Here is a 62,061-nt window from a genome sequence, read left to right as displayed (position 1 = left end):
CCTATATTAATTTAAAAGGTTTAACATCCAAACATAGAGTTGGATGTAGTATTATACTCCGTATATGTGACGACAGGTGGGCTATTGCATGAAACTTCACAATGACTGTCAAATTGTTATTTGTTTGTAGCTTACGCTTGTTTAGTTACTTGGTTTGATAGATTTGGAAAAAAGACATTGCTTTCCTGTGCATGAAAGTTCACTTACTGCCCACCAGATGTGTTGTCTGTATTTGTGTATACTACTTTGAGAGGCAATTTAATTATGTCATATGATGGGTAATTCGCTAATCTAATTTCATTATTGTTCACTTGTCATCCAATGACACTACTGACGAATGGTCCCCTCCCCCTCTCCTAGGTCTTTGTGCCAAAATAAAAGGTAAATTAATGTCCGGGGTGGAGGGAGTAGAACTTTATCCGTAATTATATGGTGATTCTAGGGTACCAGGAAGGAAGTTGTTTCTTTTGAGACCTTCGCATATTTATACAAGACATACAATTAACGATGTTTGGCTTAAGTAAATCATTGAAAAACTCTGTTCCTAAGCTGATAAATTTTGTGTTATTTAGATTTGTCAGAGTTTTGATTCTGTGTACTATGATTATCAGAAGTTGCTAAGTTGGTACTTTGGTATCTCGTGTATGTAACTACGATTATCATGAGGTAATCATGAGTACCTCATGTATGGTAAAGCAGATATTTCTCACTACAAGCCTTCATACTTCTCAAGTGACAGTTTGTGTGACAATTTGTGCTTGCAGGTGACTAGGACATCCTTACTACTGAGAAGTGAGAATGCTTAGAGGATTCTGGACAACTACACAATACGGTGAATGATATAGTCTTCAGTGAGTCTAAAGATAGTCAGCTTGAAAATGGTACCAATGAAAGTGATGCATGGCGTGAGAACTGAGAATAGGTCTGAAAATAGTGGGCTTCAAAATCCAAATCGTTTATAGTATTTTTAGGTTGAATTGCGTGTAAATTAGTATTACTGTACTTTATTCTACTGATATGGCGGGTGTCGATTGCGGGGATTCAGATACACAAGATTCATACAATCTTATATGAATATTAATATGGTCAGCAGTTTTTGCTAATCGTTCCAATCTCGGTTTTTGCTCTGTAATTTCCAACTTCACACTCGGATTGTTATGTGAATATGCGTTATACTTAATCACGGGCTTATAAGTTTATTCCTAAGCTAAGATTTAAGCTAAAAATATTTTCAGAAAAGACAGAGATGGTCCTTGGAACTCCGCGCGCAACGCGCGCGGAGAACCAACTAGTCAAAAAAAAAAGACGTACCCTTAATTACTGCATACTCCTACTTCATATTGTTAACAAATTACAACTCACCACCTAATCATATCATACCACACAAATATCTCTCTCTCTAAAAACCTCTAAAAATCCTAACCCTAATCTTCAAGTTCATCAATTAGGGGCTACCGTCTACCAATTTTGGTGGAGGTAAGCCCCAATTTTTCCGTTTTTCTTACTAAATATCTATTAATTATTAATTATATGCAAATAACTCTTGCCTCTCCTTTATTGGAGATTTGTCCTCACCTCTGTGTGAGTTTGGTCCTCATCTTGTGTGAGATTCATCCCTCTATTTGAGAGGTTCAAGAATTATGTGGAAGATCAATGGTCTTATCTGTAGTCATATGGTGCTGCAATGGATATTGGATTATTGCTTACGGTTTGTGAGATCAGACAAGATTCGTCTCTTTCAAAACTTTATTATCAGATCTATGGATCCCCTCGCAGTTGGTTGTATGAAGAAACAACGGTATGTTAGAGGGTGGTGTGCAGAAGCGCTTTTATCTAATAACGATCTTAGTTTTAGGAAGAGTTTGTCTTGCTTGTGTTTTACAAATTTGTATTCAATTAATTTTAATTTTTGTTGCAATTCTTGTATGACATATTATTATTATTATTAATGAAATTGATCTTTTACTCAAAAAAAAAAAACAACTTACCACCTACCTAAATAAAAGGCAGTAATCAAGAAATTTAATGAACAACTCATCATCTTCCTCCCATGCTTGAGTTCCTTCTTAAATTCAGTGTAACAAACGTCTTTCTATGTACTCAATCATATATTCATATGAATTACTAATACAAATTACTTTATATATTTACATACCTAGCAATTAAGCGTTACTCCGTAGTCTGTAAAATTTGTATAATAAATTATTTAGTTTTATATTTGAACTGTGTTTGGTGATCAAATAAGCATGAGTGTCCTTTAATATTACAGAAACAACTTAAATATGCATGTCGTTATTCATTGTGTTTGCATTTTTAGATTCCACTCATCCAATAAGATTTTCAAATTTACGAAAGTAATTAAAATGTGTTCATTTTAATGTTTTCTACATGTATTTTTGAAGAAATTATACGTTTAACAAGAGTTGACGGTCTGCATTGCATGCATATTTTCATGAGTAAGGTATGTCTTTCTTTTATGGGTAATGATAAATACAACCCACTGGGTTGTATTTAAGAAATCAAAAGAGGAAATAAATTCTTGATATATGCATTAAATGTATTGGTTAATGTGTAATTTAGTTCTTAATTGCTAAGTTAACACCCAAATTAAAAGATATTTAATGCTTAAATACAACCCAAACCCACTGGGTTGTATTTAACATTACCCTTCTTTTATTTGTTGCAGTTAATCAGTAATACTACGGTTTTATGAGTCTTAGGGTACTCTATCGAGTAGGGCTTACTCTATCGAGTAAGTTGGATTTTACGCAAAACAGTAGTCTGCCTGTAGGCTAATCGATCGAGTAAGCCTGGCACTCGATCGAGTAAGGGTCACTCGATCGAGTAAGTTAAGTGACTTACTCGATCGAGTAAGTCGGTTATCGGGTGATTTGTGACGGCTGTTGGTTTATATTGTTGATTGTTGTTGTATAACTGTCTGTGATATTCGGGGCGCGTCCCTGGCTGAGTGGAGTAGTCACTTGCGGGAGTGGCTTCACGCCCTTGGTTCGCCTCCTGTGGAACCCGCCACAGGAGGATGTGCACATTAAGGAAACTTAGGTTATTCGCTCAGTGGTTGATGAGCGGGGATTTGGTGGGTACGGCTGCGGTCCCCCACTGGCGGTGTGGAGTACTTGTTGCGATGAGTACTCTAGCAGGACTACACACTTTAGTGTGTAGTCAGTTGTATGGAGATTGATGTGGAGACTGGGGATTGATGTGTGATTGAGCTGTTTGGCGTTTGCTTCATATTGGTTTGTATCGTGTAATTAATACTGACCCCGTTGTTGTTTTGTAAAACTGTGGTGATCCATTCGGGGATGGTGAATAGTTATTGAACATGTTTGATATGATGCATATGGGCTAGCTGGGATGAGTCATCACGTGACAGTTAGAAGAGTCTTCCGTTGTGTCAGACGATGTCTTTTAGTTGTGACAGTTTTATTAGTAGACAGTTTTGGAATTGATGTATTTCAGTTAACAGTTTTGGGATTCGAACTTGTAATCACTTAAACCGTTTTTACTTTTAAAGTATGTTTTTTTATTGTCTTATGATTATCATAGCCTCGGGTAACCGAGATGGTGACGTTCTTATACCTAAGTGGTCCTGGTAAGACACTTGGAGTATGGGGGTATCACATAATCTCTATTAAAATACAAGTTTAGCTAATTAGTGCATGCTGCTATTCTTCTTATCATTTAAAGGCCATGGCAAACTGGCAATAGTTGTCGTCACTTCCCAATTTCTAGAATTCCGTACTCATTTTCCTTTCGCTATTTTGATACTCCCTCCTATTCACTATATTCTTCCCCTTTTCTTTTTGCACAAGAAATAAGAAAGTGAATTTGGACCACACAAAACACACTACCCCACATGCAATTTAATTTGGACCACACAAATCAACCCAAAAAGGGAAATAGGGAAAAAAACCCGAATAATTCGAATAAGGAAATAGGGAAGAATATAGTGAATAGGAGGGAGTATTTCATTGTACTCAATGTTTACCGTATTTAAGATGAGTTATTCATAAAATTACTCCGTATAATTATTGTATATTCATAGTGAAAGTAACAAGTTGAATTTCATTAGTAATTCTAATAGTGATTGTATATATTGTTGAATATACCTTCATAATTCATATGTTATAATCTTTATTTGAAGAGTATGGACCGGTTTTGAGTTGCAACAGCAAAGGCTTAAAGCATTTTGTCTCTCATTTTCCTATAATTATGGTTTGCGTTTTAGATGATTTGCATTTATTCAAGATTTTGATCCATTAATATGTTGCTCCATCCGAATCTACATGAGTTTTCGTTTATTCATTTTTTCCCAGTTTTTGGATAAAATTTAAATAATGATAAATATGTAGTAGTCTTAAGCATTTTTATTTATTTCCAATGTGTTAATTAACTTGGAATGGATTACTTAGACCATGCCCAAGCAAGGTCACCAACCGGGTCGTGACCTTGTTGGGTCATGCTAATTACATAATTAAGTGGTATTAGGATGCTAATTTGGTGACCCTGAATAACTCAGGGTCACCTGGTGACCTTGAGTTGGGATATTGGTAACATTGGTGACCCAACACATGTCATCCTCTCATTTGTTCTTCAAAAATGAAAAGGACGGACGGAAATGAACTTGTCAGCCCTCTGCAAAGCATCCTGCCATTTTTGTGGAAAAGTAAGAGATTCAGTAACTGAATTATTACTAGATCAAATGAGAAATATATAGTAAATATTTTGGCCAATTTAATAATGAAAAAGGTATTAAAAAAAAAGTAATTAAATTAAACAAAATTAATTACCTCAAGTAAGGTTGGATGGTGATGATCGACATATTCATAGAAATAATCGATGATGGTAAATAAAAGAGAAAGAAAGAAATAAAAGAAACCTGAGCAAGAATAGATCTGGGATGTCCGATGATGGTGATGCACTCAAGATCGATGACGATGGTGATGACCTTCTCGTCTGACGGTTTCTATCTTTGTCAAAATAAAAGATCGAACGATGATGATGATGGTGATCTTCGATAGATCATGGTGGTGATGATGAAGATCAGTAATGTTGTGAATGTCGATTAATTTAGGAGAAAATAAAGATGGGAAAAATGAAGAGGAAAAAAGGTAAATTAAGTTGTGGAAAAGGATTTTGGGAAAGTTGGAAATGATTTTGTTGGGAAAGGGGATAAGAACCAACGATCCAATTTTGTGGATTGTGTGAATTTTTTTGGTTTAAAGTTTTGGTTAAATTATTGTATGAGACGGTTTTATAATGTCAGATGATATATTTGTATAGATCATAATAAAATAAATTGTTTGAAATAATTAACGATTGCAAGACTATATGTCGATGTATTTAAACTTTGACGGTTCAATTGGATATAACCATCTATCAAAATAATTATTTTTTTTACCTTTTTTATATTTAATACTGATTTAAAATTAATTTTTTATTTATTATCCGGATCATTTTTTTTATATTAAGATATTAACAAAATTAAATATAAAAAATTAATTTATTTATAATTTGTTAGTAATAATTGTAAAAGTAAGAGAGAGGTTTTGGTGGATAGTGATATGGTAAATGATTGGAAATGTTGGAAAGTGGAAAAATGATTGGGTTGGTGACCTAGGTCGTGACCTTCTGCTTGGGAGAGTGAAAGTGGGTCAAGATTAATAAGGTGCGATTAAGAGGAAAATTTTTGGTGACCCGATTAAGGCGACCTTCTGCTTGGGGATGGTCTTAGAAGGGTGACCAAAAATAAGATGTTAGGAGTAAAAGTTATCTAATCAAAGTCGTATATGACTTGTATTCCCTTAATCGTGAGCACGTAATTTCGAGAGTAATGTGGAAAAGACTTACAACATGAAGTGTTATTTCTTCAAAAATATTGTCCAAGAATCAAAGCTATCAACCATACATAATACTTAGAAATTTTGTAAGATTTACATATTGAACTATTTGAGAAATTTTGTTCGATTTACTTAGAAGTTTTGTTCAATCGTGCTAGCCTCCTAGCTCCACCACTAGTAAAGCCCCTCTTACTTGAGAAAATAATTGATCTCTACGTTAAATGTATATCGGTCATAGTAAATTTTAATTAACACAAGATATAAGCAGACCCGTATTTAAGCATGTTTAGACTGTTCCTAGAACCGGGGCCCAATATGAAAAGGGCCTCAGATACCTCAGTTGGCTCATTGAAATATAAAAAATGAAAGAAAGAGGTGCAACAATTCATTCTATCAGAAGTAGTGGTTAGTTCATAAAGCAAATATTGCAAAAGGTTGGGGGATCAAATCCTTGATTCGCTATCTTTTCAATAATATTTTTTTTGTCTTTGCTTGCCTTCTCATACACAAGAATTTATTGCTAAATAGCTAAATAAATTTGCGAATATTTTAAATCCCACTCAAATAATTCAAAAAAATTCAATTACTTTTTTTTTTCGGATCATGTTTTGCTAAATACGGAGTAGCTAAAAAAATATTGACCATTTAAGCGTTTTTTTAATTTAATCACTATAAGTGATTGGTTGTCTCCATTGTAACAAAAAAAAAGATTCAAGATAACCTTAACAAGGGCCTCTAAATAATATTTGGAACCGGGCCTTCAAATTTCATTGGACGGCCCTGGATATAAGTTTGGAATAAGCTAAACGCATTCCTTGTATGGGTTTGATTCAAACATTTTAACTATAAGGTATAATTATATAAATTTTAATGTACAATCTCATATCAATTGACAAATTATAATTTTTAGAACTATCTTAAATGGATCTTGAGACCCATCAAGTGAGGTGTCACACCAATGATCTTTCCTATAACTAGATGACCACAATTTTTTACTTGACATAGATTTGGATATAATAGTAAGACTAACGAAGAAAATGTAATCCTAATTTCCAACGGGTTATTATTTCAATCAAGTTTGAATTTAAAGGCATAATTGTTTTTCTTGGAATAGATTTGGACATAATAGTAAGACTAACGGAGAAAATGTAATCCTAATTCCCAATGGTTTATCACATTAATCAAGTTTGAATTTAAAGGCATGATAGAAAACACAAATTCTTGTTTCAGACCGACACTTTTGGTTTTATTTGTCAGACGGATAAAATGTTACCATTTTTTAAGAAAATGTAACCAATTAATTCACAAAATGTTATGACTAGAGGTGTCATTTTTTTCCCTGAAAATGATGTGAACAATAATGGTAACATGTTATCAAAAAACAACAACATTTTATTGTAAAATGATGACATGTTATCCGTCTTATTTCAGACCAAAAACAATGGTCTTAAGAAAAACGGACTGGATAGAAAAATATTTTCAAGTAAACAAACACGGAGTAATTTCTAAAACAATATACTCCCTCCATTTAACTCCACTTTGCATGTTTCTCTTTTCTACACTATTTACAAGCGGGCATTCAACTTTAATTTTCTCTCGATACATAAGTTAAAATATATTCATGTGAGATCTTATTTGATTCGTCTTTAAGTGTACATTAAAAATATCCAACTTTTATAATTTTTGCAAATACGTAACTAAAGATATTTACCGCGCAAAAATTGTGTTGGCAAACGTGATAAAATAAACATGTAAAGTGGAGTTAAATTGAGGGAGTATAAAATAATCACGGGAAATAAAACTAGTTGTTTAAATGAAAACACTTTATGAGGCATCCGTTTCAACTACACTTTATCATGCATCCGTTTCAAGTGAATTGTGTTGCTGCATTTTGTGGAAATATATTTCAGGTTGTTTACGTGGATCCATGAAATTCATACTACTGAGGAAGAGTAATTAATAATAGTTAATGCAAAATTTGCACGTTTCTAAATCTCCTGACCTAACTAATTTTTGTTTTGTTTTGAGGGATCTCCTGACCTAACTATTAAGATGTGACTTATTGCTGAAATTGCTTTCTATGGAGTAATTTTGAAGCATCCTATTCCTACGGACTTATTTCCACATTTAGTTGTTTTTTGTCATTAATTTTTCTCAAGTTCATAATTCCCCATGCACAATTGCACACTACTGTTGCATGTATAAGACGGCTTTATGCAAGTATTTGTAAAACGAATTCTTTAATAACTACGTTTTACACTAATATGAAAATAATCTTGTGATTTGTATCATTTTTACACGATTATTACGTGAAAAAAGCCTTACACAAAACTAATTATCCCCCATGACCATGGGCGGTGAGCCGTTGCCCATGAGTACGAAGGTGGATACAGACAATCTTACCCTTATATTAAGACCACAAGAAACTGTTTCAAACCTACCTCTCCGTCCCATCTACCAAGAAACAAGGAAAAATTCTTCCAACTGTATTTGTTTCTGTGAATAGAATACTTGTCATCTCCAAACAAGTACTCCGTAATCACCTAAGGTTACGTCACCTCATAATTTGTGCAGGATTTTAGACCATAATTTAATCGGTAAGCGAGCATATAACTATACGGCAAAACACTGCAACCACCAAAAAAAATCGCCACCTGATGGCTAAGGTAGGCGTCTTGGATACAGAGAAGTTCCAAGTTTAAAACCTAGCTTCACCGCGTCAATAATATTCAACAAACAAAATGGTCGAAACATATAAATATAATGTAGTTAGGAAAATAATTTGTATTTTATTAAAGTCTTATTTCATTGGCTTTGTTTAGTTAAGAAAAATATGTCCATTTCTTGCATCCAACTTTTGACAAAGTCCTGTAACACCCTGATATCTCTGAAAACTACCACTTTGCACATATAAATACGGTGATTGTAATTAGTACTAAGTTCACCGTTACAATGGTCAATAAAAATACCGTTGTGATTTGAGACAACAACAAAAAGAACATGGCTTGCTATTCTATGAATATCCCCACGTCAGACATTGTCATAGCAAGGGAAGGCATTCTTACCGACAATTGTAGCCTTGGTCGATCATCTTCTCGAGAAACGCTTGGTAAGCAAGCCACGTTAAGAAGATCATACTCAGACAACTACCTAGTTAACTCGTCAAGCCAACTACGAGCGTCTTCTTGTACTAGGTCCCATGTTTTAAAGCCAAGCCGCCCGTTTGGGGTCTTCTCCAGTCAATGGTCAAGTCCTATACTTTTAAGCCCTGTAAAATCACAGATGGTTGGTACCAAACCTGAAAATGCCGTAGAGTTGATTGTTACAGGCGACTTTGAAGACAATGATACTAAAAGGGAAGAAGAAAAGAATGCAAATTGGATACAGAGACTTCTGGAGTTAAGAACAGTGTGGAAGGGTAGACAAGAAAAGGAAGTTACCTATGCAGATAAGGGAGAACATAGCGACTGTGAGGATGGCTGCTCTGTGGACTACTGTGACGGAGTAATAGCGGACAGGGCTGGATTTGACCAGGAATCGTTCTCGAGGTTGTTGGTTCAAGTGGCTTGGTCTGAAGCCAAAAGGTTCTCCAAGCTGGCTGACCTCTGTAACATGGCTTATAGGATTTCAGAAATCAAGGTATGCAACATTACATATGTATGGAGTATGTCATTAAGAACTCCAGTAAGATGATCTTATGATAAAATAAACCGAGAATTTGAGGTTTGTGGGTTATGCTTTTAAGGTTGCAAGTTCAAAACTCACCACCACCAAAAATAACATCACTCCAATGCCTCTAGGGCTCACGCAAAAGGCGGAGTAAAGGGTCAGACGACGCATCATTACCCTTGTGGTAGCAATACAAAGATGATGCTGATGGCCCATAACGAATTGAATCGAATGAGTGCTAGTTTACAGTAAAGAGGCACGACTAGTTTAGAGAACCATTTTCCTTTATTCGATTATAAGCTGCAACTAAAAAGTAGGGAGTCTTTAACTCCATTAGAATTGAAAAGCTCACCAAGAACCTTAAACCCTAAACCCGATTCTCGTTTCATCACAGGATTGTCTTACAAAAAACTGTATCGAAACTTAGTATATGACATGGCTTCTTCCAACTTTCAGAGACTCACAAATCACAATAATTGCTTCTAAACTGTTAGGGTCATGACTTGCTGCTAAACAATAGTCTACACATCGTCACGTCCTCCTTGGAGAAAAAGGCAGAGGCCATAGCAGTGAAAGCCAAATTAGACAAGGACTCAACCCATATCCAAGGAAAGAACTTGGCAACTCTAGAATCTGACTCAAAAGATTCGGTTTCTAAGCAAGAGCATACAATTCGCTCCTCAGTTGCCTATGAGATTGCCGCATCAGCAGCTTGTCATGTGCAATGTTACGCACAGAAAGAAAGGTATTCATGTACATGCAGAGATATAACCATGCATGAAGAAATATGCCCTGCGCTAAGAGGAGGGTGCAACTCAGAAAGAGCTGCTCAAATGGCTACATCAACAATGACAGCAGTAGTTGCTGCATGGGAAAAAGAAAAGCAAGAGGTTGCTAATGAGCTTCAGTCGCTACATTCCTCGCCTTGTGAGTGGTTCATTTGCGATGATCCAGTGACACATGTACGTTACTTTGTGATACAGGTAAACATGGTAAAGCTATTTAAATTTTCCTACTATTGCCCCCCCTTTTCCATGAATAAATTTTCTCAATTTCAATAATACGCAAAAAACGAAATATTTTAAGCGGGAAACCACGAAGTTTTTCATGGACCAAAAGACTACTACATGTGGACTTTGGTCAGGCTATCTCAAGTCTTTTCAAATTTCTGACAACACATTAGTGCCTCAGAAGTACCAACCTAAGGCTGGGTGAACATTGGTGAAATTTTTCCTGATTTTAGCACACTTTTTTTTTTTTTTTAAAAAAAAAGAAAAATAAAAAATAAAGTGGGAATAGCCATACAGGAAAGTGTAAATAGATAATTCATAGACTTGGGCACTCACAGCACATCAGCAAATGAACACCATTGCAGCAGAGTCGCCAAGTGAGTATATACATTCATTGACCTGGGCATTCTGGTAATTGAGTTGCAGGGTTCTGAATCCCTGGCATCATGGCAGGCGAACCTGTTCTTTGAACCTACAAAATTTGAGGTATGTCGGCATGACTTAATAAAGATATTGCATAATTCTACACAACTTTTTCGAGGAACAAGAAGTGTTCCAGAATCTTGCTATAACCTGTCAACAATACAGGAGACAGATGCACTTGTCCATCGAGGGATTTATGAAGCAGCTCAGGGCATGTATAAACAGTTCCTTCCAGAAATACAAAATCACATAAGCACCCAAGGAGGTAGAGCGAAACTTCAATTTACAGGTCATTCATTAGGAGGCAGTATATCCCTATTATTGCACATAATGCTCATAGCAAGAAAAACTGTCCAGCCTTCAGCCCTGCTGCCTGTTGTTACTTTTGGCTCACCATTCATTTTCTGCGGAGGTGAAAAAGTCTTGGACCAGTTGGGACTACAGGAGAGCATGTTGCAGTGCATTATATTGCACAGGGATATTGTTCCAAGAGCATTCTCGTGCACCTATCCTGGACAAGTAGTGCAAGTTCTCCAGCATTTGAATAGCTCTTTCCGTTCACATCCATGTTTGAACAAACAAGTAAGTACCTTATTGGATCACTTAAATTTTGTTTCTGTTTCTTCGCAATATCAAATCTGATCTTTGACAATTACAAATACTATTAAACCTCAAATTGCTACATGAACTAGAAATATAAACTGGAGCCATACAATAATACCAATCAATCTTCAACATGAAGAGATAAAGAATCTCTTCCCCAAAGTACAAGTTTGCTTAAAATCGATACCTTTAGCATGAAGAGATGGGCAGAAAAATAGGCAGAAACAGCCTAACATAGACTCATGCTCTTCAGTTCCTGTGCTATTACAGAAAATGTTGTATTCTCCAGTAGGGCAAACTTATATCCTTCAACCAAGTGAAAAGTTATCACCATCGCATCCAATGCTCCCACAAGGGTGTGGCCTTTACACATTTGACAATACTCAGCGTGCGACTGCAATAATTGCCTTGAGGACATTTCTAAATACTCCCCACCCACTGGAAACTTTAAGCTATCCAACGGCTTATGGCTCTGAGGGTACTATCATCAGAGATCATGAGTCAAACAACTATACAAAGGCGGTGAATAGTGTTTTAAAGCTGTACAAAAAGACGGCTTTCTGGAAAGTCAAGAAAGAGAGGCATCTGGTATGGCCATTGCTTACTGATTCACCCCATCAGCCATGGACTCAAAAAGGCAATTTAGCAGAGAGATCAGCAAGGAAAGAAGTACTAAGTGGTGTGTGAAGTTCGGTTGAAATGAGACATACACAAAATGATACTCCTATTGGAGTGATGGATTACCAAAAAAAGAAATTTGGAAGCGTGAAGAAGCTGGTGTGCATACATTCAATTGAAAGGAAAATCTTGCAGGCTCAGTGGACTGAGAAAGTAAAAACTGACACTCGTATATATTCCCGCGACAACGGAAGGATAGGTTTAACAGCTATACTCTTAGTATGAACCTAGGACTTCCCTCGTACATAGTCTGTATTTACGTACATCTCTCAGACACGATGTACAGAAAAAATGAGCTACTCAAAGTTGAATCTAGTTCAGATTCCAGCAATTGTATTTTTGTTTAATAGACATAACACATTGTATCATGGTTTTAGAAGGGCAAGGGTTTACAATCAATCAGAAAATCATCTCACAATTCATTTCTACCAGCTGATATTGCTGAAACCATTTTGACCTTCCTACCTAGGAGTGCTAAGTTAAAGAAGTAACCACAAAGAAGCTGAAATTCTTTAATTTTGTCTTTGTCAATGTTCCACAACAGTTTGAAGTTTGAACGTGATCCGGAATACATTAAGCTTCTACAAGAACAAAAACAACTGAAAATTGATTACATCACAAAAGGTAGACCTGTTAAAATCTGACCCCATTTGAAAACCTGACCTCACCAAATCTTTAGAGTTATGTACCCCGTAAGTTGAACCGGCCTAAAAAACTAAGCTTCAACAAGAACACAAGCACTAAATAAAATTTAATTCAGGACCTCCAGATTATATTCTGACTTGAGTTCTACTTTCCCCATCTCGAAAGGATTAAGAGCCCGATAATTGTTAAACACGACGAGGCAACAATACCCACCACAAGGGCAAAAGCATAGAAAAGAGTCGGGAAATTGAGAGCCTTCTGGACCCGTCTGAGACCGTTGTCGATGGTTGGAGCTAACGCTGCCGCCCCTGCTACTCGAAAGGGCCTCGTGACGTTGTTTCCGGTCCACATCATGATAACTATCTGAATGAGACCATGCATAGGCACCATAAATAATAGGAAGGGGCAGGGAAAGTTAATTTGCAACATAACATCAGTCATCATAGATTCATAGGTGGGCCTCTAAGGGTACTCTGAATTCACTACACCGGGCTAAGGTGTTACTTCCTCGGTCTCAACTCTCATAGTTTGCGTTTCCTTAATAAGAAGTTTTTGTATGGGGGAGAGTGAGTGCAAACTCTTCTCCATTTGGATATGCTTATAGAATAACTGACATAAGCTATCCGACGAGAGAGACACTAAAGCTAAGCCTCCTTAGATCAAAACACTTGACAAATGCATTAAGTTAAAACCAACTATCACTATTCCATTTTGATTTGTTTTAAAATACTTGATCACTTCCAATACTATTTGACATTAAATTATAATCTTCCTATATTTAAATATCCATTAGAAAGACTGCTTGTGATATATTCCCTCATTTTCTAAAAACTCAATGTATTAGAGAGTGATCAATCTCTTTGGTAAGGAGTGTCTACTAGTCAAACAAGCTTATAGAGCTAGAGCCTAGAAACCGGCGTATTAAAAGAAAAAAAAGAAAAAAAGATCGCATTCCATGTATCCATGAGAAATGCCAAACACCCACTTTTATTATCCAATATCAAACACTGAATTCACTTTTTAAACAGAAATTTATATGAGACGGTTGTATGAGAAATACATGAATCTAGGTTGATATCACGCTTACTGCCACCTAATACATGACTCACTGATATTTATAAGGCAAATCAGCACTTAGTCAAATAGTTTGAATCGGTTAACATGAATGTCGAAATAATGCAAGTGAAATCAATAGCCTCTATCCATTCATGTAGGATGATGGGACAAATGTGCAAGAAAACGGGTAAAAACATTACCCCAATAAGAGCTTGAATATTAGCAGCAGGGTTCTTGCCAGTACTCTTCTCATACCCAAGGAAAGCCAACACAAAGAAACTTGTATAAGTCACCGCATCAAACAACCCATAAGCCAACACAGCTGCTAACCCTAACTTTGCCAATTTTGCACTCATTTCCGCTGAATTTACCTGATCCATTTCCCAAAATCACATAAAAGATCAACACAATTTATACAACAAGACCCTTTTACAGCGCGAGACCAACATTTCATAGATTAAACAGTCAGTTCATAGTCAGTCCTTTATCACTATCTAAATGATTATTTTATACAAAAGGATCGTCTCAGTCTCACAATGTAAGACGGTTTTACGCAATAATTACTGAAAGATCAAATCTTCCACACCAAAATTTACAAATTTATAAAAGGCCATCTTCCATTACCTTCCATTTCTCCCAAAATCCTACATTTCCTTGGTCCTGCAACAAAACCACATTAGTCATAAACTGAAAACTATGTCTTCCTCTCTCCGTCATTTGTTTACCTTTTATATTGGTTGAGAATATACTTTAATCATAGGTAAACAAATGACTGGGACGGGGAGTAATAATTAAGTAGATAAATATGTAAATACAGCAGAAAAATACTTGGGATTGATCTTGAGGTAGGAAATTTTGGTCTGGTGAACCTAATCCATGGGTACTTGATGAACAATTGACTAGGGTTGGTGTTGATTTTGAGAGATTTAATTTAGTGGGTTTGTGAAAATAAGCAAGAAATGGGCAATTTTTAGTAAAACAATGTTTGACGGATTTTGGTGAATTTTGGTTTGGGAAGGAACCCCACTGCAATGCTGAAGTAGTAGCACCAGTGCACCACATGTTTCTCAGCAAAGATTAATCAACAAGGTATTCTTTGGATTGTAGACCAAATTCAAGTTTTATCAAATCAATTTTTATTTTTTTAGGAAAAACCCGAAGGCTTTACTTCATTAAAGACAAATAAAAAAAATCGTATCGTTCACAATCGGTGGAAGAACCTCCGACCATTCAGTCCTACCAAGTAACCGAGGTGTGACATGCCCTAAAGCGTGAGTCACACAGTTATTAAGACGACTAGTAAATGACCAAACCACTGAATTAAAAGAGTTACACAAATAAAAAAAATATCATCTAAAACTAACGAGAAAATGCTTCTTCCACTCGTCTTCTTCCGCAACGCTTCTACAACATGCAAACTGTAATACTACGGTTTTCTAAGTTGGTTACTCGGCCGAATATGGCTTACTCGGCAGAGTAAGTGTGTCGTGTGTTTCTGGATAGATTACTGTCCAGGAATACTCGGCCGAGTATGGGAATACTCGACCGAGTAGAGGATACTCGACCGAGTATACTCAATACTCGCTCGAGTATCCAGTCTGACGGGTTTATTTCCGCGGTTTGATTTAGAAAGGATTAGAGTTATATAAAACGGGATTTACAGTTCTTAATCATTTTAACAAAACCTAAGCATACAACGTAACTCTAATCCTCTCAAAATCTCTCTCTCAAGTGCGTGGACCGTTCGTGAGTATAGTTCATCTTTCCTTGCATCGATCGTGTCGGTAAGCCTCTGATTTCATAAGTTCTATTGATTTGTCTTTTAGGGTTTTTGTCCTAATTATGATTGGGCGAAAAAGAGGGATTTTGGCATGTCGTAATTGGTATCATGTGATTGTTGTTAGGTGAAGACTTCGTAGAGGAGTCATTCCAGCTTGTTTGATTATCTCATTGCAGTTTGTGCTAAGGTAGGGTTTCCCTACTCGGTTTACTGTCTAATTGAATTGAAATTATGTGGTTATTGTTTGTACGTTTGATATTGTGATTATCTAATGTTGATGGATTGGAGTTTGGTGTTGGTGTTGTGATGGTTGTTGGTGATGTTCGCGAGGCGTGTCCTCGGCTGAGTGAAGTCACTTGCGGGAGTGGCTTCACACCCTAGTTTCGCCCTCTGTGAAACCCGCCACAGGAGGGAATGTGCACATTAATGAACAGGGTTATCGCTCGTTGATGAGCGGGGATTTGGTGGATACGGCTGCGGTCCCCCACTGGCAGGGCTACACACTTTAGTGTGTAGTCAGTTACATGATTTGATTGGGAGTTAGAGGTGGATGATGATCAGCTGTTTATCTTATCGTACTTGTCTTATTTTGGTTATGCAGTAAACTGACCCTGTTGTTGTTTTGTAAAATCCGTGGTGATCCATTCAGGGATGGTGAGCTGATTGTGACAGGTGATGATGATTATTAGCTTTGGGGATGAGATGGGGAGTCATCACTCGAGTCTAGCTTCCGTTGTCCTGAGATTTACTTTCATAGTTTCAGTTGTTCAGTTCTAGCAAACAGTATTTTGGTTTTGGATTTTGGGAACATGTAAACATTAACGCTTTATACTTTTATAATTTTGTTGTGGAATGGTAACTTTGATATACTAGCCTCGGGAAATCGAGATGGTGACGGTCTCTCATGCTAGGGTGGTCCTGGTAAGGCACCTTGGTATGTGGGAGTGTCACAAAGTGGTATCAGAGCGACGATTCTGGAACCTAAAACTAATGAACCTAATGAACATAGGAAGTCTAAATAAAATGAACTCGGGGATAGTTGTTTGGAGCTACCGCAAAGACTTGGAGACATCCCGAAGTCGCAATGAGGGCCTTACGATCTCGAGCCGGTCACATGGGGGAGTCTTGGGAACCGTTATATGTTTCGAGTCACGTGCGTAGTACTTGCAACTTTGAATGTTGTGAAGTTGTTGGATGAGCTGATGAAAGAGTTTGAATATGGTAGTCTATGAAAAGTAAATTGCGTAGTTGAATATGATAGATCTTGAGCATGTTATGTATTTAGTGCATGGCTTTTAAAAAAAGGGTAGTGGAGTATTGTGTACGTATGTACATAGAAAGGCATGACAAGTATGTTAATGATAGTTTATAGCCCGTTTTTGGTATGACTCGGCCGAGCAGAGGCAGGTACTCGACCGAGTAGAGGACACTCGTGTGGACGCGGGCCCACGGGGGCGCTTGGGAGAACAAGCGTTTGCATTTGTGGAGTCGCCACCAATTTATTGTGGAAAATTGGAAACCGTTCGAATACCTCGTGCCATGTCAAGACACAAAGTAGTGACATGAACATCAAGAACTCGTTACCCTTAGCATTCTATGTCTAGAATGACTCTCGTGGATGCCAATGAACACGGATGTTCACAGAGATCTGGAGTAAGGGGTGAGGGTACGTATTAGGAAGCTCTTTTGATCGAACACCTAATCCCGCCCGCCTCGATAGCGGCCTCTACTAATGATTAGGGAAATTATCTATACTCGATATATTGTCGATTATATGCACGCAATGCAACATCCAACGTTTTAATCCTAGCATGTGAGAATTAATACTAAGTCGGTGAACACGTAGTTTAACATGCAATTGGGTCAAAGTTGGAGATTTAAGTTCAATTACATGTGAAAGCATACAATACAATACAAGAAATATAATAAATACAATAATGGGAAATTACAACAATTACATCGGATTAAATGATTTATGTCGAAAATACTTCTAAAACGGATAATTTGAGAAAGAATAAATAAACGAACAAGAATTAGGCGATAATACGATTAATAGTTAATTAAATACGTAAGCTAATAACTAGGTCAAGGCAAAACGGGAGTTCAGAGACAGAAATCAACCAGGAACAGGCGCAGCAGAGCTGCGTCCTTTGGAAGAGGCGCAACGATTCTTTGCGTGCTCGTTCCTTGGCTCGATTCGATTGTGAAGCCGGAATTGCAAGTCGTTAATATTCATTAGTGAATTTAAGGCTTGATTATATTATTTGACTCGGGTGAAAGTGATTAGCAGGTTATTTACATGTGATTAAGGGTCATGAAAGCGATAAACATGGATGAAACTAATTAGAACGAATTATTACAAGGTTTAATAAGATTAATTAACGAAGTAAACAAACCAAACAAATTAATTAGGTTAAACATGTTATTAATGACGAATTAATGATGGCGAGGATGAATAAAAGGTGAAAAATATATCAATGACGAATTCCAGAGACTCAATATGGATGAATCGAACCTCTAAAAACCGAATTTAATTTTAATGACGAAAACCCAGAAATATGAATTACTTGGGATTTAAGCCGGGAATTATGATGAATTAAACATTAATGATGATATTATGCTTGAGTTATTATGTTCAAATTATCGTATCAAAAGAATCAAAGAACAAACGAAAGAAAATAAAAGAGACGAATTGACAAAAGACGAAGGAAGAAGAAAGGAAGCAGGAACTGCGGCAGCCTCACGAAGAGGCGCAGCAGTTGTTGCATCCTTTCTCGACGGTCATCTTGTGGTAACTCGTAAAAAGGGATTTAAAGCATGGTTTTAGAAATCGGTTTTAGAAATACTTTCAACATAAATCTTATAATATGATTACAATAATTAAGAACAATAAATAAAATAGGTTTACACCCTCAGACTTACATGTTTGACGAAACGAGATGAACTAAGTTAACGTTTAGTGATGCTCGACTCGAATGTAGACGAAAGTGCCCTCGTAAGAGGAAAGAAACAAAGATTGATTAATGTTGATTATGGTGGAGTTGGTCAAATTGGTCGGTCATGCAAAACGAGACTGGTACTCAGAAAGATCCGAGCTTACGTGGTCGAATGTTCAAGCACGTAGACGCCAAAAAGTAAGAACGTGGTCTAGAATGCAAAGGGAGAAGAGAAGGGCGGACACTCGTGTGAGAAATATGTGAGACCGAAGGTCTCTATTTATACTAATCACGTGGAGGAAGTAGGGTTTTCGGAGAAACTTTGGAAGTGAATCTCGAAAAGATATGAAAAGATACGAAAAATACGCAGAAAAGGACTTGGGAAGAGGCGCAGCAGGCACTGCGTCTCTTGGAAGAGGCGCAGCACCTGCTGCGTCCTTTCCCAAGTGGTTTCCCCCTGCGGATGAAAGATTTCCGTGTTTTGGTTATGGAATAACGGATTAATATTATTTTCCTTAATATTTTGTGTGAATATTACGGTAAATTATTTTCCAAAGATTAAAAGATTGTAAAATATGGAATAGAAATATCCGGAACACTCCAGAACATTCTGACTCGGTTTTAGAAAATGAAGACGGTTTTATGACCCGGACTCCAAATGTACTCTAATTACTGCCAAAACGACCGTATCGGCACGTAGATGACATTTAAGAGGTAGACATAAGTGTTTGAGCGATCACTTGATTACTGTTTTAGCAGGATTTTCCTGAATGGATCCGGCCTGATTAGAGAGTAATTTGGGTATCTAGTTCTATAAGTTTGATATGTTGTATATGGATAATCAGGAAAGACTAGGAGAAAAGAATAGTGTTTATATTATTTTGATAAGCTGAATACAAATTTTGTTTAAGTAAGTGAATGCTCGTAAAATGATGAAAAGATAAGTAATAGAATAGTTTCACACTAATGAATAATCAATATCTTTGCCAATGCTAGAATTACAATATTTATAATCATAAAAACGAACGTTATCGGTCTTCAACGCCCTCCCCTTTTTTGTCGGAGCATTATTCACGGATTAATAGGGCATATTCCCTATTAATCCGGTTGACTCGTTCCTATTTGATTGATCCTTAACTTCCTCTTCCTTTGCACGTCCAGGTTCATGGGCAATATGGTTTTATAATTAGACTTAGTCTTCCTTGAGGATAGGACACGAATATATATCTTTATATAACCGTTTTGCTTATTCCTCGCCTTAATTTAGCCTTGCTTTAATACTGCCAGGCTATTCTCGTACTTACCATCATGCTTCTCTTCCAGGATAAGGCGGCTGATTGCAATAACAGCTAGAATTGTCCGGTCTTCGTCTTCTTGATCGGACCTTGTGAGGTCAGGCCGAGGTTATGGTCGGGCCAGGCTAATCTGGGCCTAACAATTGCCCCTTGACATTTTACCCGTCTTTGGATCGGGCCGGGGGTGAGATGTCAACTTTACTGGGTTGAATAATAAAGAGAATTATACTTAATCAATGACTCTTAGACTCCTAGTTACCGTTGAACACTGTAACGGCTAGGTGATGTCATGCTGAGAGTTTTGCAATTTCTAGGGTTTTCATACCGTTATACATCTTCTATAAATACGGTATTTGGGACGAATTTGTTTTCCACCAATTTTCTTCCACTTTCTTTGCTAAATTTCTCTCTAGAATTCTTCCCTATTTCTTCTGAGTTCTTCTCTTGTCAACTTACAATTATTCAATAATTAACATCCATTACAGTAGATCAAAAAATAAAGGATATGGGAGCCAAAAACGTTGTTCCCCGAAAACTGCTGCACCTCAGAAGGCTGCTGCTGAGCCTGAACCCTCAGATGTTCAGGAGGAAGAGGTGAGGGAAATTGATCCTCCTGCTCGTGCTGTGGCTTTTAAGTACCAGGATTCTATTTTCACTGCCCTTCAATCTCTGGATTCTTCTTTTCCTGAGGAAAACTTACTAAAAACGAACTATGACAAGATTCTAAGGGAGAAGAAAATAATTCCTGAGTCAACTGAGGTATGGATTCCTGAGTCTTGTCCAGTCAGGGCTAACTGGGTGTCACCTGGCTGGTTCTGTATTTTTGAATGGGCGTTCAAAGCAGGCTGTAAGTTACCTTTTACTCCCTTAATGATTGACACCATTCGTGCTATGGAGGTATCACCTTTTCAGATTATGCCAATGGTTTGGAAACTTGTCCATTCTATTGAAAATTTATGTGCTAAACACAATCTTGTAATTACTATTAATGATATCAAGGCAGTATATCATATGAAAAATCCTGTTGACGGTCGTTTTAATTTGAGAATCAAGTCAAAAATGTCTCCACTAATCACTAACCTGGACTCTGGAGATGATAAAAGTTGGGCAAAGACTTTCATGTTTATCCGGACTGAGACTCTGGGATCAGGCTTTGATTATCTGAGATATCCTCCCTTGGAGAGTGGTAGGTTCCCTGCACTTTTATTTTGCAATATATATTACATGAGATTAATGGATTTTGATTCTTACCTGTGTAATTTTGACGGTTTTTGCAGCTCCTGATTGGAGTTTTGATCCTCTTGATGAGGAAGCTATTTCCAGGATAGAGGCTTTCCTTGCTATTCCTGAGGAAGAGAGGACTGGCCACTAGTTTGGGCGGGGAATTGTTGCCCGGTATGAAGACCAAGTGACCGGGGTCGAGTACCCAAAGGCAAGCCTAGTTCTCTTGCTCTTTCTGTACGTCTTCGTATGTCTTTATGTTAATCTGTTATCTTCTTGTCATTTCTCGTTTGATACTTACGTATATTTTTTATATATTCAGTATTTAGGTCTTCTGCTAGGTTGGCCAGCTTTTTTGCAAAGGATTTGAAGGCTGGGGTGGCTAGGATTCTTTGAAGCAGTCCAAGAGCCAGGAGGCTAGTGGGAGTGACAAAACGCTTGATATCCTGGTTTCTGATGTCGAGCCTTCTCAAGATCCACCCAGGGTAGCGTCACCGGAGGTCGTCCAGGCTCAAAAAAGGAAGAGGGAAGATGTTATCCTGGAAGAGGAGGAGGGAGAGAAAGAGCCTATCCAGGCTCAGCCAATCAGGAGTATAAGGCAAGTGCCTACTAGGGTTGATGACATGGATGATGCCCGGGCACGGATAGATGAGTTTTCTGCAAAAATGAGCGGCCAGCTATTGTCTGCTAGTACCCTTGAGTCGTCTACCAGAGTGGTTTCTATTCTGACTTCTCTTGTGACAAAGGTGCTTTGAACTTGCTTCCCAGGCTAGGGAGGTTAGTTGTAAAGGGATATTTTTAATTGTTCATGTGCTTTTTGTTTTGCCTTGTATTTGGTTGATTGATTTTATATATATGTAGGGATTGGATGCGGGTTGGCTCGCTTGTCAGCTCGGGGATGCCCAGGTGCCGGGTTTCTAGTTTGGAGGAAAAACTGGATAAACTTAACCGTGACTTGCACACATCCAGGGGTAATGAAGTAGTACTTCAATCTCGATTGGGGGACTAGGAGGCAACCAGGGTGCTATAGTTTGTGAGGTGGCTGCAAAAATGCCGAGAAGGTTGTCGAGGCAAGAGTTGGAGGCCGAGAAGCAGGCAATACGAGATCGATTGAGAAAAAATGAGGAGCTTGTCTTTGAAAAGGAATTGGTGGAGGCGAGGTTGGCCGATCTTTGCTCAATACTTCTTCGGGAAAGGCCGGGTCGATGCTATGAGGGATCCGGAATCTGACCGGGCTAATTGGAATCCGGACCGGGATGAGATAGCTTTGGACGCTCAGTATCCTGATTTGGCCAATATGGGTCAAGAAGAAGAAATGGATTCTCCTCCTTCCAAGGCAAAGTCTGATGACCAGGAAATGGCGGATGGTTGTGAGTCGGTCACTGGCTCAAAGATAACTTAGTTTTGTTCTTCTTTTAGGTTTTGGTCTATCCAGGGGGAATGTCCCTGGAATGAATATTTAAGAAAGATTTTTGGCCCATCCGTGGGGGATGTCCCTGGAATGGATGGTTATTAGGTGTGTGGTAAGGCCAATTATTTTGGATGAATAAATATTTGGTCTTTGTTTGTTTCTTTTTGTGTTTTGACAAGGTACTTTTGAAATGTTGGATGTGTCTTGGATTTGATTGAGTGTTTTGTTGGATCGGGCGCTTTTTTGTCTTGGATCCGCCAGTCCTCATTTTTATTATATGTTATGGGTGGGGTTGTTGCCTATCTGGAGGGCTTACGTCCCCTGCCTGTCTGGAGGGCTTATGACCCATCTATGTTATACAAGTCAGGAAGGAGTTTTCCAGTTTTGTATGTTTAAGTGGAGCTCAATATTTAAAGGCTGTTTTTTGCAATTGAAATTTGGATATCGTTGGATATTTGGTGGGGTGGCCCCAATCTTTAAAATTTGTTTTAAATAAAATGCGATATGTAAAACAAGTATTGAAGATTTCACTAAGTAAATATGAGAACATACATAAGTACTTGAGCACATAATTTGAAGAAATCATATACGGCATTTATTCATATAATTGCAAGTATCATACATGTAGTTTTCAGGCAAGAAATGTCAAGGTGAAAAATTATACCTGGATTGAGAGATATATTTTATATGTGAAATAGTTTTAAATGTGCGATATTCCAAGCTCTTGGGATCATTTCGCCGTCCAGGGTTTGTAATCTATAAGCTCCCTGGCCGACTCGAATCAATCGAGATAGGGACCTTCCCAGGTTGGGGCCAATTTGCCAAAGCATTCTTTTCTTTTGTGTTTTGGAAGACTTTTCGAGGACAAGATCTCCTACCACGAATACCCCGGCTTTTTGATCTTGTTGTAGCTTTTCGCAACTCTTTCGATATCTTTGCTAATCGATCTTGGCCGCATCTCTTAGCTCTTCTGTTAAGTCAGTGTCCTCCATCGAGGTATATTGCTTGTTATTGTGTTCAGGCTATATCTGGCTGATGGAATGTCCACCTCGATTGGGATTCTTTGCTTCACATCCATAGACCAAGGAGTAGGGGTTTGACTGTGGATGTTTTAGGCGTGGTTTCACAGCCCAAAGGACCGGGGGAGTTCTTGACCCATATGCCTTTTCTTCTTTCCACTTTTTCTTTATGCGGTGATTACCACCTTATTCTTTGGATTCGCCTTTGACCGTTAGCTTTTGGATATCCTGGTGTGGATGTTACCAGATTGATGTTCCATTGAGCACGGAAGGTCGTTGTTCTTTTTCCCACAAATTGCGTGCCATTGTCGCATACTATTTAAGAGGGGATGCCATATCTACATATGATGTTGTGTTTGATGAATGCTATGACATCCTTCTCCTTGACTTGCTGTATGATTTGACTTCTATCCATTTGGAGAAGTAATCAGTCATTGCTAGCATGAAAACTTTCTGTCCGGGTGCTTGAGGTAGTTTTCCTACTATATCCATGCCCCACTTCATAAATGGCCAGGGTGCGGATATGGAATGTAGTTCCTCAGATGGCTGATGAATGTACGGTCCGTGAATCTGACAAGCTTTGCATTTAGAGCTGAAATCCAGGTAATCAGCTCTCAAGGTAGGCCAATAATATCATGTTCTAAGTACTTTGCTTGCCAAGCTTCTTCCACCTTTATGATTTCCACAGTATCCTTCATGGATTTCTGATAATATATGCTCAGCTTCTTGTGGTTCCAGGCATCTGAGGTACGGCCCGACTGCGATTTCTTAAAAAGCACGTTGTCAATAATAGTATATGAAGCGCTTTTATTTTTAGTGCTTTGGCATCTTGCTTGTTTAGGGGAAGGATTCCCTGTTGTAGTGATCATAGTAGGGTTTTTTCCAAGAATTGGCAATATAAATTGGGAAGCTTTCATTTTGTTTATTTATTGCAGGTTCTAGTAAATGTACAATGGGTATTTTGTCGAAGTCTAGGGGACTGAAGTTGGATCCTAGGCCGGCTAGAGCATCGGCCTGGGTATTCAAGTCCCTGGGAATTTGGTCAATATTAAAATTGCGAAATTTTGATTTTAACATTTGAACAACATCCAAATAAAGCATCATCTTTGAGTCTTTAGCTGTATATATCCCATTTACTTGATTTGAAATAAGGAGGGAATCAGTACGTACCTTTAGGTTTTGTACACCAAGGTCAATACATACCTTTAGTCCAGCTATTAGGGCTTCGTATTCTGCTTCATTGTTGGTGGCTTCAAATGCACAGCTTATAGCCTGTACTATCTTATCGCCCTGTGGTGATTTTAGTACTACCCCCAGGCCTGTGCCTCTCATGTTGGCTGCACCGTCGACAAATAGGGTTCATTCTAGGTCTGCTTGGTCGCTGGTCAGTTTATTTACTTCTTTTATTAGGTCGGGTTCTAGGGTCGGACTAAAATCAGCCACAAAGTCTGCTAGTGCTTGTGACTTAATTGCTGTTCTTGGTTCAAATGTTATGTTGTATGTGCTTAGCTATCCGACCATTTACACATTCGTCCAGGATAATTCGGCTTCTTAAGTCTGATTTGATAGGAAGATTGGTTCGACTATTATAGGGTGGCTTTCAAAGTATGGTCTTAATTTTGTGCAACTCATAATTAAAGCTAAAACATATTTTTCAAGCAGGCCATACGATCTCTGCATCATCCAGACTTTTACTTACATAATAGACGGGAGTCTTTGTTGTCCGTCTCGCTTCTTTGACCGGGGATCGCACCGACGGTTAGCGTGATTGATGGTATCTTGTCGGGGCTCATCTTTGATTGGTTTTGCCATAGGGGAGGAGAGGATAGATATATCTTTAGGTCTTCAAAGGCGGTCCGATGATCGGGGTCCATTGAAAGTCCTTGTTTTTCCTTACGCGAGGTTATAGAATGATTTGCACCTCTCGATGATCTTGAAATGAACTGTTCAGGGCCGCTATTCTTCCAGTCGACTTTTGTATGTCTTTGACTGTCTTTGGTGGTTCTAGCTCCGGAATAGCTTTGATCGTTGGCTGGCTTCTATTCCTCTTTTTGTCACCATGTAGCCCAGGAATTTGCCTGCTTTGAGACTCGAAGTGGCATTTTTGTGGGTTGAGCTTCATATTGAATTTCTCCAGTATTTGAAAGGCTACTTCCAGGTCTTTGACGTGGTCTTCTGCCTTTTTTGACTTGACTACCATGTCATCTATATAGACTTCCATGGTGTCTCCTATCTGGTCTTTGAACATCATGTTGACTAGCCTTTGGTAGGTTGCACCTGCATTTTTTAATCCAAAGGGCATAGCAGTATAACAATATATACCTCTTTCAGTGATGAAAGTTGTGCTTTCTGGTCTCTGCTGGATGCATTTTTATCTCGATTGAATCCATTTGGAGGCATCCATGAATGTTAGCATTTCGTGGCTGCAGTGGCATCTACCATTGCATCGATGTGTGGCGGGGAAATGGATCTTTTGGGTAGGCTTTGTTTAAGTCGGTGTAGTCTACACAGACTCTCCATTTGCCATTTTTCTTTTGGTCGACTACTACGTTTGCAAGCCGATCGGGGTACATTACTTCCCGATCATTCCCATGTCCGATAGCTTGTCAACTTCTTGGTTGATGATTTCATGCCTCTCGCCAGCCGAATTTTTCTTCTCTTTTTGTTGACATGAGGCTTAAAGGATTTGTCAATATTTAACTTATGAGTAATAACATTAGCATCTATACCAGTCATATCAAAATGTGACCAAGCAAAACAAGACATTTTAGTTTTGAGAAAGCGACCGATTTGGCCTAATTGAGTCGGGTGCATCGACCCTACAAGTACTTTCTGTCGGGAATTGCGGGTCTAATATGACTTCTCCTGTTTCCATCGTGATTGTGCTACATATTCTTCCCTGACAGTGACTTTAATTGCTAGGCAAGGGACTTACCGACTTTGAGGGTTTCAAAGCCTGAGTGTAACATTCTGAGCCGTCCTCTGTTCTCTCTCGATGGTGGTTATCCCCATTTCGTTGGAATTTTCACACATTGATGGTATGTTGATGGGATTGCTTTGACATTGTGGATCCATGGTCTGCCAGGATTACATTATACGAGGATAGGCAATCCATTACTCCAAATCTTTCATATGAAGCCACGCCTTCCACATAGGTTGGCGGTGATTTCTCCTGTGGTGTTCTTCGTTTCTCCACCGAATCCAACCAGGACGCTGGATTTCTTGATGATCTTTCCTTCGTCTATCTTCATAGCTTTAAGGACGTCAAGCATCACCAGGTTGATTGAAGCGCCTCCGTCTATCAAGATTCTTGATACCTTTCTTTGTGCCAATTTGCATAGTGATTACCGGTGTCATGGTGTAGATCGATATTCCTGCAGTCCGAGTCATCAAAGGTAATAGCGGGGAATGACTTGGGCCTGGAAGGAGGTTGAAGTCTGGATTCCCTGGATATTCTTTTGGGAGCCGAGTGGTCGGACCACAGATTTTCGATCCTCCATTTATGAATTTGACTTCATAGATGGGGGAGGAGGAGGAGGGTCTCTCTTGTTTCTGGATCTCTCTTGTTTTGTCCTTTATCTTTGTTCTTTGGTCGTTGGATTAAATCCTTCAAGAAACCTTTCTTGAGGAGATATGCCACTGTTTCGAGTGGATGCATTCTTCGTGGTGTGTCCGATGTCCGATGGAAGTCACACCATCTCGTTGGGTCTTTCCTGGAATTGTCTGATTTCTTGGGCCATCCGACCGTATCTCCCCAGGCTTTCCGGGCGTTTAATTAATCTGCAGTATTAATAGAGAAGTTATATTCGGGAATGGTTGGTAAACTAGAATGGTTACCTTTGTGTTCTTGTGCCATGTTGACTCCAGATCTTTCAGGCCTGGAATAGGGTCTTGATCTGGGGTTGCCTCCTTTCGGTAGGAGTTTTTCTGTTAGTGTGTCCATAGAATTGCTTTCCATAGGATGAGTTCGTTCGAAGTTGAGATCTTCTTCTAATCGACATGCTCTAAGGCGATGGACTGAACAGTGGCAAAGGTTGGGCATGCTTTCTTGGTGGTCCGCATAGATGTCACATCAGCGGGACTCCTTCTGAAGGCTTCCCACTGTTTCTTCATCACACTGGGAATGGCCACCTTTTCTTTGACAAATCGGCGAGAAATTCTTTGAGAGATTCTTCAGGAAGTTGCTTTACCCTGAAGCAGTTCTGGGTCTCTTGGCCATATCTCTCGCTACTCGCGAATTGTTGATTGAAGGCATTGATTAATTTCTGCAAAATTCTTGATACCTCCATTTTGGGAGATTGATGAACCACTGTAATGCTGCTCCGGTCAGGGTTGTACCAAAGCCCTTGCACATGCAGACTTGCCTGAGTTCACTGGGTATTGAGGCAACCAACATTTTTTGTTTGAATATGGCAACATGATTTTGTGAATCGGAGGTTCCATCATAAGTTCTCATGGATGGAACAAGTAAATTTCTTGGGGAGATCAATCTTTGCAATTTCATCTGCAAAGGGTGAATCTGCAAAGCTGTCAACTTCTACTTCAGCCACAGGGTCTGGCACTCCGGGTATATTTTCTATTTTGTTGTGGAGTTTTTGGATTTCCTGAAGCATAGCCATCATTATTCTTGTCTTGATTTTGTTTGTCTCATCATTGGGAATGGTTGGGGTCTAGGATAATATATCCTTCTCCGGGGTTCCAAAATTAGAAAAGTCAATGTTTTTGATAATGGATGAGAATGGGGTTCCTGGTTCGAATCTGGTCTTGGAGCCCAAGCCTTTGATTTTCCAATTTTTTCCTCAGGCTAGACTCGATTCCTTGACCTATTGATTTACCTTCACTGGGCTGCCTTCTCTTGGATTGTTTCAATTCTTTGATCTTGGCAGGCAGCCGCTAATTGTTGTTCTGCGGTGAGTTCCACCATTTTTGTGTGTGAATATTAAATGAAAAATGATAAAGGGAATTTTATTGGTTGAAGAACTAGATACCCCACGGTGGGCGCCAATTGTTTTAGCAGGATTTTCCTGAATGGATCCTACCGATTAGAGAGTAATTTGGGTATCTAGTTCTATAAGTTTGATATGTTGTATATGGATAATCAGGAAAGACTAGGAGAAAAGAATAGTGTTTATATTATTTTGATAAGCTGAATACAAATTTTGTTTAAGTAAGTGAATGCTCGTAAAATGATGAAAAGATAAGTAATAGAATAGTTTCACACTAATGAATAATCAATATCTTTGCCAATGCTAGAATTACAATATTTATAATCATAAAAACGAACGTTATCTTGGTCTTCAACGCCCTCCCCTTTTGTCGGAGTCATTCTAGGATTAATAGGGCATATTCCTATTAATCCGGTTGACTTCGTTCTATTTGATTGATCCTTAACTTCCTCTTCCTTTGCACGTCCAGGTTCATGGGCAATATGGTTTTATAATTAGACTTAGTCTTCCTTGAGGATAAGACACGAATATATATCTTTATATAACCGTTTTGCTTCTTCCTCAGCTTAATTTAGCTTTGCTTTAATACTCTGCCAGGCTATTGCAGACTTACCATCAGGCTTCTCTTCCAGGATAAGGCAGCCTGATTGCAATAACAGCTAGAATTGTCCGGTCTTCATCTTCTTCAGTCAGCCTTGTGAGGTCAGGCCAGGTTATGGTCAGGCCAGGCTAATCTGGGCCTAACACTTACGAACTGTCATAAATCGTTCCGTGTACCAAACATGCGGCCCAATCATCACCGGGTGGTTTGCGGGAGGTGCAGAAATGAGGTATCTACAGAGCCCCCACTTTGACTGAGGCTTGGACAAGGCGAAAGTCAAAGTATAGGCCATAAGGTCAATCGAAGATTACAACCTGACGACTATGGCGACGCGAGGCGGCTCAAGGGGTCAGAGCCAAGGACCTGTCGTCGGGAACATTTTAGAGTCTGTCGACTATCGGGGAGGGCTGTTTAAAGTCCATTAGACTACGTAAGGAGGCTCGCCAGCCATAAGAAGAGACCATACCTGAAATTCCTTGAAACTCCAGGGGGAAACAAAACGCGATATTGGGAGAAGACAGCAGGACACAGTCTGGAACTACTGGGAGAAATCTGCTTGTGGTCGGCTTCAAACAAACTTCGGAAGGATTCGGAGTCGATGTTGATCTCCATGTCTCGAGAGAGAATCACTGTCGGTTGTGAACTCTCGCTGGGTGAACATAATCGGGAACTGATCTCCATGTCTCGAGAGGGAATGTCTATCCGTGTACTCTCGCTGGGGGAACATAATCGGTAACTGATCTCCATGTCTCGAGAGGGAATGTCTATCCGTGTACTCTCGCTGGGGGAACATAATCGGGAACTGATCTCCATGTCTCGAGAGGGAATGTCTATCCTTGTACTCTCGCTGGGGGAACATAATAAAGGTGTGTCAAAACACCTGTCAAAGAAGGAACGCTCGTTGTGACAAGCTAGGTCTTGGATAAAAATAAGGCGATAGTTTTCTGGTTAGTTGGAAGATGTGGATCCGGGCGAAGAATATACGTCAAACGGACCAAATATGTGATATAGCATCAAGGAAGAGGCGCAGCAAAGATGGGCCCACAAAATAACGAACTCATAACGAATTTTTGAAAATTCGTATGAAGGGAGGTTGAGGAAGAGGTGCAGCAAGAGCTGCGTCCCTTGGAAGAGGCGCAGCACCTACTGCGTCTATTCCTGGACGCGTCTTTCCTGCGTAAAAACCCGATGAAACAGAGGGTTTATCTCATTTGTTCGAAACATAAATTCTCAATTTCTATCTCAAATTCCAACCATTTCCGTTAGAATTTGATCCAAAAGCTTGCATTTGCCATGACTAATCGAGGTATGTGTATTAATCTTACATTTATCCTCCGTATTTGATCAAATGAGATCGACAAAATTAGGGTTTTCGACCCTAATTAGTCGAAAATTTGGGGCTTTTCCCCCAAACGACTTTGCCTTGCAAAATTGACTGTGTAAGTGGCTAATTGGTAATATAAGGATCATAACCATGTATTTGTTTTGAATTTTCATTGAGTTTTGAGCATTTGAGTGAAATTGAGACGGTTTGACAGCTAAACCGTAGATCGCTTCGAAAATAGCCTTAGGATTGCCCATTTGTGACGAAACTTGATATTTGGAATCCTTGTATGATGGGTAAACTTCCTACCATCTCGAAATTTTGATTTGTGACGTCTTTTTCGGGACACTTCCTAGGGCATAATCGGCGTTATAACGAAATGCTGTCGAAATTCTGACTCGAACCCATGACGAGGCTTCAACTTAGGCTTTACTTGACCCAAATTACCATATGAGCAGACGTGTTTGTGGGAAAATTGCCAAATATGGCGAGAAACGAACGATTTCAGAGCTCCGAAAACTCGAAAATCCCCTAATCAAGGCTTGTCGTCACTTGACGCGTCCTAAATTTACTTTAATTTTGCAGGTGACGAGGCTTCTACATCTGAGAGAGATCCCATGGACGTGGACACTGTTGTTGACCCTTCTCAGGTGCTTGAGGAGGCGTTGGAGGAGGTTTTCATCGCTGCGGTGATGGCTGCTGAGGACGAGGTCCCCGAGGAGGAGGCTGTTGAGGAGGAGGAGGAGGCCCCGAGACGGGCCAACGTTGGACGGGGTGGTCGCTAGCTGAGGGGAGCACCTGCGTGGGCTGAGACCTGGGACAGTAGGCACCTGCTTTGGGCTGCAGAGGGTCACCTGTCCTACAGGACGGTGAAGAGCTTGGTAAATAGAATTCATCACTCCTCATTCATCTTCTTTCATTTCTGTTTGTCATTCCTTTTCTTCTTCATCTCAGCTAAATATAGCTTTTGTTTCAAATCAACATAGGAGGCCGGGAACATCAGGTCGTTCTCGGGCTACACGATGGCGATAGGGTGCTACGAGAGGCTGTTGGCTGAGGAGCGAGCCATGATCGAGCGGGGAGCGTTTGGTGCCTTGGTACAGGCTTGGAGGGATATTGCAAGGAGGAAGCTTCGGGCTAACCTCAGTCTCGTCCGAGCTCTCTTGGACCAGTTTTGGGACACGACCTCCACGTTTCACATGCCTTTTGGTGAGGTGGGGGTCACGTTGGAGGACTACGGCATGATTTCTGGTATGCTGTGTGGGACTGAGGTGGTGGAGTGGCCGGAGACAGCCATGAGGGTTGATTCGGCGGAGGCTAGGAGGCTGATTGGCTGGAACTTGGCGCCGAAGGCGGCTGCGGTACCTGGCTTGGTGCCTAGTTCTTACGTGCGGGACTACTTCGCGGGGAAGACCCCGGCGTCGGTGGTGATCGAGGGGAGGGAGACGGCTCCTCCTCCTTGCACTGCAGAGCAGAGAGTCCGTTTGTGACTCTGGTGGTTCTTATCTTCTATCTATCTCGGAGACAAGGGAGAGAGGCTTTCCACGAAGCTTATTCCCTTTCTTTCTGACCTGAGAGACCTAGGCCGTTGGGACTGGGTCACTGCTGGTTTTGCGATCCTCATCCGCTTCATGAGGGCCATGGTTCGTCCGGAGTTGACGGAGAAGGGGACTTCTCCTGCTGCTGTCGGCCCTGGACTGCTGTTGGAGGTATGAAGCTTCACTTCATCTCATGAAAGATCATTTCCTTTTCTTATCAAATCACGAAATATCGTTATTGATTATCTCGATTTACAGGCGTGGTTGTACTCCTACTTTCCGGGCCTCGCCCCCAAGAGGACGGAGCCGGTGGAGAAGGCATATCCCGTTGTGAGGGATTGGGTGATGTGTCGCACGAGGAGTCGGCGTTCCTTCCATGACGTCTGTCGGCGAGAGGTGAACGCTCTTCAGCTGGACGGCGTGAGTATTCCACTTTACACTTGTTCGTCTTACTTTCTCTAACTTTTAGAACTGGTCATAGGAATGACCCTTAGTTTGCTTCTTCTAGTGGGTGCTCAGGCCTTGGGAGAAGTACGCTGGCGCTCCTCCTTTCGTGGCTGAGGTCCTTCGACCTAGGAGCTCGAGCCGGCTGCTGCTGAAGACGTTGATGGGTCCTGTGTGGTACTTGGGTGAGCGCCTGGCTCGTCAGTGCTCTCGGGACGTCTTGATGGTTCCCATCGATCCTCCTCGGACGATGTTTAGGGAGCCTTCTGAGGCTGAGAGGGAGGCTGACCTGGCTGGCGTCGATGGCGACGCCCTCCTTCTTCCTGGCGAGGACTACTCGGCGTTCCTCTACGGGAGGTTGGCGTACTGGCCGGTTGTGGTAAGTGCTTTATCCTCTTTCATTTTTGATTGTTTGAAAATACGATGAAAGATCATCGGTTAACGGAAATCATTTGACTTTGCAGGAGGTCGAGGCGGCGGAAATCGAGCCCCCAGAGTACCCCGAGACCCTTGAGTACACCGACACGACGGGGATGACGACGATCTCCGAGCTACGTGACTTCGACGTGGCGGTGAGAGATGCTGGCTTGGACGAGTGGCAGCATCTGATTCAGAGGGTGAGTCTTCTAACTCGTATAGTTTTGTGTAAGAACACATTTACTCGAGTTTGTCCAATCGCTAAGAATTTTCCTTTTGACATGCAGATTGCGCCATCCCGGTTCGTGGCTTTGTGGAGGGTAGCCAACCGGCTACGGGCTACTACCGTCGAGGCACTTGCTGGTGGCCGAGGACGTCAGGTATGAACCTTCCGTTTACTTTATTTTTGAATTTTCTAATCTTCCTTTACGTTTGAAATGATTGACATGAGCCAGTTTTGTTGTTTGCAGAGGGAGCATGAGCTGGAGCGAGAGCTTGCCCAGTCCCGGGAGGAGACAGCTCGCCTGCTGAGGGAGCTCGAGGTCCGCGACGCCGAGGTTGCTGCTCTAGAGGCAAGAGTTGCTGAGCTAGACGGCGACCTGCAGTAGCTTCCGTGTTGCTCCTTGTTTTTTGGTTGTATTTTTGTACATTTATACATTTTAGGACCCGCCTTTGGACATTTGGATCTTGTTTTGGGGCTCGAACCCCCTGTTTGGTGTACATGTCCTCTTTTGGTTGTATATATGATGGCCTGAGTGCCTTTGCTGCTGGGTTGCTTTGTTTGTACCTGCAGGTTAGCTTTGAACAGGTTTGGTAGATGACGGTTTACGCCGTCAGGCTGCCGAAATTTACACAGAAATCACATAGAAAAATGTATTTGTACATATAGCCTAAATTAGCGCAAAACAATGACTCGAAAATGCAAAAACAATTGGAACGGAAATGAAAATGCAAAAATTTGGTCAGAAATGACCGGACGGTAGGGAGAGTTACCCCCTAAAAAAAGAAAAAATAAAAACATATAAGTTTGAAATGTGATGTGGAAGGAGAGTGAAATGATTCCTAAAAAAAAAAAGAAAATTAAAAAAAGAAATGTATAAGTTTGAAAATGAGTAAACTAAATTAAATACAAAAATGTATAGATTTAAATGAAATTGGTGAAATGATTCCCCAAAAAAGAAAATTAAAAAGAAATGTATAAGTGTGCTAACATGACGAAAATGTCGATATCGTCTCGAAATGCGTGTCCGCGAAATTAGGAAACACGAAATATGGCAACTTGTCGTATTTACCAAAATAATAACCCGTATGAATAGGAAATTATTCGTTGAGGAATTTAGGAAATATCCAATGCGGAAAACCACAGAAAGATTGCTGAGGAAGAAGCGCCGCAGGAGCTGCGTCCCTTCGAAGAGGCGCAACACCTGCTGCGCCTGTTCCCCAGTGTGTCCGTCCTGACGGATTTTAGGAAACAGCTTTTAGTAAATAGGGACGTCGAGGGAGGTTTTATTCACATAATTCTTCCGTCTTTCTTCGTCTTATTACAAAAAGCTCCCAAAATAAGCATACATCATGAATACTCTTGAGATTCGTCTAAAAGAATGGACAAATGAGTTCTCCAATGTGGAGAAACACGACATGGGTGCTTATAATTTTGGATCGCTTTTGAGCTTGAAGTTGATCAAGGTAGTCAAACCGTTTCTAGATGCTTGTCTTGACTATTGAGACCCGAATTATCATGTATTTGCCTTCCCTGGAGGCGACATTTGCCCATTTCCCGAGGAGATTGCTGCGATTGGTGGTTGGGACCCGGAACATTTGCCTGCTATTCCCTCCACTTCTCAAGGGTATAAGAACAAGTTTATAGACTTTCTTGGATTGGCCAGAGTTGATGTTGACCGTCTTGTGACTTCTAAAGGAGTGCGAATGTTGGATTTCATCGATCGATTTATCAATAGGGCTGATCCCACTGTCTCTTATGTTGCGAGGCGAAAGGCATTCAGATTTTGCCTATTACATGTGTATGTCCTTCAAGGGCATGTTGATGAGGATATGAGAGGCGACCCTCGTCTCTTGAGCGTGATTGAGCAAATGGAGCTGCGCAGGAGCCCAACTTGTCTGTGTTTAGGAGAGATCCTATTGGGCTTAGACAACAGGAAAGCCAATCGCGACCTACCTTATGTGGGAAGTCCCATTATATTTCAGGTAAAAGAACTCTTTTCTTTTTTTTTTTCTCGTTTTTTTTTTCGTTTTTTTTTTAATACCTGCTTTTGGTAGGTCTGGCTTATGGAGCGTCTTTGATTGATCGAGCCCCCAGTTAATGTTCCTGCTTATCATGCTCGCTCAATTGCAATGAGGACCAGGTTTACATGGTGGACTTCACTCGAGTTTGCAATTACTGGAAGAATAAATTGAAGAGTGAAGATGGCCCCTTAATCAGATGGATCGTACCATGCTGGCATCTCAAATCTGTCACTGGATTATCTTCCTTGGACCCTACCCGTTCTGTTCGCATTCCCGGCTTGGAGTTTATGATATGCATTTTCCCGGAGAGGTTGATAAGGCAGGTTGGATTGAAGCAAAGGATCCCGAAGCTTGACACTATCTCGCAAACTACCATGGCGCTTACTACCGAGAGTCGAAGGGAATGGGCCATCAAATGGGCTCAGAGGAATATTTGGTTCTTGAATTCTTCCGTCAGTGCTCTATGGGTGTCAGATTCCTATCTGCGGTGGAGGAAAGTTGTTACTCCGGAGGAGCGCGGGAGGTTAAGGAAGCGTGAACCTGTTGACTACAAGGTTCGCGAGGTGGAAAAGGAGAAGGAGAAGCATCTGACTGAGGGAGAGGAAGAAGCCGGGTTTCGAGCTGTTCATCCTTCGAAGGAACCGAAGACTTCTCATGCCGTCGAGATGGTGGTTGACAAAAATGGCAAAGCAAGACCACGAGAGAGACCTTTGGTGATTAGGTCGGAAGTGGCGCAAGAGCGTCCAGCTCGAGGTCGGGACAAGAAGGATGATAGAAATGACAAAGGCAAAGGGAAAGGGAAAATGGAAGAGTAGCCTAAGTCTTTATTTATTATTATTATTATTATTATTATTATTATTATTATTATTATTATTATTATTATTATTATTATTATTATTATTATTATTATTATTATTATTATTATTATTATTATTATTATTATTATTATTATTATTATTATTATTATTATTATTATTATTATTATTATTATTATTATTATTATTATTATTATTGTTGTTGTAATAAGAAGGTGGGGTTTTTAGAATCCTAGCCTATTTATTTTTATTATGTAATGTACTATTATTATTAATGAAATAAAAAGGTTAATTAGTTATGAAACCGCCGTGATTTTCTTTTAATTATTCTTGTCGAATTTCAAATGCATTAGCAAATGTCCTTCTATTTACATTTAGAGTAATTAAATGGGTTTTATCTCGTGAAGGATTGCCTACGTATTCATTAAAAAAATGAAATCAAACCCTTGCGCGTAGTTCGAGTAAATGTAAAAGAATAATTGTTCTAAGCAAGAGCTTGTAATTAACTTTAGAAAATAAGCATGAGCTTTACTTACTCCTAAAATGCAATTTAGTTTATTTGATGATATGAGAATGACAAATTGTCAAAGTGCAAGAGCAAGATGACATTAGCTTGATTCAGCTTGGCCAGGGACCGTTTATTTCGTGTCACAAGAGCGACACGTGAGGTTACGCGAGGCGCGTTTTTTCTCTTATTCTAGGCATAGTAACGTTTTAATTGGTCAAGGTTTGTTGGGTTGGCAAATTCGTTCCCGTCTAGGTCTGTGATCCTAACCGCACCCCCTTGAAGTATGGACTTGACTAGGAAAGGCCCGGCCCAATTGGGTTTGAATTTTCCTCGTGGATCGACAGGTAAAAGAGCCCTAATGGATTTGAGGACCAAGTCTCCTTCTTTAATGTTCCTTGGCTTAACCCTTTTGTTGAAGGCTCGTTTGATATGCGCCTGGTATGTTTGCACATTATGTAATGCACGTAACCTTCGTTCATCCAGGAGGATGAGTTCTTCATATCTATCCCTTTTCCACTCGGCTTCGGGTATTTGACTTTCGAGTAAAATACGTAAGGATGGTATTTCTAGCTCGACTGGTTGTACAACCTCCATGTCGTAGGTCAAATAGAAAGGAGTAGCCCCAGTGGGCGTCCTAACGGATGTACGGTATCCCCATAAAGCAAAGGGTATCTTGCTTGGTCAATCTCTATAGTTGTCAATCATTTTCTTGAGAATCGTGACAACATTTTTGTTTGCTGCTTCTACCGCGCCATTGGTGTGTGGTCTATATGGCGAGGAGTGGTGATGCTTGATTTTGTACTTGGCTAGCAATTGTTCAGTCTCAGCTTGGAAATGTGACCCATTGTCACTGATGATCTCATGTAGGCAACCATATCGACAGATAATGTTGGTTTGTATAAACTTTGCTACGTTCTTGGCCGTAAGATTAGTGTAGGAAGTCGCTTCTACCCACTTGGTGAAATAATCGATTGCTACTAGGATGAAACAGTGACCTCCTGTTCCGGCTGGGGTAATTTTACCGATGATGTCAATTCCCCAAGCAGAAAATGGTCAGGGGGATGTCATAGTGTAAAGCAATGAAGGAGGAACATGTTGCACATTCCCAAAGATTTGGCAATTATGGCAATGTCTTACATATTTGATGCAATCAGATTCTATCGTGGTCCAATAATACCCCAAACGTGTTATTTTCTTTGCCATCATGGGTCCACTCATGAGAGGGCCACATTCTCTATCATGGACTTCTTCCATCACTTTCCATGCCTGTGAATGATCAAGACAACGTAGGATTATGCTAAGAGGTGTTCTTTTGTTTAGCTCTCCTTGCATGAGGACGTATTAGGAAGCTAGCAAGCGGATAGCGCGTTGTCCCCTTTTGTCCATTTCTGGTGGATAGGTGCCATTGAGTTTGAAGTTCAGGATTGCTTGGAACCAAGGTTCCTCCGTAATTTCCTCTTCATTGGTGATTTGGTGCACATAAGCTGGCTCTGATCGTCGTTCAATGCACAAAGGCATTTCTACTATGCTATCCGGCATATTAATCAAAGATGCAAGTTTTGCAAGAGCATCCGCAAATTGATTTTCTTCTCGAGATAGATGTAAGTAGGTTAATTGATCGAAGAATTGGGCTACTTGGTCTATTCTGGCTTGATAAGGCGCCAAGTTTTCGCTTCGAATTTTCCAAGATCCCGTAATTTGATTGATGATCAAAGAAGAATCCCCATGTACTCGAAGATTCTTGATGCCTAACTTACTGCCGCTTGCAATCCAATGAGACATGCTTCGTATTCTGCAGTGTTATTTGTCACCTCGAAGTCGAGTTTGACAGAGATTGGTGTATGCTCGCCTTCAGGAGAAATGAGCAACACTCCTATTCCAAACCCTCTTAAATTCGATGCCCCATCAAAATAGAGGTCCCAGAAGTCTACATCCATCTGGAGTATCCTCATTCGGAAACGACCAGGTGTCTATCATTTGTGTATCATTGATGGGATTTTCTGCGAAGAATTCGGCAACGGCGCGCCCTTTTATGACTTTAAAAGGCACATACTTGAGATAGAACTCTGAGAGCATCAAAGTCCATCTCGCTAGACGTCCATTGAGAACGGGTTTCTCGAAGAGGTATTTGACAGGATCCATTTTGGAGAATATTTTGACGGAGTAGCTAAGCATGTAATGGCATAGCTTCTTCGTTGCCCACACAAGAGCGAGGCATGTCTTCTCGAGTGGTGTGTATTTGCACTCGTACTCCAAGAACTTCTTACTAAGGTAGTAGATGGCTCTTTCTTCTTTTCCTACAGTTTGAGCTAGCATGGCGCCCATGGCTGTTTCAGTTACCATGAGATATCAACCAAGAGGTTGATCTCGTTGAGGTGGCATGAGCACTGGCGGTTTGGCTAGTATTTTCTTGATTCGATGAAAAGCCTTCTGACAGTCATCATCCCACATAGTGTGATCTGTTTTCTTTAACTTCTTGAATATAGGTTCGCAGATCATGGTGAGTTTCGATATGAATCGACTTATGTATTGTACCTTGCCTAGGAATCCCTTAACTTCTTTCTCTGTTTGAGGTTGCGGCATTTCGATTAGAGCTTTGATCTTGGAAGGGTCTATTTCTATACCTCGTTGGCTAACAACGCATCCTAGGAGTTTGCCAGATGTTACTCCGAATGCGCATTTCTGAGGATTGAGCCTCATGTTGTACTTCCGTAGCCTTGAGAAGAATTTGCGAAGGTTCGAAATGTGTCCCTCTCTTTCCTTGGACTTGACAATCATGTCGTCTACGTATACCTCAACTTCTTTATGCATCATGTCATGTAAGAGTGTAGTTGTGGTGCGTTGGTATGTAGCTCTGGCGTTGATTAACCCAAACGGCATAACCGTGTGCAGTAGGTTCCCCATTGAGTGACAAAGGCGGTCTTATGCATGTCCTCTAAGGCCATCTTGATCTGGTTATATCCTGCATATCCGTCCATGAAGGATAGAAACGCGTGATCCGCCGTATTTTCCACTAATATGTCGATATGTGGTAGAGGAAAGTCATCCTTAGGACTTGTTTTGTTTAAGTCTCTAAAGTCAACACAAACACGTATTCTGCCATCCTTTTTGGGTACGAGTACTATGTTAGCTACCCAGTCCGAGTAATCGGAAACTTTGATGAACCCGGCTTTGAATTGTTTATCGACTTCTTCTTTGATCTTGAGAGCCCATTCTGTCCTCATTCGTCGAAGCTTCTATTTCACGGGTTTGAAACCTGGTTTGATTGGGATTCTATGCTCTGCAATGTCCCTGTCGATCCCTGGCATATCTTTGTAGGACCAAGCAGAAACGTCTTTGAACTCGTGCAGGAGGTCTATGAAATTAACCCTTTCGGCGGGGCTCAAGGTTGTCCCTATCCTAAGTTCTTGGGGTTCTAGTTCGGTTCCTACGTTGATGGGTTCAGTATTCTCTATCACTGGTCCCCATTCCCCCTCTTGTAGTATTTCTTTGGCTATGTAGGGAGGTATTTCGATTGAGTCAGGGTCTGGGTCATTCTCATTATCATCGTAAACAGAATTGCATTCAAGATAACGCGAAGATTAAGCAGAACCTGATTTATTCATATTAAGATTTGAGAAAAGTTGAAACAAAGAAGCCATCTGATCGGTGGTCAGTGGCGGTAAAGGGACAGCGGTTGGGACATTTCCCGAACTACTGTTGCTATTTGACACTAAGCTAGGAGAAACGAGGGGAGTAGGAATGACGACATGAGTAGACTCTCTAGGAACTTCTCTAGACTCCGACTCTGACTCCGACTTTGACTCTGACTTGAATTCATCGTCTTCTGGTTCTCCCTTGAACATCTCTCCTTCTCCAGTAGTGAGTTTGAAGAGTCTTCCTTGATTGTTTGTCCACTTGATCGATTTTCTCTATCCTTTCTGCTGATTGGTGTTAGTTTCTGTGTCCAGTGTGGCAATGATCTCATCTATGATGCTTTCGGCACTCTTGATTAAGGGAAGATCCTGGAAGTAGACATCTTCCTCGCTATCCGTCCATATCCCGTTGATCACCTCTTCTTTTGGGGAGATAATATGTGAGCAATCTAAGGTAGATTCGTCACTTATGATCATCAGAACTCCAAGAGGATTCTGAGTGTTATTAGGCTTACCTCCAGGTGGTATTGGTAGGCGACCGTCTTCAATCATATCTTGAAGTACATTTTTCAGTTTGTAGCATTTCTCTGTATCATGTCCATTACCTCTATGGTATTCGCAAAACGAATTCTCATCCCAGAACTTGGATTTCTTTTCTGGTTCGGGTGTAGGGCCTGTGGGTTGAAGTTTTCCCAACTTCATCAACCTTTTTAGAGCGTTGGAATATGTGTCCCCTAGATTTGTGAATTTTCTTGGAGGGGTACTCTTCTTAGATGGCTCGAGGAGATTCACTTCATCAGTCTTGCTAGTAAAGCCGTAAGAACGACTTATTGAGCCTTGATATCCACGGCCTATTGTCTTGGACAAGAGCCCTTTACGGATGTCATCTTCGATCCTTGTCTCTAGTACGGTCAAGTCTTTAAAGGTCTTGATACCTCAAATGATTTGCATAAATGGGCTTTAGGTTATCCACGAATTTCTCTACGAGGGTAGCTTCATCCGGACGTTCAACAAGTTGAGTACTAGTCTTCCTCCACCGACTTAGGAAGTCGGTGAAACCTTCTTTGTCATTTTGGGTAAGAACCTCTAAAGTGCGCATGTTGACTTGGATTTCAGCATTATCCGCATACTGTTTAGCAAACTCGATTGCGGCATCATCCCAGATAGCGATTTTCTTGTGTTCTAGTGAATAGAACCATTGTTTTGGGATGGTGTCAAGAGATGAAGGAAAGATCCTTAAAAACATCTCGGGTTTAATGCCTTTGATAGACATGTAATCCTTGAAGGCACGGATATGGTTCAAAGGGTTTTCATGCCCCTTGAATTTAGGGATATCCGTCATGTTGAAGTTGGTTGGCAACTTGGAACTCACAACCTCATATTTGCGATTGTTCTCCCTATAAATGTCATCCCCTTTGAGATACATCAATTGTTCCTCCAAGTATTGGAGTCGTTTCTCAGCTGCAGTCATACCTATGGGAGGGTTTTCATCACTGAAGTTGTTCACGAAGTCATCGGCCATCTCACTTTCTCGAGGGGGCATCCTCGTTTCTACGGCATATATTCGGCCCTCAATGGTGTCGAGGCGACCATACACTTGGTCTTGAGTAACTTGGAGATGAGCTAGCGCGGCTAGGATTTGATCATTACCATTCTGGAGTTGGTTGAAGTTCGCGTCGCTTGTTTCAGGCATCTTGGAAACTGAATAAGAGATCGACGACGAATCAAAACACGATCGACCATTCTAGCACACTTACTTGAAAAGAAACGTTTTGACTCATGAAGTGGGAGTGTGCCACTTGTGTCAAGTGAGTTTTGAGGAAATGACAAAGTTTGAAAAATGTTGGTCCTAGTCAACTTTAGTGCAGTTGTAGGAGTGGACTCGAAGTGAGGTTTTGAAATGGGTTTTGAGGCCCGAATTTTGACTCAACAATTGGACAGAGTTTCGACTTGTTTTGTGCTAATATTAGGCCTATACTTCAAAAATTTACATTTTGAAGAAGGATTTTGAATTTACAAAAATCGTCATGGTTTGGTTTAGAAAATGGTGATCACATATGGTACAAACAATATACAAGCATTATAACGGGATGCTAAGTGCATTTAAAAGGGTTTTGGTTTAAAGGGCGGGTTGCCATACCGAACGATCAAACCCGAAGTCTGTGGAGAGGCTCGTACCAAACAGGAGTAAGGCCGATTCCTAGCCCATTTCCTCAAGTAGTGAAAGTCCTTGATACAAACAAGAGTAAGTACCATGGTATGGATGACATCAATCGCTATCCATCCTTAGACCCAAATAAGAATTAGGACCGTTTAGACGGGACGATTGGTCGAATGAGTTGGGCTGGGCCTAGGAAGGCCGAATGAAACGATCTAGGAAGATCGAGTTATGAAAACCGACAATTGTCTTGTACAAACTATTCCCTAACCTTGTTAAAGTTTCACCCTTTTAGCTACACGTAAGTGTATTATTCCCCAGCGGAGTCGCCAAACTGTGGATGCGGGCCCACGGGGGGCGCTTGGGAGAACAAGCGTTTGCATTTGTGGAGTCGCCACCAATTTATTGTGGAAAATTGAAAACCGTTCGAATACCTCGTGCCATGTCAAGACACAAAGTAGTGACATGAACACCAAGAACTCGTTACCCTTAGCATTCTATGTCTATAATGACTCTCGTGGAGGCCAATGAACATGAATGTTCACAGAGATCTGGATTAAGGGGTGAGGGTACGTATTAGGAAGCTCTTTTGATCGAACACCTAATCCCGCCCGCCTCGATAGCGGCATCTACTAATGATTAGGGAAATTATCTATACTCGATATATTGTCGATTATATGCATGCAATGCAACATCCAACGTTTTAATCCTAGCATGTAAGAATTAATACTAAGTCGGTGAACACATAGTTTAACATGCAATTGGATCAAAGTTGGAGATTTAAGTTCAATTACATGTGAAAGCATACAATACAATACAAGAAATATAATAAATACAATAATGGGAAATTACAACAATTACATTGGATTAAATGATTTATGTCGAAAATACTTCTAAAACGGATAATTTGAGAAAGAATAAACAAACGAACAGGAATTAGGCGATAATACAATTAGTAGTTAATTAAATACGTAAGCTAATAACTAGGTCAAGGCAAAACGGGAGTTCAGAGACAGAAATCAACCAGGAACAGGCGCAACAGAGCTGCGTCCTTTTGAAGAGGCGCAGCAGTTGCTGCGTCTGTTCCTTTGCTCAGTTCTGGTTGTGAAGCCGGAATTGCAAGTCGTTAATATTCATTAGTGAATTTAAGGCTTGATTATATTATTTCACTCGGGTGAAAGTGATTAGCAAGTTATTTACATGTGATTAAGGGTCATGAAAGCGATAAACATAGATGAAACTAATTAGAACGAATTATTACAAGGTTTAATATGATTAATTAACGAATTAAACAAACCAAACAAATTAATTAGGTTAAACATGTTATTAATGACGAATTAATGATGACGAGGATGAATAAAAGGTGAAAAATATATCAATGACGAATTCCAAAGACTCAATATGGATGAATCGAACCTCTAAAAACCGAATTTGATTTTAATGACGAAAACCCGCAAATATGAATTACTTGAGATTTAAGTCGGGAATTATGATGAATTAAACATTAATGATGATATTATGCTTGAGTTATTATGTTCAAATTATCGTATCAAAAGAATCAAAGAACAAACGAAAGAAAATAAAAGAGACGAATTGTCAAAAGACGAAGGAAGAAGAAAGGAAGCAGGAACTGCGGCAGCCTCACGAAGAGGCGCAGCAGTTGCTGTGTCCCTTCGAAGAGGCGCAGCAGTTGCTGCGTCCTTTCTCGACGGTCATCTTCTGGTAACTCGTAAAAAGGGATTTAAAGCATGGTTTTAGAAATCGGTTTTAGAAATACTTTCGACATAAATCTTACAATATGATTACAATAATAAAGAACAATAAATAAAATAGGGATTTACACCCTCAGACTTACATGTTTGACGAAACGAGATGAACTAAGTTAACGTTTAATGATGCTCGACTCGAATGTAGACGAAAGTGCCCTCGTAACAGGAAAGAAACAAAGATTGATTAATGTTGATTATGGTGGAGTTGGTCAAATTGGTCGGTCATGCAAAACGAGGCTGGTACTCAGAAGGATCCGATCTTACGTGGTCGAATGTTCAAGCACGTAGACGCCAAAAAGTAAGAACGTGGTCTAGAATGCAAAGGGAGTAGAGAAGGGCGGACACTCGTGTGAGAAATATGTGAGACCGAAGGTCTCTATTTATACTAATCACGTGGAGGAAGTAGGATTTTCGGAGAAACTTTGGAAGTGAATCTCGAAAAGATATGAAAAGATACGAAAAATACGCAGAAAAGGACTCGGGAAGAGGCGCAGCAGGCACTGCGTCTCTTGGAAGAGGCGCAACACCTGCTGCGTCCTTTCCCAAGTGGTTTCCCCCTGCGGAAGAAAGATTTCCGTGTTTTGGTTATGGAATAATGGATTAATCTTGTTTTCCTTAATATTTTGTGTGAATATTACAGGAAATTATTTGCCAAAGATTAAAAGATTGTAAAATATGGAATAGAAATATCCGGAATATTCCATAACATTCTGACTCGGTTTTAGAAAATGAAGACGGTTTTATGACCCGGACTCCAAATGTACTCTAATTACTGCCAAAACGACCGTATCGGCACGTAGATGACATTTAAGAGGTAGATATAAGTGTTTGAGCGATCACTTGACGATAAACTTACGAACTGTCACAAATCGTTCCGCGTACCAAACATGCGGCCCAATCATCACCGGGTGGTTTGCGGGAGGTGCAAAAATGAGGTATCTACAACTCGGCCGATTAATCAGGCACTCGACCGAGTGTTGTTTGTTGTGTACGTAGCAGTAGCTACTGGATTGTGATCACTCGGCCGAGTAGTAGGTATACTCGACCGAGTGAGGCATACTCGACCGAGTATCACCCATACTCGACCGAGTATGTGTAATACTTCGTATTTATGTAAGTTATAGTTAAACCGAATAAAGAACCCACTCGGCCGAGTGCAGCTCCACTCGACCGAGTAGAAGACCGAGTACTCCAATACAGTAGGATGGAAGGCCTGAAAAGTCGGTCACTCGACCGAGTGACCATCCACTCGACCGAGTGAAGCCTCCACTCCATCGAGTGGGCTTCCACTCGACCAAGTGCCGATCGAGTGAGTTTTATACGGGAAAATTTTTGGTGAAATGTCGCTTTCATAACTCTTTCACTTCAGATTTTCTACACCAAAACTCAAACACTATTCACCACTCTCTAAACTTTCCCAACTTCTCTCTAAACTCTCTACCATCAAATCATCTCAAGAACCCTAATTTTTCTAAAGAAGATTCTTGCCTCCTTAGCCTTTCTTTTTTGTTGTAAGTAGATCTACACTTCCTCTTCTCTTCTATCTTGTCTTAGCAACCTTATTTAGTTAGTAGATTACTCCTTACTTAACTATGTTGTAAGAAGGCAAGGGATTAATTTAGTATGTTTGTTATAATAGATTGTAGTATTGATTGTAATAATTAATATGTGTAGGAAGCTTCATTGAGGAGCATTTCTAAGAAGTAGCTTGTGGATTTTTGGAGATAAGCTCAAGGGAGGGTTTTCCTACATAACTATGGTCTTATGAGTGTTTAATTGTACATTTAATATCATTAATTATATTTATTTCATAGTAGTTGCATTATAACATGTTTTGGATAATTAGGGTTTTGTACATATTGTGCTCTCATGATGATTTTGGGAAGAATAAGTATGGTGAATGATTCTAATGTTAATTATCTTGCGTTATAACATGTTAATAAGCAATTAAAAGAAGAGAAAATGAATTAATGAAATTATGAGCATGAATTGATTGTTGTATGAATTTAGTGGCATACTTGTTTAGTTAATTGTTCTTATGGTTGGTGAATTGTTGCCATTGGAGATTGTTGGGGGATGTTGATGATGGTTTTGGAGACGGAAGGCGGTTGGGAAACTGTCTTCCGCTCAAGTCTCCCTTGGAGCTTCCCACTCCAAGGGAATGTGCACATTGAGTACTTGGGTTATGGAGGGACTCATGCGGCGAGGCATGTGGTCTGGCAGGGGACTCGAGTCGTGCTCGGCTTGGTACCACGAACGTGTTCCGAGTACCTTAGTGGTATTGGTGACGTTGTAGGCGTGTCTCGGTCACGGTTGGAGGAAAAGCGTTTGGTGGATACTTGTCACGTTTTTTACACCTCATTAAATTAGTAAGTTAGTTGTATCTCTCATTTATCATTGAACATTTATACCATTGGCTAACATTTGGGTTTGATTGTCTGTGATGAACCATATGGTAATTTCCGTCCATATGGGGAGCAGTGTCGACAGGTGCGCATATTGAGTAGCGGGCTTGGGAGCGGTCTACCTTGTTGTTGCCACTTGTTCTTATTTAGTTTTGACATTTAAAAACTCCATTCGATTTGGTTGTACTATTGGGATGACTTTCATATCCCTTAACTTGTAGTCACTTAACATTACAACTTAATTATCTATGTAATCTAAAGTACTTCTTTACTTGTTGTTCGCACTACACCCTTGGGAAACCAAGGCTTGTGACACCTCCATGTGATGGGAATTGCCTAGAGGAAGGGTCTCGACCTATGGGGGTGTTACAAAGTGGTATCAGAGCCAGGTTTTGGAGCCTAACCAATGAACCTATGAACTAGGGTGCGTCAAAAATTAAAATGAACCCGGTTTTAGTTTTAGAGGGTTTGTGACAAGCTTGGGAGACGTCTCAAGGTTGGGTACTTGCCCTCTTGACTCGATTCGGTCACTAGCGTGGGTAACGGGACGTGTTTGGTGCATGTGATTGTTGAATCTCCCCAAACCAAATATTTGCTTGTCCCCAAGCAAAATATGAATGCAACTAAGGACAGCTAATGGAACAGGACCAACTCATCAGCTACAAATCGTTAACCCAAGCCAGTTTAATGCAACAACTAACAAAGTGGCGATAAATAAGTGCAAACGAGTTAAATCAATGCTTTAAACTAGTAAACCATCGACCTTCCAAGACTCATATATATCGGACTCTCACGGGTCGCTCATCACAAAAATTAAGCACAGGGTGAGTATATTAGCACGAGATAGAAAGAAGTAGAGATACTCACCTAACTCGACCTATAAGAACATGCATGCAACTGACATGAAACCGAATTCTACCGACCGTACATATGCATTCCAGCCAAACATGACCGAAACACACGCCGAGGACTTACATATAATGTGAGGTGAGGTTATTGGGTAAGAAGGGGCAAAATAGATTTGGATAAGTAGAGATAAAGTCAAGCCAGTACAACCATAACCAAATAAGAGAATCATCCCGCTTCACCACTAAATATAAAATGTAGAACTGTGCCATTGTGGCAAAACATCACTCACACCAACAAAGGACTCCCCATAAGAAGTAATGATAAGCATGGGCGTATTATTCAACGATCTTTATTTTTATGTTTCTCCCTTTGTTTTTCTTCAACATTCTTATTTTTCTTTTCTTTTTCAATCTTCTTTTTCTCAATTCATTTCTTCAGTTCATACTACCAACTTCAATCCTTTCAAAGCGAGCCAAAAAGACAAGGGTAATAGCATACCCGCAAAAACCACTGGAACTAGCTTGACAGGGCAGGCTAAGTTTGGATGTAGTAAAGGGGTCAAAAAGGCAGATTTTGGCTATTGTGAAGTTTATGGATAGTAATGAAAGAAGGGATTGTAAATTACCTCTCCACGCGTGCCACCACCACAAACCGAATGCATACAGGTATTAGAAAAGAGCGTCATGCACGTGCAAAAATTGATGTTACATGCCTTATAGAGAGTACTACTCACATCCTATATGAAACTGGTCAAGAATGTCACCAGTTTATCAAGCTCTAAACCTTAGAATGTATAAGTAGCTTGCCAATAAATGAGTCAAGTCTATTCGTTCAGATAAGTTTTAAACAAAAACTCGTAGATTATGCACATTACCATGCCAACAAAATGTTAAGAATATGCACGACAAGGGTAAAAGACTAAAGATAGCATAAAAGTTCAACGTTCCGACTCAATCCTAAAAGCAAAATTAAACGTGATTTTTTTTTTGGATTTTATACGATTTTTGAATGAAAAACAACAATGCATGAGAATAATAAGTAAATGTGTAAACAAAAATGCAATAAAACAACATGCAGACACAGATATGGATGCATACCTCCCCAAACCAAACCGTACAATGCCCTCATTGTACCAAAAATAGGGAAAGGAATGCAAACTGAAGAGAAAAGGAAAGGATAAGCTCGGAAAACTTATAAGATGACGTGAAGTAGGAACCTCCCCAAACCGACCATGAACATGGAAGGTCGTAATCAACCTCATGACATTGCAGCATGCGAAATATATCAGCATTACTCGATCAAAAGGACATAAATGCTCGATCGATTAAAATTGGCATCAGAAAGTCTTGATCAAAGAGAAAGGGCTCTCGATCGAAAAGGCCTATTTTCCAGATACTCGATCGAGAAGAACAGGTGTTTGATCGAGGAGAATAAACAACAGAAATGTTCGATCGAGTACACAAAGCTCTCGATCGAACAGTTCACGTGAGAATCCTGCAAAATGCAACAAAAATTCTACGGAACTAACAAAATAGCTTAAATTTTCAGCCTATTGTTTGTAAAAACAGAACCTAAATCACACAAAGATAATTCAAAAGTTTTAAACAAAATTACAACAAAAACAGGCCGGGTTGCCTCCCGGATAGCGCAGGTTTAAGAGGTCCCGCACGACCTTTTGGTTTCAATTATCTGGCCCATCAGGATTGTCGAAGTAGAGCACTTCAACTCTGCCACCCAAGTCATTTGCCTCATGGTAATGCTTCACATATTGCCCATTGACTTTAAACCGGTTGCCTTCGGAACTTTCTAATTCAACGGACCCAAATTTGGTGATAACAGTCACTGTATAAGGGCCACTCCACTTGGACTTCAGCTTACCAGGAAATAAGCGCAGTCGGGCATTAAACAACAACACTTTCTGCCCAACATGGAATTCTCGAGGTATGATCCGTTTGTCGTGCCATCTCTTCGTTTTCTCTTTATAAATGCGCGAGCTATCATAGGCATTTAGCCTAAACTCTTCCAGGTCATCTAGATGCAATAAACGATTCTGACCGCATAACTTAGGATCATAGTTTAATTCACGAATAGACCACCAAGCCTTACACTCTAACTCGACAGGTAAATGACAGGACTTCCCATAAACCAACCGATATGCTGATGCACCAATCGGTGTTTTAAAAGCAGTCCGATAAGCCTATAATGTGTCATCTAATTTAAGACTCCAATCCTTCCTTGATTTAGAAACTACCTTAGCTAAAATATCTTTTAGTTCCCTATTAGAGACCTCAACCTGCCCACTAGTTTGGGGATGATACCCCAAACCACGACGATGTTGGACACCGACTTTAGACAATATAGAAGTAAGTTTCTTTTCTTTAAAGTGCAATCCCCCATCACTAATGATGACCCTAGGGACACCAAATCGGGGAAAAATAATATTTTTGAACATCTTAATCACGGTCTTGGCATCACAGTTAGGTGAAGCAATGACTTCCACCCATTTAGACACATAATCTACTGCTACTAAAATAAACCTGTTACCTTTACTAGATGGGAATGGTCCCTGGAAATCAATGCCCTAGACTTCAAAAACCTCGACCTCTAGAATGCCATTTTGTGGCATCTCATGTCTCTTAAATATATTCCCAGAGCGTTGGCAAGCATCACAAGCTGAAACAAACACTTTAGCATCGGCAAATAAGGTAGGCCAGTAAAAACCAGATTGAAGTACCTTAGCCACGGTTCGCATAGTAAATCGCATAGTAAGTTGCATTCAAAGCCTTGTCTTTCCGCTGTCCTAACACCGCTCGTAGTGCATAATCGCTGGCATCGCACATGATCTCGAATGGCAGATCCCAGTTAGGAGGCTGAATAATTGGTGCTGAAATCAAGGCCTGCTTTAACCTGTTAAAAGCAGAAAGACACTCGTCAGTAAATGCAAAGGGGACATCCTTAAGCAACAGCTGTGTAAGTGATTTAGAATTTTTTGAAAAATCCTTAATGAACCGGCGATAAAAGCCAGCATGACCAAGGAAACTCCTCACTCTTTAACATTAACAGGAGGAGGTAGTTGCTGAATCACTTGCACCTTTGCTTTATCAACCTCAATGCCCCTGTTAGAAACCAAGTGCCCTAAGACAACTTCCTCGTTGACCATAAAGTGGCACTTCTCCCAGTTAAGCACAAGATTAACCTCAATGCAACGCTGCAACACTTTATCAAGGTTAGACAGACAATTAGCAAAATCACTTCAATAGACACTAAAATCGTCCATAAAGACCTCCATAATAGTCTCTATATACTCAGAAAATATCCTCATCATGCACCTTTGAAAGGTGGCAGGGGCATTACACAAACCAAAAGGCATCCTACGATATGTAAAAACACCCTGAGGACAAGTAAAAGTAGTCTTTCCTGATCATCCGGATGAATAGGGATCTGAAAGAATCCTGAGTATCCATCTAAATAACAGAAAAACTTATGAGAGGCTAACCTTTCTACCATCTGATCAATGAAAGGAAGGGGAAAGTGATCTTTCTTCGTGGCGGCATTTAGCTGTCTGTAATCTATGCACATATGCCAACCAGTTACTACTCTAGTAGGTATAAATTCATTTTTATCATTCTTGACCATAGTAGTTCCTCCTTTCTTAGGAACCACTCAACCACCTGAACTGGACTCACCCACTTAGAATGACCAACAGAGTAGATAATACATGTATCAAGTAGCTTCATTACCTCAACCATCACAACATCCTGCATCTTCTGGTTCAGTCTACGCTAACCTTGTCTGGAAGGCTCTTGTAATCTTCCTCTAACTCGATTCTGTGCATACAAATATCAGGACTCTCTTGTAATCTTCCTGTAACTCGATTCTGTGCATACAAATATCAGGACTAATACCCTTAATGTCATCCAATGAATAGCCCATAGCTTTCCTATTTTTCTTAAGAACAGCTAACAAAGCGGTCAGCTGATCATCGTCCAATTTAGCACTAACAATGACTGGATATTGCTCTGTATCATCTAAAAATGCATATTTAAGATGAGAAGGAAGAGGCTTACGCTCAGGTACCTTTACCTCTATAGCGCAGAGAGTATTTATCATTTGTTCCACTCTCTCTCCTTCAACGTCAGTGAGTTTACGCTTATCTAATGCAGCTTCAAGCAAATCCAACATAGCGTCATTGTTCTCTAGGTTATCTGCACAGTCATCTAATAACATCAAAGCTTCTAGTAGATCCTTTATCAAAGAATCCGACCAGAACTCATAAATAGACTCGTCAACGATATCAACTGAATAGCAAGTATCCTCTATCATTGGTCTGGCAAGTGTACTAGGCAAACTAAAAGTGATGGCATCATCCCCCACTGCAAGAGTCAAACGCCCCTATTTGACATCAATAATGGCCCCAGCTATACATAAGAATAGTCTTCCTAGTATAATTGGGCTCAACAACTGCTCACCATCCTCGAATGGATCACCACAATTTTTCAAAACAAAGACGGGGTCAGTACTAATCACACAATTATATAATCACAATAAGACAGAAAACAACACAGCTCAATCGTCACACACAACAGCCCGAACTCCATCACCAACTCCTCAATACTGACTAACACTAAAGTGTGTAGCCCTGCCAGCGTACCCATCGCAACAGTTACTCCTCGCGCCTGCTGGGGGACGCAGCCTGTTCCCACCTAAGCCCCGCTCATGTCCGTCGAGCGATAAACCCAAATCCATTAATGTGCGCATCCCTTCTGTGGCAGGTTCCACAGAAGGCGAATCATGGGCGTGAAGCCACTCCCGCAAGTGACTCCACTCAACCAGGGACGCACCCCGAAGAACACAGACAGATACAATCACAACAATTAACAACAACCCAATCCAACAACCGTCACAATATGAACATGATACTTTACAACAATCACAATCAACAACAACCACATTATGTGACTAATACTGAGTAGGGGAAAACCTACCAGGAATGCAACACAAGCAGACGGTCTCAACAACTATATCAAAACCTCTCCTCTACGAATCCTCCTCCTAACATATAATCATATAATTACTAACAATCACAATTAACCATCAAAACCCCCAATTCCCCAAATTAGGGTTTAAACAAAGTTCATTAAATACTATAAAATTGGTATGTAGATCTTACCCTTGACGCAAAGATCACTAAGATGCAAAGAATGATGAAATCCGACCTCTTAAGCTCCGGGATTTGTCAATAACACGGATGATGCGAACAACGTAGTTTCAATCTCCTTTTTAAGTTTATTAGGTTTGTAAAAGTGTTTAATAAAGATGACGATATGAATTATATACTAATCCGTGTTATTAACAAAACCCGTCAAAATTATACCCGTTAACCGACCTACTCGATCGAGTAACTAACGTACTCGATCGAGTGCCACTTACTCGATCGAGTACCCAGGCTACTCGATCGAGTACCCTACAGGCAGAACACTGTTTCTAAAATCAAAACAGCCTTACTCGACAGAGTAAGGCCCACTCGATAGAGTACCCAGAGACTCATAAAACCGTAGTATTACAGTCTTCCCTCCTTAAAAAGAACTTCCTCCCCGAAGTTCAAACCACAACAAAATAAAAACATACCACCACACTCCCGACACAACAAACAACACAAAACTCAACACAAAACTCAACACAAGAACTTCGACACATGCTACCGACCGAACTCAACCCGACACAAACCACTACTAACTATACCAAAAACAACATAAAAAGATGCAAAAACTCTTCGCGATCGTCTCCTACCCCCTAAAAGAAACAAGGCTACGTCCCCGTAACCATACACACCTGATAGAAAAGGAAAGGGTAATGCTCTCTCATGGCCTCTTCTACATCCCATGTAGCCTCCTCAACCTCATGATTGGACCAAAGGATCTTAAGCAAGACTGTCTCACCATGTCTAGTCTTCTTAACCTTCCGGACAAGAATCTGCTTAGGCACCTCAAGGTAAGACAAGGACTCATCTAGCTCTATGTTCTCTGCCTCTAACACATATGATGGAACACTCACATACTTCCGCGACCTCTCCAACCCGGTCTAAGATCTCATATGGTCCTATGAACTTCTGACTCAGCTTGACTTTCTTCCCAAATCTCATGACCCCACGCATAGGAGACACTTTCAGAAGAACCTTGTCCCCAACCTGAAACTCTATATCCCGGCGATGTAGATCTGCATAACTCTTTTGTCTATCCTGAGTTGCTCTCATCCTCTCCCTGATCATCTTAATCTGTTCAACCATCTCATGTACCATCTCTGGTCCTAATACCACTGCCTCAGCACTGTCGTCCCAATAAATTAGACTCCTATATAAAGCCCCAAATGGCGCCATGCCAATACTGGTGTTATAGCTGTTGTTGTAGGAAAACTCAATCAAATCTAACCTCTGTTCCCAGCTACCACCAAAATCCATCACACAAGCTCGTAACATATCCTCAAGAGTCTTGATTGTTCTCTCTGTCTGACAATCTGTTGCAGGATGAAATGATGTACTCATCTTCAATGTCGTTCCTAAAGACACCCGCAACTCTTTCCAAAACCTTAAGATAAACCTCGCATCTCCATCATATACTATGTCTTTAGGCACCCCATGTAACCTTAGCACATTATTCCGATAAGCCATAGCTAGTTGTGCCTTAGTCCATGTATCTTTCATTGGCACAAAATGAGCTGACTTGGTCAGTCGATCCACTATAACCCATATCATGTTGTTACCCTGCTGACTCTTTGGCAAACCCACGAAGAAATCCATGGAAATGGATTCCCACTTTGTAACACCCCCATTTATTCAGGAGCCTTTAGCTAGACATTCCCAAATAAATAGGGCTGTTACCATCTCGGTTTCCCGAGATAGTGAATAACAAAGTACAACAATACCAAAATACTTTAAATTAAAACTTTAATAAATACATGTTTATTACAATTTAACCAACTAACTTAATATGAAATACAATACAACTCGCAGTGGAAATAAATAAAGTGCTATAATTATTCTATGTGATCTATACTTCAACTACGGTCCAAGTCAAGCTCTCATCCCAATGCTCCCAAATCAGCTAATCTTTAGTACCTGTCAAATCTGCTCCCCATAAAACGGTGCACCGCAGGTGTTCAAGAATACACAGTCAACCGCGAGGTTGAGTAGGAATAAATACTAACAACAAAAACATACGATAAACAATCCAATTTCCTTTTTCATTGCACAACCCTATGACAACGTGCTCTCTCCTTTTACTTACTCATTACACTAATCATCCCGCCAATCCCTGGCCGGGGCAGCCTCAACCCGAAGGTGAGTAAACACATACTACATTACCAAAAGGTAATGTCTGCCTCAACATATAGTTGATTAAATTCCACCGGATGGCCCGAGACCAACTGGGCTCGCTCGAGTAAATACGATAAAATATCGTCTGCCAGAATAAATCTGAAATACGTCACCCGAAGGCTCTTACACGACGTCTGCCAATATAACCTCAATAATAATCTACATCACCACGAAGGGATGTCTGCCAGTATTAAACTGAATAACCAAAATATACAATGTAATAACAGTAACTTCATCATAACTAATCCAACCAACATCTACAATATAATTCTCCTCTCCAACAATTCCAATGATATCAACCAACACAATTCTCATATGATCAATTCACTTTAATATAATTCATCCAACAAACATTATCGAGTAAAAGTTGAGTAGGATTTATCCCTACCTCGAAAGCAAGCACTCCAATTATGCAATCCAAGCAATTAAAGCAATCAATTAGAAATATTATTCTTCAGTAAATCCGTTCCACCAATTCCGTCACCTATACAAAATATTATAATACTTTAATTATTAATTATTCAATTCATTATATTAATTATTCAATTGTAATTTAATTATATTAATTGTTTCCCGCTTAAATTATTATTACGTAAAAACCCGTTTATTAAAGATTAAACCAGTCCAACACACAAACCCATACCCAAAACCCACGTAAAACAACTCAATTACACACCCACATACACGTTTTACCTATGTTTCACTCAACCCCTAAATACCCCTATCTTGCGGTCCACACAACCACCATTACCTCCCTTCCGTACCACCTACTCGACCACCCACGACCACGGGTCCAACCTGCCCTAACCACCACTACCAACACCTCCATACGAGGCTCCCAAACTCACGGCTTAGCTCCTTTCCACGAACACACCAATTACCGTAAACCCGTCACATACAACTCCACGTTTAACTACTACCTACGACCACCATCCGCCTCCGACAACTCCACCCAACCTGGACGCCACTAGTATGCAACCCAACGAACACACTCACACCCTAAACGCCCGCCATACCGCCACCAGAACCCCACAAAAAGCCGCCCTAAACAACCCTCTTCAAATCCCGACGCACCCAACATCACACACTCACTCACCTCTTAAACCACCCTACGATCACCAGTGACCACCACCGTGGTCTCCCTTGACCCACGGTGGTACCACCACCAGTCACGACCCCACGCAACAACCCATTACCACCCAGAACCGACACCAATAACCCACGATAGCCCCTCCCCTGTTCTTGCGTAATTTCGGCCACCACCAGCACCAACCACCACCAACGACCGCCAAAACACCTCCAACCTGGTCGACCCAAACACCAGGACCCAACCCCACCTTACCCAGGTCAAGGCGAACCCGAATAAGGGTCCTATTAGGGTCGAAGTCCCCTACTACCCTGTTTTCAACCCACCTGCCACAGCCCTAGAAACCGGCCTGCCACCGCTACCCTAGGCCTTAACTGACACCACCAACACACCCAATCCAACCCTTGCAACCCCATGTACCACCTCCCAAAGTTGCGTCTGATTCCGTCGAGGTTTGGGTCAGTTTCTAAGTGTCTTAAGATCGTCTGACATTCAGCTTAATAAGAAAATAAAACGAGATTAGAATTTTACCTTAATTAATTATCGCTGCTAATTCCGTCACCAATACTTTCTTAATCTCCCTCTTGTGAATTATTTTCAGATTTGATGAATAATAAAGACTATTACTTGAGGTTTCATCTATTTATATTGGTAGGCTAAGGCTATAAGGAACCAATTAGGAAATATAAAATATACTTATTATTATTATTAGTAATTATCCAATCTTGACAATTAATCAACCCATTTACGCAACATATATAGTCGACCCAAGCCCTATAGCACATGACCCAACTCCAATTCCGTCTTTCTTTATTATTTTATTTATTTACTTACCGTCTCATAACAAATATTATTATTATAAATACAATTACTATTATTATTATAACATAATAATCATTCACTATTACCATATAAATTATCGTATATTATTATTACCCAATTACCATTCCGACCCATTACTCTATCATTCTATTATTTTATTATATCATTCCGTCTTATTCACAATTATTAATTATAACCGTCACAATCAATTATTCGAATTACGCAAATTAGTTATATAAACTTCACTAAACTACGGGGTATTACACACTTCCACTCATGTACCTCTAAAGATTGAATCTTACCTTGTGGTCGTCGCTGCTCCCCTTTAACTCTCTTACATGTCAAACAACGGGCCATAAACTCAGCTGTTTCTTTCTTCATCCAGGCCACCAGAACGTCTTCTTTAAATCCTTGTACAGCTTGTCACCACCTGGATGTACCAAATATGGTGTACAATGTGCCTCTGTCATGATTGTATTTTTCATCTCCTCATCATTAGGGACACACCACCTCCCATCAAACCTCAAACTACCATCTGTATGAATAGAGAATCTAGACACCGTCCCTTTCTCTACTCCAGCTCTCCACTCCACCATCTTAGGATCCAACACCTATTTACCTCGAATATCATCATACAGATCAGGCTGCACTGTCAAATCTCCCATGGCATCCCCTTTCTGGATCATATGTATCCCAAACCTACCAACCTCATCAAGGATATGGCTGTGCACAAGGAATGTACACTCTTTCTGCTCAAAGCATGAGCAACTACATTGGCTTTCTCTTCATGGTAGATAATATCCATGTCATAATCGCCAATCAACTCCATACTCCTCCTCTATCTCATGTTCAACTCCTTTTGAGTGAAGATGTACTTGAGACTCTTGTGATCTGAAAATACCTTAAAGGTCGCCCCATAAAGGTAATGTCTCCAAATCTTGAGAGCAAACACAACTACACCCAACTCCAGATCGTGTGTAGGATAATTCTCCTCATAAGGCTTCAATTGCCTAGAAGCATAGGCAATCACTTTACCGTTATGCATCAACACACATCCCAACCCGTTCTTTGAGGCATCTGTATAAACCTCAAAGTTCTCACTCCCTTCAGGCAATGCTAAGATTGGAGCTGTGGTCAAACGCTCCTTTAAGGTTTGGAACGCCGTCTCACAACAATCTTCCCAACGAAACCTGTTCTCTTTCCTCATCAAAGCTGTCATAGGCCTAGCAATCTTGGAGAAATCTTTCACGAACCGTCTGTAATATCCAGCTAAACCCAAGAAGCTCTTGATCTCAACTACATTCTTTGGTGCTTCCCACTTGGTAACTGCCTCAATCTTTGTTGGATCCACAACTACTCCATCCTTAGAAATTACATGCCCCAGAAAAGCAACTTTCTCCAACCAGAACTCACACTTGGACAACTTTGCCTACAACTCATTCTCCCTCATGGTCTGCAACACAATCCTCAGATGCTCCTCATGTTCCTCCTTAGTCTTGGAATAGACTAAGATGTCATCAATGAAAACCACCACAAATTGTCCAAAAACTGACTGAAGACTCTGTTCATCAAATCCATAAACACAGCCGGCGCATTAGATAACCCAAAAGGCATCACGACATACTCATAATGGCCATACCTCAACGTGAAAGCTATCTTTGGTATGTCCTTCTCTCTAATCGTCATCTGATGGTACCCCGACCTCAAATCAATCTTGTAAAAGACTGATGCACCACTCAACTGATCAAACAGGTCATCTATCCATGGCAAAGGATACTTGTTCTTCACCGTCACTCGGTTCAGCTCCCTGTAATCTATGCACAACCTCAGACTCCCATCTTTCTTCTTCAGAAAAAGAACTGGTGCTCCCCACGGTGATACACTAGGTCTAATATATCCCCTCTCTATCATATCATCTAGCTGCTCCCTGAGCTCCTCCAACTCCTTAGGACCCATCCAGTACGGTGCCTTAGAGATTAGCCCGTCCCGGTAAGCCACCAACACCGAAATCTATCTCTCTCTTCGGTGGCAACCCCGGAATCTCCTCTGGAAAGACATCTCAAAACTCCCCCATAATCGTATCGATCAATCGTCGGACTCTCCATCCTGTCATCTCTCACATGGCACAAGATCATCGGGCACCCCTTCCTCAGATAGGACTTCAAGGTCACAGCTGCAATCAACTTAACTTTGGGTTTGATAACAAACCCACGATAAGACACACTAACACCCTTAGGACCTCTCAGAGACACTTTCTTTTGATGACAGTCTATCTTAGCTTTGTATGTTCCTAACCAATCCATCCCGACTATCATCTCAAAATCGTCTAAGGGAAACTCTAGCAAGTCTACAGGTAGATCAACTTGCCCAACTATCATAGATACATCCCTATACAACCTCCCACATGATACAGACTCACCCGACGGTATAAAGACATTCTCACTTACAGACTCATATTCCCTCAGACACAACTGTTTAACATGACTCGAAGATACAAACGACTGTGACTCCCCCGAATCAAACAAAACAAAGGTATGAACACCATTAACAAGAAAAGTACCAGTGATAACATGTGCGTCGTCCTCAGCTGCTTTCTTCTCCATCATAATCAGCTTTCCACTGGTCTTCTGCCCACCTCCCAAGATAGTACTGGATGAGGTAGTCGGCTTAGCACCCGACCCCTGATTGTTATTGGTGTTCGTGGCTGGCTTCTGATAAAAATTACCGCCATTGCGGTTACCTCCACCGTTGTTGCTCTGACCTCCCTTGGTGTTCTATGACCCAGCTGGTCAGTTGCTCGCATAACTCTGTGCCGAACCCTGAGAATAGCTTCCCTGAGCCGGTCTCTGAAAACCTCCCGGCAACACACTGGTACACTCATGTCTCTTGTGGCCTATACCGCCACAGCCGAAACAGGTCATTCCCCAACTACCACTACCGCTCCCACGGCCACGTCCAAAGGAAGCACCAACACTAAACCCCGAACCAGATGAAAACGCTCTAACCTGAGTGTGGTTGCCCTTCTTGTAATTGGATTGGCCACCACCCTCACTCTCAGCCTTCCTTTTCTCAGCACCCCTCTCTCGGGTTATCTCTACTAGCCTCTCAACTCTTCCAGCCCTCTCATAAGCTTCCTTAACATCGGTAAGGATTCCCACGGGTAACTTTTCCATTATCTTGGGGGTCAACCCCTTCTCAAACCTCGGAGCTAGGTTCTCATCACTCAGTCCCATATCCTCAGCATACCTAGACTTGTCATTGAACAATCAGTAGTACTCAGCTACCGACATGTCAGATGTCATCTTAAACCCATCGAACTCCTCTCTCAGCTTATTCTTCACATGCTCAGGTACGAACTCTCTCCTCATGGCCCTCCGGAACTCCTCCCAAGGTATAGCAGGCAGCCCCTGCTTCGCATACAAGTTCCTAGCATTCACCTTTACCTTGTCCCACCACTCACCTGCCGCTTCTCCCAAGTAGAACGCAGCTTGTTCTACCCTCATCTCATCCAGCCAATGCACCAAATCTAGGATGTTCTCCATCTCATTGTGCCAATTATCTAGAAGCATTGGCTCTCCGGTTCCCTTATACTCTTTCGGGTTAAACCTCGCTATGTAGAGACTGATCTTTGAGTGATCAACCTCCTTATCTTTCCCCACTCTCTTTAAAGCTTCCGTAAGAGCATCTTGGTGCTCCAACATCTTAACTATGTCATTGGTGGTCATGCTCTCAGCTCTAGCGTACAGGGCGTTTCTCTTAGGCGGCATCTTGAAACTATATAAGAAAAAGGTAGACATAAACATACATACTATAACCCAAAACACGTATATAGCCTGCACAGACCCCACTCGATCGAGTACCAGAACCCACTCGATCGAGTTGAGGCTACTCGATCGAGTGCCCAACATACTCGATCGAGTGCCTCGACTCCAGAACCTAATCAGACCTCCTGATCATAAACATACTCGACCGAGCTGACATGCCACTCGATCAAGTGACCCCTACTCGATCGAGTGCCCCTATGTACTCGATCGAGTACCCAAAAACACGGTTCTGACTAGAAAAACATCAAACTATCCACTCGATCGAGTTAGACCCACTCGATCGAGCACCTCACCTACTCGATCGAGTGCCCCCCACTAGATCGAGTCATGCAGGCTCGTATACACTACCCGCATGTTAGCTCACTTTCCCAAACTTATTATGCAACCTTTATAACTCCAACATTATAATTATAACTACGCATGCAAATCTACGCAATTCCTCATATAATCAACAAAACAATCTACTTCATGTTATCAAAATGCCACATTATAAACACCCAACATACTTCTCACTCAATTCACGTATAAAACACCTCTTCAACTTTTAACCATACTTTCAATTCTCCACATCCAATAATTCACAACACATACCGTTATGTACACATACAAACCAAAAGATAACACCTACGACCCTGACACACATCCCCATGTGACCGGTTCAAAATTGCAGGGCGAGTTCACGACTTTAGGACGTCTCCCAAACCTTTGCATTAGCTTCTACAACGTTTACCCCGGGTTCATTTTAATTGACTCCCTATGTTCATTAGATTCATTGGTTACAGGTTTCAGGATCGTCGCTCTGATACCACTTTGTGACACCCCCATACTCTAAGTGACTTACCAGGACCACTCAGGTATAAAGATGTCACCATCTCGGTTTCCCGAGGCAATGATAATCAAAAGACAAAAACGAAACAATATTTAAATAGTAGTAAAGTTTAAAGCGGTTACAATCCAAATCCAAACTGATAAAAAGTGTAATACATATTCTCAAAACCAAAAGTCTAAAACTACTCAAGTACTACAGCTGAAGACTCTAATCAGTTCGTGGTGACACATCCCAGCTAGCTCATATGCCTCTAATCATACCTGCTCAACAACAGCTCACCATCCCCGAATGGATCGCCACAGTTTTTCAAAACAAAGACGGGGTCAGTACTAATCACACAATTATATAATCACAATAAGACAGAGAACAACACAGCTTAATCGTCACACACAACAACCCGAACTCCATCACCAACTCCTTAATACTGGCTACACACTAAAGTGTGTAGCCCTGCTAGAGTACCCATCGCAACAGGTTACTCCTCGCCGCCAGTGGGGGACCGCAGCTTTTCCCACCTAAGCCCCGCTCATCTCCGTCGAGCGATAAACCCAAATCCATTAATGTGCACATCCCTTCTGTGGCGGGTTCCACAGAAGGCGAATCATAGGCGTGAGGCCACTCCCGCAAGTGACTCCACTCAGCCAGAGACGCACCCCGAAGAACACAGACAGATACAATCACAACAATCAACAACAACCAAATCCAACAACTGTCACAATATGAACATGATACTTTACAACAATCACAATCAACAACAACCACATTATGTGACTAATACTGAGTAGGGGAAACCCTACCTGGAATGCAACACAAGCAGATGGTCCCAACAGCTATATCAAAACCTCTCCTCAACGAATCCTCCTCCTAACA

General features: G+C 40.7%; 2 protein-coding genes and 1 long non-coding RNA gene across 3 annotated transcripts; 2 read left to right on the top strand and 1 right to left on the bottom strand.

Moving 5' to 3' along the window:
* Positions 1-1,318: 1,318 nt before the first annotated feature.
* Positions 1,319-3,552, top strand: LOC141594328 (uncharacterized). Its single transcript, XR_012522125.1, has 2 exons — positions 1,319-1,798; positions 3,332-3,552. It is a non-coding gene; the product is annotated as an uncharacterized LOC141594328 (long non-coding RNA).
* Positions 3,553-8,858: 5,306 nt separating this feature from the next.
* On the top strand, positions 8,859-12,620 carry LOC141596804 (phospholipase A1 PLIP1, chloroplastic-like). Its single transcript, XM_074417053.1, has 5 exons — positions 8,859-9,497; positions 10,022-10,510; positions 10,964-11,023; positions 11,126-11,542; positions 11,834-12,620. The coding sequence occupies exons 1-5, from the start codon at positions 8,859-8,861 to the stop codon at positions 12,248-12,250; spliced, it is 2,022 nt and encodes a 673-aa protein (XP_074273154.1). The 3' UTR covers positions 12,251-12,620.
* Positions 12,621-12,729: 109 nt separating this feature from the next.
* On the bottom strand, positions 12,730-15,033 carry LOC141596803 (uncharacterized). The gene is made up of 4 exons (XM_074417051.1): positions 14,771-15,033; positions 14,567-14,602; positions 14,143-14,313; positions 12,730-13,249 (listed from the first exon to the last, which is right to left on the bottom strand). Exons 1-4 carry the CDS (start codon positions 15,002-15,004, stop codon positions 13,031-13,033), a joined length of 660 nt encoding a protein of 219 aa, XP_074273152.1. The 5' UTR covers positions 15,005-15,033; the 3' UTR covers positions 12,730-13,030.
* Between the last annotated feature and the right edge of the window lie 47,028 nt (positions 15,034-62,061).

This window comes from Silene latifolia, chromosome 8, assembly GCF_048544455.1.
Source record: "Silene latifolia isolate original U9 population chromosome 8, ASM4854445v1, whole genome shotgun sequence".
Classification (NCBI taxonomy): domain Eukaryota; kingdom Viridiplantae; phylum Streptophyta; class Magnoliopsida; order Caryophyllales; family Caryophyllaceae; genus Silene; species Silene latifolia.
This window is presented reverse-complemented; position numbering and strand designations above follow the sequence as displayed.

What these genes read in the sequence shown, in the direction of transcription:
- LOC141596804 (XM_074417053.1), top strand. Translation starts at nt 8,859, where the DNA reads ATGGCTTGCTATTCTATGAATATCCCCACGTCAGACATTGTCATAGCA. An exon ending in ATAGGATTTCAGAAATCAAG is followed by an intron (nt 9,498 to 10,021) that starts GTATGCAACATT and finishes CTAAACTGTTAG; the next exon opens with GGTCATGACTTGCTGCTAAA. An exon ending in ATCCATGTTTGAACAAACAA is followed by an intron (nt 11,543 to 11,833) that starts GTAAGTACCTTA and finishes GTGCTATTACAG; the next exon opens with AAAATGTTGTATTCTCCAGT.
- LOC141596803 (XM_074417051.1), bottom strand. Translation starts at nt 15,004, where the DNA reads ATGTGGTGCACTGGTGCTACTACTTCAGCATTGCAGTGGGGTTCCTTC. An exon ending in TACCTCAAGATCAATCCCAA is followed by an intron (nt 14,603 to 14,770) that starts GTATTTTTCTGC and finishes GTTTTGTTGCAG; the next exon opens with GACCAAGGAAATGTAGGATT. An exon ending in ATATTCAAGCTCTTATTGGG is followed by an intron (nt 13,250 to 14,142) that starts GTAATGTTTTTA and finishes GGTCTCATTCAG; the next exon opens with ATAGTTATCATGATGTGGAC.